Source organism: Talpa europaea, assembly GCF_964194135.1.
Source record: "Talpa europaea genome assembly, chromosome: 4".
Classification (NCBI taxonomy): Eukaryota; Metazoa; Chordata; class Mammalia; order Eulipotyphla; family Talpidae; genus Talpa; species Talpa europaea.
The window spans coordinates 62,174,358-62,246,446 of NC_140070.1; the positions used below are offsets into that span (position 1 = coordinate 62,174,358).

At 41.8% G+C, this 72,089-nt stretch overlaps 1 protein-coding gene across 3 annotated transcripts; it reads right to left on the reverse strand.

Moving 5' to 3' along the window:
* Positions 1-4,363: 4,363 nt before the first annotated feature.
* CLRN1 (clarin 1) lies at positions 4,364-59,464 on the reverse strand (the record flags this gene model as incomplete). 3 transcript variants are annotated; one of them, XM_084231895.1, is made up of 3 exons in its annotated part: positions 59,066-59,464; positions 17,452-17,631; positions 4,364-4,629 (listed from the first exon to the last, which is right to left on the reverse strand). In XM_084231895.1, exons 1-3 carry the CDS (start codon positions 59,316-59,318, stop codon positions 4,364-4,366), a joined length of 699 nt encoding a protein of 232 aa, XP_084088021.1. In that variant the 5' UTR covers positions 59,319-59,464. The 3 variants fall into 3 exon arrangements, with proteins under 3 accessions (XP_084088021.1, XP_084088020.1, XP_084088019.1); XM_084231894.1 differs by having other exon boundaries at positions 4,364-4,664; positions 17,448-17,631; XM_084231893.1 differs by having other exon boundaries at positions 17,452-17,675; positions 59,062-59,464.
* Between the last annotated feature and the right edge of the window lie 12,625 nt (positions 59,465-72,089).

The following is a 72,089-nucleotide window of genomic DNA, read 5'->3' on the forward strand; positions in this document are numbered from 1 at the left end:
ATCCCATTAGTGCAAACTCATTCACAGGACCTAACTGCTGAGGAAGCTGAGACATGTCATAGGTTAGCTTGTGCTTAATAAAAGTGTGGTAAGGGAGCACAGCATCATCTGCCACAGAGAGTGAGGAGGAAATTGTTATAGCAAAGGATCAGGGTGACAGAAACACCTAGATGACAGCAAATACAAATGTATATACCAATTCTCTTGGGGTCTCAGGTGCAATAAACACCATCTACTCTAAATGAAGTCACGCTCCACATTAAACTTGGCTAAATGTAAAAAGAGCAATGTAAGTGTAAGTCAGAGACCTGTGGCATCTTGTGATCCATACCTCAGATACCATCCACTTTTTTGCATAAAGGAAGTCCTTGACAAATTGGAAACTAAGGGGTCTGCAAGGGCAGGGTAACAGCTGTGTGCACTGAGGCTGCCTGTTTCTGGTAGGGTGTACTTCAATTGCTTAAGGGCCCTGGGCACCTCCTCCATGTACCTTCTTACCAACTGGATTGGAGAAGAGAGGGCAGACAAGTTTAGGAGCTCCTGAGTCTCATTCTCCTGCAGAATTAGATTAAAAGCTTACAGAATTAGATTCATAACTACTTACAGGGGGTGGAATTTTTTGCTAAGTGAGGAATACCTCTACCTGACAATCTTTCTGTTTCCTTTCAGAATTGGTTCAAATCGGGCCTTCCTGGTGGCGCAAGAGGTTAAGTCTCAACGCTATCAAGCTATCACCAGCCACTGCAGCATGAGTTGGATCCTGGCCAGGTTGCTGACCCACATGGCACCGCAGACTTTCTTCTGTCTTGCCCACTGCTCCCCTCAGCAGTGTATTTCAGTCAGTGCGCCTGTCCTGTATGCCACTCTGTCCTGGAAATCCTCTCACCTGACACCCCCCTCCCCCGCACCTCTGGCCTACACCCCAGCTCTTATATGCATAAATGAATAAAATAAATCTTTAAAAATATAATAATAATAATAATAATAAAATAAAAGACATGGTTCAAATCCCTTAGGCAAAGATTGCAGCAGAGAAATACAATCCTTTAAGACTTTTGCTTTTTTTTTTTTTTTTTAAGATTTATTTATTTATTTATACAAGCACTGGGTACAGTCAGAAGCGCGGGAGGATGAGAGAATTCACCAGAGCCAGAGCGGGGAGCAGAAGAGGCAGAAGGACCGAAGTACACTGCTGAGGGGAGCAGTGGGCGACAGGAGAGGTCTGCGCACAATGTGGGTCCTTCCTTCGGTGGCCGGGGAGCAGCCGGGGATTGAACCAGTGCTGCAGAGGCTGCGGGCAGCTTCACAACCCAGCGCTCAACCGCTGCGCCACCAGGGAGGCCCAAGACTTCTTTTGCCTTTTAATCATTGGGTGGCTCTCACAGCAACAGAGCTCTCCCCCGGGGTTCCCTACAATCACCTCCAGAGACTGTTCATTAGGCCTGCAGGGAACACCCTCAGGAGATTTCTGACTAGGCTCAGCCAGTGAGCCTCAGGCTCTTTCAGACTATCCCAATGTGACAGCGAGTCCTACCTGTGTCTGTGACACGTCAGTGTGTACTGCAGGGACTAAAGGTCTGTACGTCAAGTATTAGTTTACTGGATCACCAGCATTCTTATGCACCAAGAAAACTTTTCCCTCAAGGGGGAACTTCATTCTACAGCCTAGGCCTCAGACCCACACAGTCTTTCTCTCTGCCCTTTAGAGTCAAGGAGCAGGTATCCTTTCCTGAAAACTGATAGCACTGCTCTGTCCATTGCCACTTGGAGGAGGAGACATGAACTGCCACCAGTCCGGAGCCCTGAACGATGGTCAGGATGGAGGAGGCTGAGGGCCAGCACATCGCCACATGTGGCAACGAGCACCCAGGGGCACATTGTCCATAACACCAAAAAAGAAGGGATAGGGGCAACGAGGCAGGTGGAACCTGCAGTGGGTTGGTTGGGACTCGTCTTGGGCAGCATTTCTATGGCCACCTATACTGAATCTTATTGATGATGAGGAAAGATGAGAGGAAAAATTAAAGTTCCTGGTTCTCTATAGCCTCCATGCCCCCTCCTCAGACTCTCTCCTTGGTCTTGTTCAGGTTTCTAGAGTAAATGGTTGGGGACAATATTCATTTAATAATAAGCCATGCTTACCTGGGAGTCAATGTACCTAACGTATCAATGTGAACCCCTCCTCCACCAGAGTTGGGAGGGGACAGTTCCCCCACCCTCATTCCCCAGCCTCTCCCTGCAAATGGGCAGACACTAGAAGAGAACCTGCCTTAGGACTGTGCAGTGTTTGAGTCACCAGTCAAGCCTCACTTTCAATGCCTGTGAAGTGATGTGAAAGCAGACGGGACACCAGAGCAGACCTTGGCCAACAGCGCAGAGCACATAGAAGTCCTCCCTTTGTGACCTCCCATCTGTGCTTGTCTAGTTCTGAAGCTCCCTCCTAGTGACTGTGTCCTGCATGTCCACTGCAGGGGCTAATCTGAAGATCTTGGGATGCTTTTCCTAGGTGCTTCTTGCAGTTTTCCCCTCAGCACAGTGAGTACTGCCATGCCCGAAGCTGAGGGAGGCTACTGTAAACAGGGAAGGAGCACCTTGTGTTTGCTGCCCCAGAGCCAGCAGGGGGCCCTGTGTCCCCAAGAGAGATGTCAGCTGCCACCTGGGGAGGCAGGTTGGACTCAATGTAAAGAATGTCTTTCCTTGGGAGTTGTGATCCCCATGGAAAGCATTTCAAGAGGGTGTCCTGGCCTCATCCTTCTTTTAAGGACAATCTTAGGCCACTGTGACCACACGATTCATCTGAAAAGGTAGAGCACTCTTTCAAGGGTTCAGATTGCACTCCTTTTGTTTTGTGTGTGACATAATTGCAGGGACCAGCAGTCCTGCCCCTACTTCCAAAGGAATACAGTTAATTTGTCTATTAGGTTCTCATTAGATTTTCAGCTGTGACTCCAAGTTCTCTTTTTACAGAACAAAGAACTGTTGAGAGTTTTATAAACCTCTGAAAAAAGAGGTCAAATGAGTATAGAGAACTTTCTGGAATCTCAGACCAGTACCCACAGTGGTGACAGTGGTGGTCCTTGTGCTTTTCCTGCCCCTTCCTACCTACCCATACTTCTGTATTTAACCCTTTCAGCTGAAGATTCCCAGAACTGAGCTAGTGTAGCCCATTACCAAAATTAACACATCTTCGTCACTAGACAGACTTGTGGTCTTCTAGAAATTTTCCAGGCATTTCTGAAGGAAGAAGGGAGTAGCAAATGCAAACTAAGTATGTTTTCTGATGTTAGCTGTGGGCTACAAATCCCCATGAAAACAAGATATTCTCAGGTATACAAGCAGGTCATTGTTTAGCACAAATTGTTCCAAAGGTATTTTGCTTTGAATGAGCACGTCCACAATCCTTGTATGGGGGCTAAGTACCAAGCCACTGTGGCTAGGAGCCTGATGGTGTGTCTGTTGCCCTTCTGTGCTTCTTCTTGAGCACTTTCTTCAGGCAGCAGGTAGAGGACTGAGAGAGGGTCAGTTCCTGCCTTAGTCAAGGCCTATAGTTAGCTGCAGATCAATTTCACAGGAAATTCTTAGCAAAATGGGACATGTTTTGTGATAGCCATACCAATACCCAAGATGACACAGTGATACCATCATTATTCCAGATTGTAATATCATTTCCATAATTGAGAATTAGTACTTGAGACACAAAAATTAGAAACAAGAGTCCCAGTGAGTCATATTTGCATCAAGTTTTATGAAAAAGAAAATGATTTTCCTGACTCCTCAATGGTCCAGTCACAGCAATTCTGTCTATTGAAAGTATTGTGTTATTTTTTTTTTGCATATATTCAAGTTTGCAGATATGCAAGGTATGGCTAAATACTCTGTGATTTAAATGAACTTTTTTAAAAAATGCACCACGCCAATACATTTTATGGACACATTCACTTGATGCCCTATCACATTATGAAAATGATTCCAGTTGTTTTCTGGTGTCTATGGTAACAAATATGTATGTGTATCAGAAATAATATTTGTTTTTACATTGAAATATATTCCACATGCCTTTAGATTCCTTGCTGATGAAGCAGACTTTTTGCATTTGATTATGTGTATGAATTAACACCGTGTCAACTCCTTCACTCCCTGGGTGAAGCAGTTTTGCACCAGATAAAACAACCTTTGGGAGCCTTCCTTCTGCTCCTCTTACTTTCCAATCTGTATGTATTCTTAGGACATAATTTGTAAACATTGCCATGGAGGGTTGAATGCTTTAATTTGTGCATCTAAACTGATGGACAAAATTAGCTATATCCAGGTGACCAAAGCGAGTTCACTCCCATACTTGGGAAATGACAGAAATGTCTGCCTTTCAGTACATTAGATCTGCAGCTGCAGTGGTTGTCTCCGTGTCTTTTGATTTTGCAAAAGGGAACTGAAAACCAGCAAGTCGGATAAGGAGCCCATTCAGGAAATGAACAAAAAAGCAAATGAAAACAACCCAGAATGAGGTGGTGTACTTTTCACTTTGTGTTTTGTAAGAATAAGTCCCCTCTTTATAATTTGCAATTTTTTCTGAGAGATGGTGGATTTTCACTTCAGAGGCGAACAATATCATGACAAGACAGCCACAAGATCCTGTAACAGAAGGCATAATATTTGGGGTCAAATTACTTATTGTAAAAGCCAGGGAAGAGAGTCATGTGCAAATTTAAGCAAGTTTACCATCATCTCTATTTGCATTCTTTGGCAAAAATATATCATTTCAAATTTGTAATCATGAGCCTGATTCCCCAAGCCATGGGTGACAGTGTTTGGATTAGGAGGATGACATCAAGCTGATCTTACTGAGAATTGTTCCTCTTTGCTTGATAAGTAGGTGAACTGCCAGGTATCTTAACAGCATAATGGTGGAACCCGGCCACAGAGCAGCCACTGTTGTGACATGTTCAAGCCATGTGGCTACTCTGTATTTCACAGGCCATGCAGGATAAAGGCCAGTCATACAACCGTCTCATGAAGGGCCCACTGGCTTCCTTCAGAAGTTGACACAGCCTCCACCTCTGCCAGTTCCTCCTGGCCACAGCCACCTGAAGGAGTCGCTGAGCAAACAGAGCCATGGATAGGGTGTGGAGGGTGCATCTGTTCTTGTTTGTAGCAGAACCCAGAAATTTAACAAAGGCATGTGACTGCCTTAAAAAAAGGTTACATTGTTTGACTGAAAGTGACTAGGATATAGAGATAGGAGAGCTGCCTAAAGGTACAGTGAATCCTCTTTGAAGGTCATGGATAGGTTCTTGGAAATTATAATGAAAGAAGGTCTTTGAGCTGTTTAGTTCAGTGTTGACTAGGATTCTTTTTTTTTCTTCAAAGTTATAATAAAATGTCATTATTTGAGGACCAACTATATGCATGTATTAGGGGGCTGCCCTTATCTCTTTCTCCATGCCATGACTGAATCAAGGATGCAATGCCTCAAGCTCCAGCAGACATTTTGAGCCAGGTGGCTTCTAAAGGGAAAATCGCATACAATGGAAAAACAGGAAAGGAGGAACCTGGATCCTAGCTACCCAGAACCACTAGACCAGCCTGGGACTTCAAACTCAGGTTTATTTGTGAGAGAAAAATAAACATCATTTTGGTTGACCCACTAGCCTCATTTTCCCCTTGTTTAGCCCTCTGTACATAATCTAATCTTAATCTGGTGCAGCTGTGGTTGGGCAGAGTCTCTGCTCAGGGATACTCCAGGCCGGAAATTCTGATGAAGCCTCTCCCCTGAGAATGGGGAGTGGGGGGACCCCGGGGAAGTGGTTGGCACAGAGGGCCACAGCAGGTGGCAAAAGGTACAGGGTCAGGAGCAAGGGGGGGGGTGTCGGGGAAGGGGCGGGGTGCAGGACTCCAAGGGCTTCCCCCAGTGATCCTGATTCTTTCACATATTATGTGAAATTAGGCAATTTTAATTTCCAAGTCTCTATTTCTGATCTACAAAATGTGGATAATAGAAATGATGCCGGCTTAACATTTGAAGGAGCAGAACTAACAAAGATACATATGCTTAATTAATAGCTATTCCCACGGTTTTTATGTATTCTATTTTCTTGCAAGTGCTTAGCATACTCTTTTATTTACCCCACCCCCAATGAACGAAATCTGACTGTACCAGATAGGCACCCAAAAGAATGTGTCACAGTGCTTTGTTCCTCCAAATACACTTCCATTAGGTTTATGACTCCTTCAGGAGTGGTAAGTGCATTTTGTTTTTCACTTACAGTTAATTTAAATACCCTGGGAGCGGCAACAAGTGACTTAAGTTCCCATTCATTAATTCACTCAGTCATTTATTCAATTAGACTTATTACATACATGGTGGAAGTTTAAACATTAGAGGAAAGTCATGTGGTATCTACTCTAACAGTATAATCAGGGAGGAAACACAGATAAAGGAACCACAATTCAGCCACAGGGAGATTTAACAGTAAAGGAGGTACAGGGTGCTAATACTGAGAGCGGGCTGCAGCATCAAAGGGAGGCAGGATGTGGGGGAGGGAAAGTGTTCCAGTCAGGAGGAGCTACAGTGAAAATGAGGGTTCCCTTTCCTTTTCCAAAGGCTGGTTGGGATTGGGGTAGAGGTGGAGACTGGATCATGTGGATGGGGATGGAAGTGGGAGTAGGGGTGAAAGGGAAAAGAGGAATCACACGTTTTCTACTGTAGAATTTTGCCTGGGACTGGCCCATCATCGTTATACAGTACACCTGCAAATAATCAAATGATATAATGTTCTTGACCCTTTGCGTCCTGGCAGCCTTGGAAGAGCCCTTGAGAACACTCCTTTGTAAAATTTGTCAACCTGTTTTTGTATTCTGAGCTTAAAACCAGCGCTCTCCCTTAGCAAAACCATATTATTCCTTTATTGTTAGATCCAACAGAAAGACCACAATTCTGCTTTCTCTTTATCTTTTATTTGAAAATTGTAGAGAAAATGCCATTGCTTTTACTTTAAGAGCCTTCTTTGTCTGAATAGATGGTGAGTTGCAGACAGAAATGAAACACTGTATTTCCTGAATGCTTGAAAGGAAAATTCAAGCTTGGTTTCCTTTTCAACTTGTTAAATATTTTAAAGGTCCTACTTTCTTAAGAAGATAGCATTATAGTGAGACTGAATTTCAGATCCCTAAAGTAAAAGCCCCTTGGGTGATGCAAGACTCACAGCCTTTTGCTGTAGCTAATGCTTCAAGATCGTAAGATGCTCAAACAGTGCACACAGGCTGGCAGTTGGGAGGATGGTCTTGGTTTCTGTTGTGAATTCTGAACTTCACCTTGAGATCAACTTTTTCATTTCAGAGTCAGAGCATGGAAACCCCATCTGAGTTTCTGCCAACCCCTCCATGACTGCCCAGAGATGTGAAGGGAAACAACTCCTAGTAAATTTCAATACTTTTGCTGCTCTCTGCAATGGATCTAAAAGAGATTGTTTATCTTTTTTGATTGCTAAGTAATATTCCATTGTGTATATGTACCACATCTTCTTGGGCATTTGGGTTGTTTCCATAGCTTACTTATTGTAAATAGTGCTGTAAATAGTGTAAACAGGGATGCAGGTGCCCTTTTGAATTAATGTTTCAGTGTCCTTTGGGTAAATACCTAAGAGTGGAATGGCTGGATCATATGGAAGCTCTATCTTTAGCAGATTAAGGAACCTCCACACAGCTCTCCATAGTGGTTGGACGAGTTTGCACTCCCACCAGCAGTTCCTCTTTCTCCACATCCTCACCAACATTTGTTGTTGCTAGTTTTTTTTTAATATATGCCATTCTCACTGGTGTAAGATGGTATCTCATTGTAGTTTTGATTTGCATTTCCCTAATTACAAGTGATATTGAACATTCGTGCAATTTGCAGCAACATGGATGGAGCTGGAAGGAATCATGCTCAGAGCAATAAGCCAGAAAGAAAAAGAAAAATACTGGATGGTCTCACTCATAGCAGGAATTTAGAAAACCTAAATAAGGGACCAGGAAAAAGATTAATTATAATAAAGTCAAAATCAAAATCAACAAGCAACTATAAACCAGAGACACACTACAGCGGGGGAGAAGGGAGTAGGATCAAAACAAGGGTGGTGGGAATTGTATGGGGACTATAACCAAGATGAAACCGCATATATTGTGCAAAAATGAAAAATGATGTAAGAAATATATAAAATTAAAAAAAGAGAGTTGTGGGACCAAGGGTAACTACATATGACTTATATAGAGACACAGAAAGAGTTTTTCTCCGTGACCTGCCTGCTAGGGACATAGAGAGAGGCATGAAAGGAATAAAAATGATGGTGGAAAAGGGCTTAGCATGTTTCCACTGTGGTCTGAGACTATAGACAGGGGGATTTCTGCTAAGGGCCCCCCATTTAGACAGCTCTACTCTGTCTTCTGGAGATCTCCCTGCCCACAGGGTGAGGAATCCTCAAGGTCCATGGCTGGGCTCATGTGGAGTCCTTAACCCACCCTAGTCTGTACTCTTGACACTGGGAATTCCCTCCTGAACAGCCCTGAATGCATATCCCGGGAGGCACAGGCATCTTTCCTGGTCCTGCCCTCCCAAGGGTCGACTGTGGCTGATGCTGCAGTCTGGAGGCCTGTGGGTGGCCAAGTCCGCTGTTTCAGGGGCACCACCAGAACACAGATGCACGAGGTGTCTCCACATGTGTGCTGGGTGCCCTTGCCCATGTGTGACAGAACCGAGAGCAGGGAGGGAAGTGGACCACAGGGGCTGGCACTCAAGGGCCACATCCATGTGCAGAATTCCCAGGGCTCCAGAAGTCCAAATCTGAACCTGGTCTTCTAGGTCCTTGTAGAGCGGTGCTTCTGAGGTAGAAAGCTAGAACATGTCTTATTGAATAGCTTATTAGCTTTTAACTTTTAAATCTTTACACATGTAGTAAGTAGGTAGGCTTTCATTCAGACTCTGCCCAAGGTCTCACAAATGTTAGAATTAGGTCTGTAGACTTCCCTCCTCCTTTTCCCAGTTGCCCATGTACACCAAGAACCAAAAATTCAGCTGGAGCCATTTGGACAGATTCTCCACATATCCAACCCTGCTCTATCCACGAGAAAGGTTTGAGTGCACTAGGATTTAGGAAAGCCTGTAAACCCCTGCTCAAGCTACTATTTGGATTATAACCAGACATAGAACCCAGGTTTTATTGCCCAGGTTTTCTTCATGTGTTTGATTTCTCCACCATCTGGCTACTAATGTACTTTTTATTTATTTTTCTTTTAATGATACTGATTGCTGAGTTAATTTCTGATGGAATAGAGTATCTGAATGATGGGGTTGTCACACCATGAAATATCATTTGCAGTGTGCCAGACACCATACGCTCTTGACTCTCTGACAGCCATCTGGGACTGCAGGACCAGGCACCTCTTGCCTCCAGTCCTTACAAAATAGGGTATGCAGTCACAGTCAAGAACAAAACTGCTGCTTCACCCCTAGCTAACCCTGAAGGTGACTATGATTTTGTGGGTGGAACATCCTGCCAAGATCTGTGGGGGTCCAGGGTAGCATGGATTTCAGTATAAATGTGTCCTCAAAGTGGGGGTAAAATCTCTGAAATATTCTCCTATTATAACTAAGGTTGTACTTTGGGAAATAATAAATTAGAATTTCAATTACATTTAAGATAATGGCCAACATTTCCAGAAAGCTAACACATTATCTTTAAATGCTCTTAGAGGTGACAAATATTAGAGGTATACTTCATTTCCTCCATAGAATGATAAATTGATAAGTTCCTTCTTGAAGGAGTCTTGCGAGATGATAAATGAGTTAAGAAGCCACACTTTGCAGGTCTAGGTGCTAATTTCCTGTGAAATTATGCACTCTCACTAGAAAGTCGGTTATTAAAGCTAGGTCACCTGCAAGGATTTCTTCCCCAAATAGAAGTTGTTCTGGCTCCACACTGCTTAGAAACCAATGGGGACCAGCTAGAAAGGGGACAAGTGAAACAAGTAAATACCTAAGAGTAGAGTGTGAGGTCCTGATGGAGAGCAGTTGGTCACTGTGCACTTCCAAAGAGTGGTATGGATAAAGGGACAATACCACTTGGATTCAGCTCTTTCTTTTTGTCTTCTGCAATCTACAGAATGTGCAATCCACATCTAACTTAAGTTTTACAAATGGCATGTTAGTGAGAAGACTGATTTGTACAAAGAAGAAATGCTTTAAAAACATACTCTTTTTCTAATTTGATTTGATTTTTCAAAAAGAATGCCATTTGTTACCAGGAAATAGGAAAATCTACTGGATACTGCCTGCTCCGGGTGCTGATGTACAGCACTGAGCAAAACGGACAGATGTCCCCCTCTTCCTGGAGCATCAATGGTGCAACAGTTGGAGGGAGAGACAATAACGAGATAAGTCATTTCTACAGTTTATCAGTATATGATTTGCACTAAAACAATAAATTAAAAAAAGGGCAGGGGTATGGTCAGGGAAGAGGTGACCTCAAAGATGTAATTTTATTTTTTTTAAAGATTTATTTATTTATGCATACAAGAGCTGGAGTGTAGGCCAGAGGTGTCGGGGGGCGGTGAGAGGATTCACCAGAGACAGAGTGGGGAGCAGAACAGGTGGACTGACTGAAATGCACTGCTGAGGGGAGCAGGGGGAGATACAGGACAGGTCTGCTGCACCATGTGGGTCAGCTCCCTGGCTGCGGATCAGACTTATGCTACAGCGGCTGTGGACAGCTTTGTAGTGCTGGGACTTAACCCCATGCACCACCAGGAGCACCCCAGAGATGTTATTTTATTGCCTTTTAAAGGAAGTCAGGGGAGTGAGGTGAGTATTTGTAAGGAGGAATTGCCGGCATCCAGCCCTGGTGAACAGGGTTGAGAGAGGAATCCAATTGAACCGAGGAAATAATAAAGAAATGACAGACTCAAAATAGCATTTAAGAGAAGTGGGACCCAGAGAATGTAAGGCCTCTCATTCATGCTCAAGCGTCCCCAGTGCCCAGTGCAACTCGTATTTTTGATAAAAGCAGCACCCCTCCCCATCTCAGGTTAGTTACTAGACAATGAAGTATTCTCTAAGCATTTGGCCTTGTCTGGGAACACATTCAACACCTAGGTTCTGGGCCATCAGGGCATTCTGTTTCTTTTTCTAATCTAGTTTGTCCCCTACACATAGATTTACAGACACAAGAAAGAACATCCTGGTCTGTACACGGCCAGTCCTCCCACCTGGGCTGATCAGTTTTTTAGCCATGACCTTGATGTTTTCCTTGTCTCAGCACTGCATGCCTTAGGGGTCTCCAGCAAAGAACATTTTAAGCAGAGATAGTAAGTGCAAAGAAATCAGGTGATATGAATGGAAACAGGAAGAGAAGCAGAGAGGAGTAAGAGATAAAGCTCTGTGTGTGTGATGGGGGGTAAGACATATGTGTGTGTGTGTGTGTGTGTGTGTGTACGGGTGGATGACTGTATATGTCCATGTGTGTCTCTGTGTGTTTCTGGGCTGGGCACATCATTGGGACTTTGAAGGTTCTCATAAGGACTTCAGCTATGACTCTAAATGAAACAGAAGAGAAGACACACCTATGTATTCTGAGTTGGGCAGCCTCTTTGCAACTGCTAGAGTAGGACTGAGCATCTCCTTGCACATGGTTATAGCTAACAAAGTGAGATGAGCCACCTTGACATGTGTGACCAGGAATATAGCCCACTCGCCACACTGCTGCCCCTTCAGCTGTTGCCCTACATCCCAAAACAAGATTTTTTTTCCACATTGCCACCACAGGCTGGCTAATATCCTTTTTTTATTCTGTGGCATCCTTTTTAAGGTCTATGCTGAGAAACTAGAATAATATTTTTCTTGCAGACTTTTCTAACCACATATACTTATCCTTCTTTGAGTTCTATGGCTTTGATGCCTGGATATCTCTATATGTCTTTCTTGGATCATGAACAATAGCTCTTCCATAAGGACTGAATTGGGACCCAGATGCAGGTTGTTTTTACAACAGTTGCAGAATTCTATGTGCTAGACCTATTAGAGGTCAGGGTATTATTAATTCTGAAACTGATACATAAGCATTCTACTTTTTATCAATCTTTATTTTCCTGTTTGTGTTTTGTATATGTCTTTGCTTATTTATGTGGAATGCCATCATTGTAATTATTATAATTAACTAGGCTCATATTAGGAGCATCCCCCTTTAAAGAAAGCCAGTCATTTTATTTGTTTTCCTTATTTGTATATGTGTATGTTTATGTATAACTCATAACATGACACTGTCTGTAAGAGAATTTATAATAAATACAATAGACATAAAGCCCACATTTTGGTGTTTTTTTAAATCACCTTCAAATATTCTGAGTGAATACATTTGATAGCATCATCAAAGAATATTCATAGAATAATACACGATGTTCTACCATTGATTGATGGCAAGTCATCCACTTAGAAGCTCACTTTTGCTTCTGGGTAAGACTTCTCACCAGCAACTAGGAAACTTCTAGCATAAAATGTGTAAAAGCTATACACACATATATCAATGTTTCAACAAGAAACTAGGGGTCCCTTTGTTTTACTCATCCCCCTCTTTTTCTTCTCCTTTGAGTGCAACTCTCTCTCATCCTATATAAACTTTGAGATATCGTTTTTCATGGCTATTTTCCCCATTCTGCCATCCCCAGGCACCCACCTCTTTTTACTTTCATAGGTCACTCACTTTTGACTGTTATTCCTGAGATATCCCTTCCTTGTAGGCTCTGGATTCCCCTGGTCTCCTGGTTTTCCTTCCTCCTCTCTGAACATGCCTCATCAGTATCCTTTGCTGGCTACTCCTCCTCCTCAATCCAGAAATTAACTAAGAGTGTTCTTTAGAGATTGATTCTGGGCCAACTTTTCTCTATCTACATTCTCTCCCTAGATGATCTCAGCCATTTTCATTGATTTAAATAGTATCTATATCCTGACAATTCCTAATTGATGTCCTTTGTCTAGACATCTTCTCTGAGCTCCAGACTCATATATCTGCCTGTCTACTTGAAATCTCCACTTAGATATCTCTGAGGATCTCAAACTAGATATGCCCCAAATAGAACACTTAAGTTCTAGTGCTAAGCTCCTCTCCTCTTTTTTTGCCATAAATTCTAAGCCTGTTCTTCCCTGTCTTATTCATCTTGGTTAATTACATCATTGTCTACTATCTATTCCTTAAACTATCTGCAAAACATTTCAGATCTATTTTCAAAATGTTTTTTGAATCCATTCATCTCTCTCCATCTTCAGTGCAATAGCCTAGTCCTTCACCAGACATCTTTTCAAAGGTAAATCAGCTACCAGACATCTTAAAGACTCTCAAAAGCGTCTCATTGCAATTTGAATCAATTCTAAAAAACTTACTATGGCTTTTGGGGTCTGACATTAATTGGCATCAACCAGCTTTGTAATTTTGGGGGCTTTTTTGCCATTTCCCTCTCACTACCTACCCCCCAGCCATATCAATATTCTTTCAGCCCCTGCAACAATCCAGTCTCTTTCCCTGGAGTTCACACATTCACCTTCTCCTTTCCTGGGGGCGTTCTCTGAGCTCTTTGGTATCTTTAGAACTAAGCTAGTTGGAGTGGCCTCTGATGACTACCACATCGAAGTCCAATTCCCCCTCCCCTTTATTCTCTAGCAGCAGCAGCCTGTGTCTCACCCTTATTACAATAATTGTGATCTTAAATTGTTTAACACTTTGATTTGATGCCCTCCCTGGACTGTAAGTCCCTTGAAAGGGCTGTGTACCTGAGATGTTGTGGTGTCATCAGCACATGTCAGGGTAACTGGCATGGTGGAACTCAGCAGGGTTTGTTGAATAAATGCAATATGTGTACCTGTATCAGTGGTTCTCAACACTGGTCATACGTTAGAACTATCAAAAAGAACTTAAAATGTATCAGTATATCAGTATCAGTGCCCAGACCTCACCTCCAATGTAATCAGTCTTGTATGTGAAGAGAAAACTCTTCAGATGATTCTCATATACATTCTGGGAAGAGAACTGCTGCCCAAAACTAACTATGGGGGTCATTAAGATATTACTAAAATCCAAATTTGGGCAAAAATTTCTCAGATCTAGTTTATAATTGACACAATGAGTAAGCACAAAATAGCTGACTTGCATGGGTTCTGTCAGAAAACTTACAGGAAGAGCACTGAGGAATAAGCCTACCTGGAGACTTTGGCAAATGACAGGGAGATGCCATAACACGATAGTAGGCCCTAAGTATGAGCCACTTGTGGTGACTGAAACTATTGGTGACCTAAACCAAAGGGTTATTCCCTTTTCTTCTCAACCTGGTCTGGCACCACCACATCAGGAAGCCTAAGGAGATGCTCACATTATTGTTACTCTGGGCAGTGTGGAATGTCCTAGGTGTCCAGGAAGGCCTCTTTTCCTTTCCCTTCTCCCCATCTTCATACCTCAGGATGCCAAGTCTAGCTTCTAGCAGGAAGGCAGATAGCTGGAGAATGGCCCTGGAATGATGTCAGCACAAAGAAAAGGGAAAACTGGAGGTGAGAGGAAGAGAAGGGTCTGAGAGGAAGGAGTTTTCTCTATTGATTGAGGAAGTCCACCAGAGCAGAGAATTACAGGAGGAAAATCAGTGCATCAGAGCCGCCAAGGATCTCTAGTGGGATGTGATTCCCACTGGAATTCAAGGACACCCTATACAATTTCTAGCCTCTGAGTGTGTGATTCGCTGGTTCACACTGGGAGTGTGATAAGGGCTGCACAGCCCCCACCCTTTCACATGCAGTGTTTAGAGCTGAGATCTACATGAGCATTACAACTCTAGGCAAACATCTCCCAGACTCCACGGACTTCCATCCCTGTGTATATATATTTTAGGAGACTGAGACAGTCTGTGACTTAAGAGTGACCTGTTACCCCCAACCCAGAAGTCACAAACCATCAGTTCCTCTGCCTCTCAAACATGCAGTTTTTTTAATAAAAAATTATTGAAAATTTTAGAATTAAAAAATAATAATTTGGAGCTTTAAGCAATGGCTGATCTGGGAACGCTAGGCCTTTATCATAGGTGGTACAGATTTGGAGCTGGCTCATGCTATTGCTTTCTCTGCCCCTCTTCCTTCACTTGTTCACAAACCTTTGTTAAGCATCTACTTTTGCAAAAAAGATCAAAGATAAGTAAGATACAGCGTAAGCATAAAGTCTGTTTGTTCCCGCATATATCTGTGTACTCAGTTTTTCTTTACATTAGACTTGGCCAAAGCCTGAGAAAAGAAGCTGGAGTTGGATTAAAGTCTACATTTTCATGATTGTGGTATCTCCCTTGCCAGGTAAATATTTTTTTAAAAAAATTCTACGTTCTCTGAATGATCTTGCTTTTCAAATACTACTAGTTTGCCTCTACATTTGAACCATCAAATAATTTGTCTTCCAAATGGACTGTTCTGAATTTCATTTAGAAGTTAAAGTGCTAGATGCCTATGCCAGGTAATAAGCGGTTACGTCCTGACTTCAAACAGTTCTTCTCTTCCCGTCTTTGTGCTGCTTGGTCAAGACTCTCAGACCGCAGTTCTGCCTTGTCAGCTACTTCCCACTAGGCTCTGCCAATAAAGAGCCCCCAAAAAGGGGGGCGACACTGGGCAGCTGAGAACATTCTTCCCCCTTCTGCTTTGCCACAGGAAGAGCATTTCTCCCACAGACACAGCTAGATTATTCCTAAGAGCTAGATTATTCCTAAGAGCTTTGCACACTTCCAGAACTGCCCCCTGGGGTCCCATAACAGTGCCCTCTCCTCAAGGGCCTGAGTCTCAGAGCCGGGTGGCTCCTGTAACCTCCAGTTCTGGTGACTCCAAGCTCTTCCTTTGGTTCTCTCAGACCTTGGGATGGTAGCTGTTCTCTCAAATTACCATCTTTGAGTTACCTCAGGGTCTCATTTTCATTCTTTTTCAGTCCTGCAACACCTGTATAATCAATTCCCCACAGCCCTACTTTTGAAACTTGAGCTTGCATCAGAATCACCTGGAGGCCTTGTTAAAACTGATTGCAGGGCCCCACTCCCAGAGCTTCTGATGCAGGAGGTCTGGGGTGGAGCCTGGGAATTTGCTCTTCTATCAAATTCCCTGGTGATGCAGATGCTGGGGACCTATTTTTCAGAGGGAACATTATATTCCCTCTGTTAAAATAGTGCGTATTTTGTTTTCCAGCTGACCCCTCATTGATTGAATGACCTTCATTAAAATCGCACACCACTCAGAGTCACCAGTGGGGACTGATATGTTGGGTGGGGAGAAGTAATCCCCAAAACCCATTTCTAACCTGGACTTTCCCATGAGATTGAATCACTATCTTGGCCTGTCTATCCTCATCCTGTGCCTATGCTCTTCCTACTGTGCCCGGATAGCAAAGTGCTTGACCTTCTTTTTTTGATATTTCATCCCACCTGTCTCTGGCTCATGCCCACCCCCTCTATAGGCCTGCTTCTGTGGGGGAGGTAAGAGGGTCAAGGGGCCTAGGGACTGATGGCAATCAAACACAACTACAGAGAAGAGCAAAATAGCCTAAAGGGGCTTTTAAATACATTGTTTACTGCTGCAAGTTGTATTATCTCTCTCTCTCCATGAAATCATTAATAAAATTACTTGCTTTTTGGGAATATGACACCGCAGGGAGTCTTTTTGCAAGTTTGGAGTGGGGTGAAATCAGAGACCTCTCCTCTTACAGAAGAATGACTACATATGAGTTAGTATATTTATTATTTTCTTATTTTTCTCTCTCTCCCTCTAAACTTATCCTAAGCACCATGTGGCACTGCCTGGATTTTACATTATTTCCCATAAGCCCTGGTTACTGAGTAGGAATTATTTGTTAATGAACTAATTCTGGGCTTAGAATTTTCCTTGCCCAGAGACATCTATCACTAGACCACACAATGTACCTACAGACCTGAGTATGGCATCTCATAAGTGGGTGGGACACTGGCCTTTTACTCACTTGGGATGATTTTTATTTATTTTTCTGATTATGAATAAATTAATGCATATTATTGAACATTTAAAAATAATACAAAGTATGAGGAAAAAATGAAAATCATCTATAATTTCACTGTTTAAAGTTTAACCACTCCCAGCAGAATCCTCTTTCCATATATAATATATATAATATGTCATATGCATGTATTTATTCATGCTTATAAAATCTCTTTTATGTTTTTTAACTTACAAGTTAATATAACTTAATACATTATGGTATTATGTATTAACTGAACATATTAATTGAATTCCCTATTGTTGGATATATTTTTTTCCACTTTTTGCTATCATATATAATGGCACAATGAACATCCATGTATCTACAATGTAACTTTCTATTTAGGTGGACCTGTCCCTTAATACATTAAAAAGCACATTTGTTATCATGGGTAGAATTTTGTACTTACCTGAAATGAAGCTCAAAAGATACAAACCTAGTGGACCTTGCAGAGTTTCAAAAGGTTTGCCAAAAGCGTTGTACATGAAGAAGGCTGTCCCCACCATGGTTAAAACAACAAGGATCACAGAGAAGAGTATGACATTGACGTGGATGCTTAGTGGGACGGCTTTGAGCAAATCTGGGAAAACTGAAGATGAAAGAACAATTAGAAGAAATCTTAATAATGGTAGCCTGCAAGCATAATTTTAAAAATTAAATCTTTTTTTGAACTTCAAAAATTACGAAACTCCTTTAGATAAATACATTCTCCCTAATTTATTATTGTGTTTGAAAAATGTAAATTTGTAAAATTGCATTTACAATGGGGTTGTTTCATAGAGGACACTAATAAAAACTAAAAGAGAGGATGGGGAGAAATTTTTCCCCGTCCTTGAGCATATGTAATTTCTTAAATAAACAAGTGCTAGCTTTGTAATCAAAAAGCATACATTTTGGGGCCTCCCTGGTGGCGCAGGCAATTGACCGCCACACTGTGAAGCTGTCTGCAGCCACTGCAGTGCAGGTTTGATCCTGGCCGGCCGGCAAGAATCCCACATGGTGCAGCAGACCTCTCCTGTCTGCCTGCTGCTCCCCTCCACAGTGTATTTCGTCAGTCTGCCTCTTCTGTTCCCTGCTCTGTCTCTGGTAAATCCTCTCACCCTCTCACGCATCTGGCCTGTACCCCGGTTCTTGTATAAAAATAAATACATCTTAAAAAAAAAAGCATACATTTTGATCACCAAAGGTTTAAGGACATTTCCCAGTGGTCATTTTTCTTGTTTTTCTTAAATGATCTTAACTTGCAAGTACATTTTTAGTTTGGGGATATCTAGGGGAGAGCAAACATCAGGAGGCTTTTATATTTTCTTTGCTGCAAAAAAATTATTTCTAACCCACACCAATATTAAAAAATGGGATATTTTCAACTTCAATATTTTGATGTAGCACAAGCTGTGGGAAAATAATTTCTGGTGATACAAGAAATATTTTCCATTTAGAAAACTTACCAGATCTATTTCTAGATTTTGTTTCAGGGCAAGTTTTCCTTGTTTGCAGAAGAAATGAAATACTTTATAAATGTAGGGTTTCTCGTATCTGGCGTGGCATCAGCAGCTGAGCATCAGCAAACCCAGCAAGACCAATGTGGAGAGGTTTAGTTCAGTCTATTTTAGTTTCCCAAACATTTATCAAGTGCTTAGTATCTTTACTGAGCACCTACTATGTACTAGGCATTGTTCTATGTTCTGGAAAAAAGAGGCCTAAGACAAGATAGACAAGAGCCCCATTGTGGAGCTTATAATTTAATGGGTGTCAATAGACAATGAGTAAACAAATACTTGTGATAGCTTATCTCCAAAGATAGCTACATCAATATTTTCCCTCCTTTTACACAAGTCACTTCCCTTTTAGGAGGTAGAATTTATTTCTCAATGCCCTTGAAACTGGGCTAGCCTATGACTGCTCTGACATCTGAATATAGCAGCAGCAGTTTACCATTTCAGACCTAAGTCCAGCCTACAAGAGGACCAGTTATATCATTTTCCTCATTGAGGTTTTGTAACCAGTGGCTGAAGCCAAAAACCATTACAGGTGGTGTTCCCTGGAGGGGGTAGCAGATGTGGATAGACAGTCCCATGGAAAATGTGAACAAAGTATGGCATTTGGGGTGGAGACTCTGATAAGTAACATAAGGGACTGCAAGAAGCAGCCACCCGGGATTTCCATACTTGGGGTGAAGCTTTCAAGCTTGAGTGTTTGGGATTCAGCATTCGGGACTTCAGTGTTTTTGGAATCTTCAGCAATTCCACCCATCTTTAGCTTCAGCTACCTGTTACAGTTTGTGCTACCATTGGAAATTCAGGCCACTCTGCTAGAGAGGGAGGCCACCCAGAGGAGTACCAGCAGTACGTGTCTTGGCTGTCGAGCCCAGAAAAGTCCAGATAACTATACCTCAGCTGCTATTTGAATGCAACTGTATTATGTACCCAATCGATAATTGTTCAGCTGAAATAATAAAATTTTGTTTTATGTTCCTGGGCTATGAGGATGCTATTTTGCAACAATAACAATAAATAATTTTTAGATAGTGATAAAGCTGTGGAGAAATAAAACAGGATAGTGGGATTTTGAGCAAGTGGGTGACTGTGTGGGGTTGGTCAGAAAAAAATGACACCCATAAGAAGGAGGTGTCCTGCAAAGTTCAGCTGGGAAAAGCATCCAGGTAAAAGGAACAAGCCAGTTGAGGCAGTAGCAAGCCAACAAGGTACAGCCTGGTGAGTTGAGGGGGCTATATACTGGGATCAGATCCTTGTACCCACTAAATCCTGATTCAATAACCATGGTAAGGAGTTTGGTTTTTAGTCTAAATGCATTGGTTTAAAGTAGACAAGTAGCACATCTTAATGATGTTAAAAGTGCTCTCTGCTGCTTGTGTTGACAACAATGGGGAGAGGGAGGAGGCAAATGAGAAGCAGGGAGGCCTAGCACAGCAATTTCCAGGGGCGAGGGATAGGGGTCTGGCCTAAGGTAGTAACAGCAGAGGTTGTAAGAGGTAGTAAGAGGTTGTCAAATTTGGAATATATCTTGGAGGTAGAAGACAATGACTTATTGAAAGGAAGGAACCAAATTCCTAGATTTTTTTTGGCCTGAGCAGTTGAATGAATGATGATGCTATTAACTGAGATAGAAAGTGAAAAGAACAGGATTGGGCATGGGGATGGGAAGTGCTATAAAAACTCTGTTTTAATTTTTTTTTCTTTTTTTTAAAAGATTTATTTATTTATGCATACAAGAACTGGAGTACAGGCAGAGGTGAGGGGGTGGGGTGAGAGGATTCACCTGAGACAGAGTGGGGAACAGTACAGGCAGTTTGACTGAAGTACACTGCTGAGGGGAGTAGCAGGCGAGACTGGAGAGGTCTGCTGCACCATGTGGGTTGCTCCCTAGTGGGTATAGAATTCGGGTGCTGCAGTGGCTGTGGAGGGCTCCATAGGTTGTGTCTTAACCCCTTGCGCCACCGGGGAGGCCCCAACAATTTAATTATTTCTCCTAGAAGACTGTAGTTTTACTTTTTAAGTTGAAGTAACAGGTTTATACATCATATAGTTTTCTGGTGTGCATCATACATCAACATTCATATAAACTCACCTCTAGAATTCCACTTTCAGAATTGGCCACTTTTACCCAATTTACACTCTGGCCTTCCCTCTTCCCTTCTGGTAACCACAAACTTGGTCTGATGATCTAAACATTTACTTTTGTCTTATTATTTCATTTGTTTTTTTTCTTTATGTTCCACATCAGTGAAATCATAGTGTTTATCTTTCTTTGGCTAATCTCACTAAGCATAATACCCTCTAGGTCCATCCATGCAGAATTTCATCTGTTTATAATTATAATTCCATGAATAACATTACAGTGTGTGTGTGTGTGTGTGTGTGTGTGTGCGTGCACGCTTGTGTGTATATATATCTTCTTTGTCCAATCTTTTATTTATGGGCACTTAGGTTTCCAATTTCTGGCTATGTAAATAATGCTGTGACGAAAATGGGGTTGCACATATCTCTTTGAATTAGTGGTGTCATATTTTTCAGGTAGCTACCCAGAAATAGGATAACTGAATCACATGGAATTTCTATTTTTAATTTTTTCCAGTTTTCCATAGTGACTGCACTAATTTACATTTCCACTGGCGGTTTACAAAGGTTCCCTTTCCTTTTCAGCCTGTCCAGCACTTGAGTTTTGTCTTTTTTATCATAGCCATTCTCACAGTTATGAGGTGATATCTAATTGTTTTGATCTGCATTTCTCTAATAATGAGATGATGAACATGTTTTCATGTGCCTATTGGCCATCAGCATGTCTTCTATGGAGAAATGTCTAGTCAGATCCTCTGATCATTTTTTAATTACATTGCTTTTTGTTGTTGAATTGTATGATTTTTTTTCACATTTTGGATATTAACCCCTTGTTAGATACATGCAACTATCTTCACCCAATCTCTAGAATGTCTTTTTGCTTTGATGATAGTTTCTTTCACTGTGCAGAAGATTTTAATATGATGTAGTCCCACTTTTTTGCCATTGGAGTGGAATCCCCAGAGACATCTCTTAGGTGTCAAGAGCATATTACCTACGTTGTCTTCTATGAATTTTTTGGTTTCAAGACTTACATGCAAGTTTTTAATCCATTTTGAATTGACTTTTTTGTATGGTATTAAGCAGTGGTCTAATTTCATACTTTGCATGTGGTTGACCACTTTTACCAACACCATTTGTTGAAGAAACTTTTTGCTCCACTGTGTATTGTAAATGAGTTGCCCTTGTATGTGTGTATTGCAAGAGTTCTGTTTTAGATATGTTAAATTTGAGAAGTGTTTTAAGGCCTCTGAGTAGAAATTTCAAATAGGTTTTCTCTATCTGGAGGTCCAGGAAGAAGGTGGGTGTATTTAATAAGGCAGTACTAGGATGAGGCAAGCAAAGTACCTAGGGTGCAAAATCTAAAAAGACAGTCACTCTGGATTCCAGCCCTGCACTTATATAAGCCTGAAGGGGAATGTCACCTTACATTCTATGACTTAATTGCCTCAGTGGCCTCAACCTAAACCTGGCCCTGATGTTTAAAGCCAGGGGAATGGCTATTACCCTTGGAGAATCATTATTAGAGGAGGGCTGAGAAAGAGCCATGGGGCCATAACCCCCCCGAATGATGGGGAGGCCAAGGGAAAAGAATGTCCCAAGGAGTGGAAGTGGTCAGCCTACAAATGCTACACACATTTGTCCAAAAGCCTGTCTCATGGCCAAAACTGTGCAAATGTCCATGGCCACAGTGCTCTATGTCTGGCCACTTGTCAGAAAGTGACCAGAGGAGGGAGTTACATGGGTTCAAAACAAACTCTTCACTGCTGATCAATATAACTAACTACATGCATGGACACATATATAAGACATGCTTAGTACTATTAGCTAGGGATAACCTCCTCACGAGAACTGACAGATAATTTGCATCTTGAGGATAATATCATGTTAGCTAGTGCCTAGAGAAAAGGGGACCAGAGTGTAATGTGGCACGACCTCCCTTGAGGCAGCTGAATGTTCCCTATAAGCATTAAAATGTACTTTCCCTTTAGTTCAGCCCTTGCTTCTAGGAGTTTATCTTACAGATATTTTTGCACATTAATCCAATACAATATTACAAGAATAAGTCGTTGTAGTATCAGTTTTTTTAGTAGCAAAAAGGTAGGAAGTGATTTATATAGCAAGCAGTAGTATATACATACAACGGAATGTTAGTCAATAATTACAAAAAACGAAGCAAATCTGTAAGACTATCTATGGAATGATCATCAAAATGTTAGATGAAAACTCAAACCAAATAAAGAGAAATATGCATCAGTTTGCCACTTGGGGAAATGTCAAAGAGGACTATATACACTAACAGATAATTAAGTACATATCTGATTTAATTCTCGCAACAGCCCTAATGAGCTAGGTACTATTATTAGTCCCACTTACCGGAGGAAAAAAACTGTAGTTCAAAGGTGATGGAGCAAGTCCAAGATGTTTACTAAGTAAGTGACACAGATTTGAACTCAAGTTCTCCCTCTTTACAACCATGTGACAACAGCCTCAGGGACAGACATCCTTGTATCCGCAGAGACTAATTCTGGAAGGACACACACAGTGCTTCTTGGGAGGGAGCCTGGGAGATATTTCATTATGAACTTTCCATACTGTTGGGATTTACTGTTCACGTCCCTGCAAGTATATCTATTCAATAAATATAATACTTTTTTAAATGATAGGATGAATGAAGACATAAAAATTCCTATGCCTGTTCTAGATTAAAAGAAACTTGAGACTTATTAACCAAATGCAACATATGGGTATTGCTTGTGGATATGCTTTGTGAGTTGACTAAAGCATTTATAAGAGACATTTTTGAAATAACTAGGGAAAATAATATCTAATATTAACTACTATTGATTTTGTTGTTATGGTGATGGTATTGTGGCTATGTATTTAAAAGTTCTTAACAATTAGGAAGGATATGAGTGGATGGATAGATAGGTCAGTGGGTAAGAAACAAAATTTTAAAATTCCCCAGCTCTGTTTGAAAGAATGGAGTAATGACAAAGTGGGTATAAAAGTTCACAAGTGTAAAACCTCTGTTGTCAGTGACCACGTGGCCCTCTCTGTTTCTGGGGAAACACTCATGAATCAGCTGATCTTATACGAAGCTTGCCGGCCCTAGAGAGCTTCCAACTGCTGAGACAGCTCAACTAATCTAACCTGCTCTTTGTGCACTTGGTCTGCCTTTGCCTTGGTTATTATTAGCATTCATCAAAAAACGTTTTTCCACTTATCTTCCCACCTGCAAAAGAGATGGCAACCCCATCTTTAAAAGGGTAGGTGGATAAAACCTGCCTGAATAGGAGGAGGCTTGTTACCAAATTGAAACACATACAGAAAGAATTTGTACCGGTTTGCCTCTGGAAATAAATAAATTGTCATGTGGAACATTTTAACTTTTTTAAAAAAGATTTGTTTATTTATATAAGAACCAGGATACAGGCCAGATGCGTGGGAGGGTGAGAGGATTCACCAGAACAGAGCAGGCAGAATGACCGAAATACACTGCTGTGGGGAGCAGTGGGCGAGAAGGAAGAGGTCTGCCATGCCATGTGGGATTCTCGCTGCAGAGGTTGCAGACAGCTTCACAGTGCGGCGCTCAACCGCCTGCGCCACTAGGGAGGACTGGAACATTTTAACTCTTAAGTCTCTTAAAATTACTATTTTTGTACGAAGTTGTCCAGCAGAATAGTAATCTATATATCATACTTACATTTTATCAAGTTTCTTTTTCTAGTGTAAGTTCTCTGCACCTGTAGTGCTCAGTCAGAACTCTGGTGACAACTCTCCCTTTTCCAACTGTAGTGGCGGGATGGGCCACTGAGCAGGTTTTCTATGATCTGAGCAGACTGGATGAGTAAAGGAGGAGTCCTGGAGCCCTCAGTGGCTTTCTCAGGCTTTTACTGAGCTTTTTACATATAGCACAGCAACCAGGTACACGGCACGCAGGGGTGCCAGGGGGCCAAGGAGGCCATAAGGCCTCCTTAGGCCCCTGGCTGGGTTCTCTGGCCTTCTCTTCTCCCCTCTCTCTCTCTTGCCTCTCTCCTGCCTCTGCTTCTCTTGGCAAGTAACTGGTTACGCCAGCCATGGCCCACAGAAGTAAACAATACAACTATAACAATGTAACAAATGCAGGTGCCCCATCAGGCAGGGCAATCCTAATGGTGTAGAGCAGAAAAGCCTGAAAATCACTTACCCTACACAAACAAACACTAATATCAATTTTCCTTGGCTGAAGCATGAGCCAAGCATTCAAACAAATATTGGGCGGTGTCACTGCAATGATGTTGGATATTATGTAGCTATGTGACACACTTTTTTGGTCTTTCTGTTCTTTTAGGTTTAGGATAACAACACATAGAAAAGACTTAAACATTTTGATCTGTGGAGGGGCTGTCATTAATCCAACAAGTGCCTCTGGCCTCCAGCAATTACTTGATTAGCTGCTGACAAATGAAGGAGAGTTACTGATTAAAGTTGGCAGCTGATGCCACATTAGTTGCACAGGAATGACCTGAGTTTTCAGAATTGGTCTCTCTTCTCTTTCATTCTTGTATCTCTGATTTTTTCCAATCCCTCTATGAGCCAATTTATTGAACTAGGTCTCTTCATCCTTAAATTACCCCAAAACCTTAATTGTGCTTTTCTTGCTATTATTTCATTATCAAATTTCTTCAAAGAACAATATACAAGTAATAATAATAAGAGTAAAAAGTAACCACCAATACCTGTATAGCACTTTCTATTTTAGGTACTTCACGCATATTACATAAATCAATATGTTAAATTCTTACATTATAGGGTGGTGTGAATATTTAAAAAAAAAAAAACTGTGGCGCAGAGAAGTTAAGTAACTTCACAGTGGCATTGCTGGAAGAAGGGAAATGAGAAAATCAGGCTAGTTTTTGTAATTCACGCACCAGTCAGCCTGTACCTTGAAATGCTATTTTCTGCCATTCCTTCTCTAGATGGGCCTTATATTTGCAACACTGTATCATTTGTGTGGCTATGGGCACTTAACAGTGTAGAGGGGACTGGGCAGTGGAATTGCTGTTCTGCCTCTCTCATTGTTGAAGTCTCTGTTGCTCTGCCTGTCTGTGTATATCTGGCACCCCTAGCTCAGCATTAAAGGCCTGCAAAATCCACTAAATGTCCCAAATTTTCTTTTCATCTGTGGGAACTGACAATGAATCTACCTGCCTGGGAGGGTTGCACAGCACTGTCCTTGATTTGACTTTTTCCCTCCATTTTTAGTATTAAAGTAAAATTAACAAAGTAAAAAATTTCCCCCTTTTGAGCGTATAGTTCTGAGTTTTGACATAAAGTCATGTAACCACCACCACAATCGAGATACAGAACAATCCCACCATTCCAAAGACGTCCCCTTGACAATCAACTCCTATCCATTGTCACCACAACTGCATTTTTAAGAAACTGCCCAGTGCTCTCCAAAGTGACTGTACCATTTCACCTTCCCACCAGAAATGTGTAAGAGTCAGCTGTTCCAAGTCCTTGCCAGCACTTGGTAGCTTTTTAAAATTGTCATCATTTAAACTCTCCTACATTGCTGGTGGGAGTGCAAACTAGTCCAACCACTATGGAAAGCAGTCTGAAGTTTCCTCAGTCTACTAAAAATGGAGCTATCATATGACCTGGCAATTCCACTCCTAGGGATCTACCCAAAGGACACAAAAACATTGATTCAAAAGAACACCTGTACCTCTATGCTTACTGCAGCACTATTTACTATAGGTAAAACCTGGAAACAACCCAAATGCCCAAAAATAGATGACTGGATCAAGAAGATGTGGCATATATACACAATGGACTATTATTCAGCAATCAAAAAAGATAAACTCCTGCCATTCACAGCAACGTGGATGGAACTAGAAAGAATTATGCTCAATGAAATAAGCCAGAAGGAAAAAGCAGGAATATAGGGGAACCAAATAAGACATCAGTGTAAACAAAATAATAACAGTACAAAACACAACAAAGCAAAAACAGACAATTACAAATCAGAGACTAGTGGCAGGATGGCCACTGAGCAGGTTATCTATGACCCGGCAGACTGGTAAAGCAGAGTCTTAGAGCCCTCAGTGGCTTTCTCGGGCTTTTATTGAGCTTTACATGCATCGCAGCAACCAGGTTCCTGGCAGGCAGGAGTGCCAGGGGGCCAGGAGGCCATGAGGCCTCCAAGCTCCCCTGCAAGTCTTCACTCTGGGCTTCTCTGGTTTCTTTCACCCCTTCTCCCTCCGCCTCTCTCCTTTTGCTTCTCATGGTGACTATCTCAATACCCCTCCCATGACCCACAGAAGTAATTAAGATAGTTTGCAACAATGTGACAACTACATGTGCCCTATCAGACAGGGCAATCCTAATGGTGGGAGGGCAGAAAAGCTTAAAAACCATTTACCTAACCATTTACCCTATAGAGACATACTGCAGGGGAGGAGGGGGACGAGAGATCGCAGGGAGGGAGGGAGGGAAAGAAAGAAAGAAACAAACAAACAAACACAGGGACTGAGTTGATGGTACACCAGTGCATTGGTGAAGGAAACTCTATGGGGACTACACCTGAGGGGGTGGGGGTGAGCAAATATTGTGTAAAAATGAAGAATGATGTAAAAAATAAATAAGTTTCAAAGTAAAAAAAAATAAAACTGTCATCATTTAATAGGTGTGCAGTATATATCATTGTAGTTTTAATTTGTATTTTCCAAATGAGTAATGATGTTGAGCATATATTTTGTGAATTTATTTACCTTTCATAGATCTTTTCACATGAAGTTTTTGTTTATATCTTTTGTGTATTTTTATTGGATTAATTTTAGTTCTGTCATTGAGTTTTGAGAACTCTTGCATGCTGATACAAACATACTTTATCAGATAAGTAAGTCACAAATATTTTCTCTAATCTGTGACTTGTCTTTTCATTCTTAGTGTCTTTTGAAAAGCAGCTCTTATTTTTATGAAGTTCAATTTCTCAAATATCTTCCTTTATGTTTCATGTGTTTGATGCCAAATCTAAGGAGTCCTTGTGAAAGGCAAGGTCTCCTATGTTTTTATCTAGAAGTTTTTTTAGTTTTAGTTTAAGTCTACAATCCACATTGAGGTTTTCTTTTAATAAGGCAAAATTAATTTTTTTGCATATGAATATCCAATTATTTCAGCACTTAGAAAGCTAATCATAGCCATAACATGTGACCTGGCAATCCCACTTCCTAGATGCTTGCTTAAGAGAATTAATAAGACATGTCCACACAAAAATTCTTTTGTGCATACAAATGTTTACTGTGGCTTTATTCATATTTGCCCAAATTGAATGCAACCGAAATATCCATCAGTTGTGAATGGATAAACAAAGTGTGGCCCATCCATATAATAAAATACTACTTAGTAATAAAAAGGAACAGACTGTTAACACAATAACATGGGTGGATCTGAAATGCATTATGCTAATGAAATAAATTAAATGCACAAAATATTGCATATGATTCCATACATGTGACATTTTAGAAAAAGCAAAGTGATAAGGACAAAAACAAACAGTGATAGCCCACAGTGGGGTGGGGAGAGGCGATTCAACACAAAGGGGCACAAGGGAAAATGGGAGGCAGAGACAGACATATTCTGTCTTGACTGTTGTGAGGTTCACATGCTACCATATATTAGTCAAAATGCATAAGCCTGTGTACCTAACAAGATCAAATTTTATGTAAATTATACCTCAATGAACCTAACAAACCAAAAATGAGTAGAAAGAACAAGGTGAGGAATGAGTTGGGTCTTCCAGATGTGAGAGATGTCTCAGCAAGGGTGACAATTTGACATGGAAAAGGAAGAGCATAATACAGAAGAAAGGGGGCACTGGGTGAAGAGTCAGGGACCCAGGTTCTATTCCACTGTGGGGGTTAATGGGCCCCTGTTTGCCTCTCTAGAAAATGAGACCCTGTGCTCAATGGGGCAAACTGGGAAAGTGTCAGGTAATTGAATTTGGAGGAAATTCACATTCCAGCTTCATTTCTAACTCTGTAAATGCCTTAAACCTTGATTTCTTTACATGAAAAATAAGACATTCTCTCAAACTTGTGAAGATTCAAGAACATCGGTGTACTGACGTCCATAACGCATAGTAGGTTCTCAACAGAGGTTCACTCTGGGTGCCCCTATCTAAGGTCAATTTCATCACTGTTCCTGGTCCATCCTGTCACTTCCTCAACAACACTGCTGAGAAATTCCCTCTTCTTTCTGCCAAATCATCATATCCCCGTTTATTAGGTCAGACCCATCAGCACACAAACATGCTGTCATTTCAGATTGAAGGAAATTAGTGCCACATTTGTGAACAGGGAAGGAAGACGAGGAATCTACAGTCCACTTAGTGAATCCACAGTCGGAGAAGTGGGGGATTGGCAGTATTAAGTGAGTTGGGAGTTTCTGGTTAAGAACTAGAATTTGTCCATTGAGTTGGTGGTCAATATTGACATAAATGTGAGCTATTTTGGGGGCTGGTATAAGTCTAATTGAAAGATTTTGGAGAGAATCTGGGACAATGGAGATAAAATAGAAGAGTAGCCAGAGGAATGATAGAGCCAATGTGGGTTTTTTCGGGTTTTTTTTTTTTTTTTTTTGGTTTATTTTAGAAGTTGAAAGATCTGAGAACTGGTAACTGGAATGGAAATTTAACTCTCTTTATTAAAAGAAAAATGTTAATCGAACATAGTTGGGAGGTTGCCAACATGCTATATGGAAACTGACTGCTTTTTATTAACAGGGTTAAATTCTGGAACTTCATAAAAGAATTCATCTCAAATCTGAACACAACAAAACTCTTTTTTTTAGGCAAGATGACTGGGAGATAGATAAGATGACCAGAAATAGGGTTAGCACTAGTTGTTGGTTAGAACTAGTTAGAGCTAATTGTTGGTTCACTCTCCTAACATTTAAATGGAAGATACTGCAGTCAGCAGAAGGGGAGAGGAAGAAACCCACGTTCTATATCTCACTTAGTGCACAGAGACAGGCTGTCACCCTGGTGACTGAACCAGAGCTGAGTTAGTCATAAGTTATTGACTTGGAGTGAAAACTCAGCCATAAGGATTCTATAGAAAATTTATATACATGCAATCATTGGGAAGGGGAGAGTAGAAATGACTCTTTGGAGTATGCCCCTTGTCTCTATACCCCCCACTTTCTTTTTTTTTTAAAGATTTATTTATTTATTCATACAAGAACTGGGGTACAGGCCAGAGGTGTGGGGGTGAGAGGATTCACTGCGACAGAGTGGGGAACAGAACAGGAAGATTGACTGAAATACACTGCTGAGGGGAGCAGCAGGTGAGTCAGGAGAGGTCTGCTGCACCACGTGTGTAGCTCCCTGGCCAGGGATTGAACTCGTGCTGCAGTGGCTGTGAATAGCTTCATAGGTTGCATCTTAACCCCTTGCGCCACCAGGGAGGCCCCTCTATACCCCCACTTTCCTGTTTAGATAGTGACCCCCTTTGGTCTGTGGGTCTGCCATTCCACAAAGCCTTTTCTAGTCTTTCCAAAACTCTCTTGATCCTTTTCAGATCCAAGTACCCTCCCTCATCCACCCACACACATACATACTCTTAAGCACCTATCATACCCCCCACCTCCATTTCTCTCATTTCTCTTAGTCTTATGAACCTGCCTTAAAAAAGTCTCCAAGACATCTCATGAAGTTAATTCTTACAGTTCATAGAGAAAACAGAAGCTATCAGGGAATTCCCTCAACTTTTCAGTCCCCCATTGCAGTCCTTCTCTTTGGTCCTGGCCCAAACTTTCCTTCATTCTTTGTGGAAATTTTTTTCCTCTGACCAAGACTTAGACTTCTCCCTATGTTCCCAACCTCATTCTTTTTCATCTCTGTGGGTCCTTTCTGGACCAATTAACTGCCTCTCCTATCTTAAGTCTTTGCCTCCCTACTGTTCATTCTTTTTTTTTTTTTAGATTTATTTATTCATTTATACAAGCACTGGGTACAGTCAGAAGTGCGGGAGGGTGAGAGAATTCACCAGAGCCAGAAGGGGGAACAGAACAGGCAGACTGACGAAGTACACTGCTGAGAGGAGCAGCGGGCACGGCAGGAGAGGTCTGCTGTGCCATGCGGGACCATTGCCTGGTGGCCGGGGATCAAGCTGGCGCTGCAGAGGCTGCAGGCAGCTTCGCAGCCCAGCGTTCAACCGCTGCCCCACCGGGGTGTGTCTCCCTACTATTCTGTCCCCTCAGCATAGAGTCATAGTCAGGATCTTCTCATTCTACACACACTGCCACCACCCCTCCCCCCCACCAACCTGGCCTTAGGAAAACTCTAACTACTGTCTTGCCTTAATCTTTTTCTGGATCCTACCTGTGTAAATGCTCACACCTGTGAGGTGAGGACAAAGGCAGAAATGGGGGCACGGCAGGAGTAACACTCTGAGGTGAGACCACAAGATAACACAAGGCTGAGAATTCCGAAGAGACGAGAGAGGCCAGAGAAAGGCCATGACAGAGCACAGAGATTCATGGGGGGCTGACAGGCTTGGGTACAGGGCCTATACACCTATGATTGTGGAAACCTGGGCCCAGAGGAGCCAGGATAAAAGGATGGCATCCTCTAAGGAGATACCATGAGAGGACACGAGACCAAGAATAGACACGAGGCCAGAGAAAGAGCATGGATTCACTGGGCTTGGCGGGGGTGGTGAGGACTGGGGTTATTGGTTGCCTGCCTGCCTCCCAGCACCTCTTGCCCAGACCATGCCTGCCTCCTTGCATGCCTGCCTCCCTGCCTGGTGTGCCCGTGTACTTGGTTCCCTGCAAGAGCATTAAAGCCTGAAAAATCCACCGAGAGCTCCGGGCCTCTCTTTTATCTGTTTACCCAAATTGACAGCGCACCTGCCCTGTGCATGCTGGCACAAGACATGGTTTCCCTTCAATTTGTCCCCTTCCAGCTCACTGTTCCTCCCTCTCAATCTCCTCCTCTACCATAAGTGTTGGTGTTTTCTAGGACACATATTTATCACTTTCTCATTTGATTCCTCTTCCTGGAAAACCTCATTTTCTTTTACAGCTTTAACTATCACCTGGAATGTGCTGATTCCCACTTCCTGACCTCTCCCACAGGTCTCTCTCATGACCTCCAAATCTGTGTAACTGATGGATAGCTCTTAATGCCCATAAGTTAAACTGCATTAAACATAACCAAGAATAATTTTATTTTCCCTCTAAACACTCTCCTTCTGTATTTCTTATCTCAGTGAACAGTAACAACCATCTGTCTGGCAGAAATCTGGGGTTCATCCTCTGTCACTAAGTGATATTGATTTTTGATTCTGATTATTTTGGAACTATTTCCCTTCTTTCCTACCCATCTGACAGTGCTTCAGTTTGGATTCCAATATATTGGAAGAGGCTCCTGACTGTTGTCCCCTCCTCTCATTTGGTCTCCTTCAAATTTCTAGTGCAACCATGACCAGGGCAGATTCACTGTCCATTCGGGCAGAAGGGTAAGAGCATCCTGGAACCTTTGGTGATTTTATAGGCCTTTAAGGAGGCAGGCACAAGCTGGGCAGGTAGGGCAGGCAGGGGGCCCTCTACTACGCTCTCTCTCTCTCTCTCTCTCTCTCTCTCTCTCTCTCTCTGGCATTCTTTCTTGTGTAGTCTGTGGTCTCACATCCGAGTGGTCCTCCCAGAGCAGCAGATGAAGGCCTGTCCCAGAGCAATGATGCCCTTTTATCCCTGGCCTCTCAGCACCGGTGCCTTGTAGGGGCAGGATGGCCACTGAGCTAGTTTTCTGATGATCCAAGCAAACCGGGTAAAGGAGGAGGCCTGGAGCCCTTGATGGCTTTCTCAGGCTTTTATTGAGCTTTTACATGTAGTGCAGCAACCAGGTACACGGCAGGCAGGGGTGCCAGAGGGCCAGGAGGCCAGCAGGCCTCCAAGCCCCTGGCAAGTCTTCACTCTGGGCTTCTCTCTCTCCTTTCTCCCCTTTTCTCTCCTGCCTCTCTCTTGCTTCTCTCCTGCCTCTCTCCTGCTTCTGCTTCTCTCCTGCTTCTGTTTCTCTCCACCAATATCTCAATATTCATCCCATGGCCCACAGAAGTAAACAAGACACCTTACAACAATGTAACAACTGCAGGTACCCCCATCAGGCAGGGCAATCCTAATGGAGGGGTAGGGCAGAAAAGCCTGGAAACTATTTACCCTACATGCCTGCACTTACACATGTGCAATCCCAGGTGTCCCATGCTCTCAGGCCCGGGTGCCCACAATCACAGGCATGAATTCCCAGGGCCCATACCCCTCAGGCCCAGGCATCCACACTGGCTGCAGGAGGGTGGAAAAAAGACTGATTTCTCATTTCATTTACCTACACAGCCCATCATCTATCTTTTCACATACCTGCTTAACAACCTCAAATGACTTCCTACTATTTACAAGATAAAATTAAATGCCCCAATCAGCAAAGTTCTCACATTCTAGTCATTGCCTTCCTCTCTGGCCTTTCTCCTCCTCGCTCTCACATGACCTCTGTAACCATGGCACAGTCGGCAATTCATACATTTGCTAATGCTGTCCCTTTGCTCAAAATTGCTTCTTCAATGCCATCTGGCAAACTCTAAGTCATTCTTAAGAAATTTTATGATTTACTTGTGCCTTGTCCTGACATAAAGTAACTCTCCTATTGCAGCTTTCTGAACAATACAGTAATTTGATAGTAATTAGTGCTGTTGAACCATCTGGTATTTCCCATTTGGGCTCATGGTACGATTGCACACTATGGCCCATCTGAAGTAGCCAGGTAACATACTTTGGCTGTTAAAATGGGAGTGGAGGGGCCTCCCCAGTAGCACAGCGGTTGAGTGCTGGGTTGCGAAGCTGCCCGTAGCCCATGCAGCGCCGGTTCCATCCCCGGCTGCTCCCTGGCCACCGGAGGAGGGTCCCACATGGCGCGCAGACCTCTCCTGCCGCCCGCTGCTCCCCTCAGCAGTGTACTTCGGTCCTTCTGCCTGCTCTGCTCCCCGCTCTGGCTCTGGTGAATTCTCTCACCCTCCCGCACTTCTGACTGTACCCAGTGCTTGTATAAATAAATAAATAAATCTTTAAAAAAAAAAAAGTGGAAGTGGAAGATATTGGTTCTGGATCATAGAATTGAGTAGCCAGTATGAGATCCTCCATAACTCTTTTTCTCTGTTAAAATAACTGGCAACATTGCAGATTGTGGCTGCATCATTGAATGGACCTAGAATTAATCTCTAAATATGTACCAGAAGCAAGAAATAAATCTTTGTTGATTTATGCTTATGATATTTGAACTTATTTCTTATTAAAACATAAGCCAGTCCATACTGACGGATGTATCTGCACAACTCTATAACACAGTCAGTTATTTAAAACACTTCTGGGGGAGTCCAGCAAGATAACGGTAAAGATGCTGGGTTTCATCTTCCCCAGATAATCACAAATAGATTGCAGCAGAACAAAACCAAAAAACCCATCGGGGACAAAATGAATGGCTACAGCACACACCAGGGGCAATGGTCCAGCAGAAAGGGTTAGCAAACACTTCAAGGGAACTTTGTTCAGAGTGCTAATAGGACTACCACGCACAAGAGGGAGGAGCAACCGTCACTGCTGTAGAGTCCTGTAGAGTTGTTGACTTGGGCACACACTAATACCAGGGTCAGAGGGTAAGCTGTTGGAGAGCTGCAGGGTTAGGTATGCAAAGCAAGGATAACTTGAGCTGGAGGCTCTCAACACGGAACAGCTGGAGCCTGAATCTTGAGAAGAAACAAGTAAGATCGTCTGTGTTTCCTCATGGACACACTACTACCTGCCACACCTCCCACCCCAGGGCTAAAACAAATCAACAAAAGAACTCTTGAATAACTAGAGCTCAAGCACCTGTTTGTAGCAGGAGTAAACACACCAAGATAAGGCTCTGTGCTGGAAAAAAAAAAAGAGAGAACAACTCCTGGCCCATGACCCCATACTGACTAAAATATATGCCAAACACTGCATCTAGTCTCAAAAATAACCTAGAATGTAAGTGGACATGACAATATAAGAGGCACTAAGACTGAGGAGCTGGTCTAAAAGAAGGGAAAACTGTGGATCCCCAGTGTTGGGGCAAACATGCAGAAGGCTGGTTCTCTATTGATTCGGGAGATGGGTAAAGGAGAGCCCTGGAGTCCTCATGACTTTTCAGGTTTTTAATGATCATCCTATACCATTTGTAGTGAGACAACCAGGCACACCAGGCAGGGAGGCTGGCATGCGAGGAGGCAGGCACGGACTGGGCAGGGGGTGCTGGGAGTCAGGCAGACAACCGAGCGCCCCTACCCTCCCAGCCCTCTGTGCTCTTTCTCTGACCACTCTCTGGTGTTTTCAGTCTCATGCCCTATCATGGTTTCTCCTCAGTTGACATTACAGGGGGGCCAGGGGACCAAGAGGTTGGCAAACCTCCCAGTCCCAGCCGAATCTATTCTCTCTGCACTCGCTCTGATATTCTCTCTTAGCTCTTCCACCATAGCTGCTCTCTGCCATAGCTGTCCCTGTCCCCTGTGTGAGGCCGCCCCTATAGCCTCGGTGTCTCGGCTCAGGTATTCTCACTTACACACGCCCATACTATACTCCAGATGTCCACCATCAGGCTGCATGCCTGTAGGGTAAGGAAAAATGTCAGGCTTTTCTGCCCTCCCGCTATCAGGATAGATGATGGATTCTTACGGTCCTGAATGCATGCCTGATGGCGGGCACCTGGAATAGGGTGTGGGCATAGGTAGATGGGATTCACCTGGGCTAAGACCATGCTTTTTAAGGGCAGTGTCGTGGGGACTCCAGTAGAAGCTGAAAGAGAAGCCGAGAAAGAAGTAGCAGAAGCAGAGAGAGAAGCAGAGAAGGCCGGAGAGACCAGATAGAGTGCAGACTTGCTGGGGGCCGGGAGGCTGGCAGGCCTCCCGGCCCCCAGAACCTCTGCCTGCCACATGCCTGGATGCCTGGTAAATCCCAATAAAAGACCTGCAGAAGCCACTGACTCCTCCTTTACCCGGTCTGCTGGATCAGAAAACCTGCACTGTGGCCTGTCCTGCCCTAACAATGCCCCAAGCCCATGCTCCCAAGAACCTTCTGCATTTAAGGTCGCAGGTGATAGCCACAGAGGCCAGCAGTGTAAAAGCCTGAGCATCTTCATTTGCCCTACACCCAACAAACAACTTTAGTACCTACAGCATAGTAGGAAATTTGAATTCCTGACATACTGAAAGTGATCCTTTGGTGCCCTACTGCCCCAGTCCTCCTTATACTTAGGTAGGGAAAATGGAGTTACTCAGGCTCTTTTTCATCTCCTACCACTAGCCTCTATGGCTGCCACCTGTACCTTGCTTGCCTCCCAGTTTTCATTGCCCACCAGTGATGACCCGTTGATGCAAAAAGTGCTTGGGAGCATGAGCATGGGGCACTCATGGACAAGGGCCAAACAGCATGAGCACAGGGCACACATACCTGTAATTATGGGCACTCGGGCCCAAAAGTCAGAGAGCACAGGGTGCACGGACCTATAAGTGCAGATGCCCACGTGGAGATCATCAAGGGCGAGATCATTGAGTGAGAGAGAGAGGGAAAGAGAGAGGTCAGTGAGAAACCAGAGAGAGCAAGCCAATATTGCCAGAGATCTTGCCTCCCTGCTCCTGCTAATCTGCCTATACCCAGTTCCCTGATTCAGCATTAAAGGCCTATCAAATCTACCAACTAGGATCTAAGATTCTTTATCCGTTTGCTTGATTCCACAATCAACCTGCGTGCCCACCCTGTGCCCTGTGCCTGTTTGCACTATAATGTACTATCCCCACTGGTACCAGTTCTCTGAGTGTTTCAGCAGGTGCAAAGGCAATAATCTAAAAGTCTATCCCTATTGCAATAGATAAAAATTTAAAATGAGGAGACAGAAGAAGATACTACAAATGCTGAAGCAAAAAAAAAAAATAAGCTTGGAAAAAACAATGTTGGAAAATAGGCAAATAAAAAAACACAGAAGAAAAAAGAATAAAAATTTTGAAAATAGTATAAAAGCACTTTGGGATGAATTAAAGAGAAACAACATCCGTATCTTGGGTGTAGGGTAAATGAATTAATCAGGCTTTATACGCCACTAGCCTCAGTGGCTGTAATCTGTGAACTTGATGCAGAAGGCTTGTGGACGTCGGGTGTGCTTGCCTGACTGTAGACACCTTGAGTATGGGTATGTGCGCGTGTATAAGTGTGCAAACTTGAGCCTAAAAGGGGGGCAGAAGTTGCACCGCGGCGACAGTGAGAGGACAGGGGGCATGACTACAGAAGAGGCAAAACCCTGAGACAACATGAGAGAGAACTCCAGAGAGAGCCCAGAGAAAGAGGGTAAAGATTTGTGGGGGGCTGGGAAGCTCGGTTATTAGCTGCCTCCCAGTACCCCTTGCCTGACCTGTGCATGCCAGCCTCCTGCCTGGTGTGCCTGTGTACCTGGTTTCCTGAGAGAGCATTAAAGCCTAAAAAATCCACTGAAGACTGAGGAACTCTCCTTTATCCATCTGCCCAAATGGATAGTGAACCTGCCCTGTGCATGCTGGCACAACAATGGTACTCCCAGAAGGAGAAGAGAAAGACATAAAAAGTATATTTAAGGCCTCCCCTGGTGGCGCAGGCAGTTGAGTGCCGCGCTGTGAAGCTGTCCGCAGCCTCTGCAGCACCTGTTTGATCCCGGCCGGCCAGCGAGGGTTCCGCATGGCACCACAGACCTCTCCTGTCGTGCCCGCTGCTCCCCTCAGCAGTGTATTTCATCAGTCTGCCTGTTCTGTTCCCCGCTCTGTTTCTGGTGAATCCTCTCACGCTCCCGTGCATCTGGCCTGTACCCCAGTTCTTGTATAAATAATTATATAAATCTTTAGAAAAAAGTATATTTAAAAACTAACTTCTGAAAACTATCTCAATCTGGGAAACAAACAGACATTATGATCTGAGAGGCCTGATGAGTTCCAAATAGTACCAAACACACCAAAACACAAAATAATAAAGCTGTCGAAAGCCAACAACTGGAACAAACTATTAGAAAACATCAAGAGAAAAAAGTGCCATCTATAAAGACACACCAATAAGACTATCAGTGGACTTTTCAGTAGAAATATTACAAATACAAAGGGACTGTTAGGGGATATTTAAAGTACTTAAAGGAAAAGACTTCCAGCCCAGAATCCTTTATGCAGCAAGATTAACATTCAAACCAGAAAGAAGAGTAAGGAGTTTTACTAAAAAGCAAAAACTAAAACAATTTATCAAGGTATACAAAACCAAGCGAAATCTTTAAGGGCTTATTATAAAGCAACAGAACGATGAATATAAAGGCAACAGAAAGCTGAATCATTTAACATAAAGGAGGAAGAGTGGCCCATCAAAACAAGTCAGAGACTTGACTATCCAGCAGGTCACATAAACAGTCCATCTCACACTAATCTCAGTAGAATCCGCAAATAAATTAATGAAAGCAACACACAAGGCTGTGGAACCAGGCGCTGGCCCTGTAAATTGAGAGCCCCACACTTGGGGCAGCATGCCTACTGAAAGCTCACTCCTGTCCACTCCTGGAAGAGATCAAAAAAAAGCCAGGCCCACCCAGGCTGGACGCCATAAAAAGCCCATGTGCAGAAAAAAGGGGTTTTAGAACAAACTCAAAAATCATCTGGGAAGGCAAACCAATAGCATGTATACATTCTAACCCTGCAAAGCAGCAGCTGAGGCAGGGGTGGGGCAGCAGTGGCCATTCTGGGCAGCCATAGCATTAAGTAGACACACATGTGCTAGCTACACATGCACACAATGCCATCTTTGAACCAAGTGCAAATTATTAGCAGAGTGTGAATCTGGAGGTCTTCCCACTACGAAGCCCAAGCTTCACAACCAAGATCACAACCCCCAAAAGACAGAAACAACAGGGAGGTAAGGAAGGAAGTAAAGACAGCCTAAGCACAGAATGCAGCTTACTGTGGGACAAAACCGCATGTAGAGGTGACTAACATTCACTCTTCAAACTGAGATCAAGTATTAAAGCCCTGGACTCCCCTCCTATCTCCACCTCACTCCAAGAAAAACTAAGAAGGTAAATCCCCCACTGCCCAAGCCACATACACATGAGGAAATACCTATAAATAAGGCGTAGGAGAAAAGGAGTATCTCCATACAAGATGCAAAAGCAAAAGGAGGACAGAAGTCCTGAGACAAATATAAAGGAGACAGAAAAAAAGAAACTATCTGACAATGACTTCAAAACAACAGAAACAAAAATGTTAAGTGAGATATTGGAAGGTCTGTCAAAGTCAGATAAGCAGACACAAGATCTCCAACAGGAGATTCAGGAATAAAGACATTTCTTTTTTTTTTTGTTCCTTCACTAAAGAGGTTGAATATATAAAAAGGTCACAAAAAGAGATACTGAATGATATGCAGACACACTTAGTGCTTTAACTGGAATCAAAATGGCAGAAGAATTTCAGCTGTAGAAGACTCAAATGAACAAATTACATATTTAGGAGAAGAGAACAGTTCAAGACAAAGGAAAAATGAGGAAACTCTGAGATTTATGAGCCTCAATTAGAAGAGGCAAAAGCTGGTACTGATGCTAAGTTTGGGAAGCCCTGAGTGGCTGTGAAGCACTAAGTAAGCTGAGGAAGGCCAGTGAGTCTCGTAAAATCACCTGTGGGCGATGCCCTGTTTGTTGTCAAATGAGGGTGAGGAGCTGAGGTACCCATCCTTGGGGGATGGGTGGGGAACATGGCTTGGGGTGGAGCCCAAGCCAAAGAGGGGACCCAAGAGAGGCCGCATGTAGAGTCTGGATCCCCGACCCCTGTGCTTGTGCAGTGGGTTGGCCTGAGTGCAGGGGTCTGCGTATCACATTGGTGGCTATGAAGGCCGAGTGTTGGAGCGATTGCAGACAGAAACCCTGAGGGATGGCGATTGCTCCCAACAGTAGAATAGAATCACCAGTTCCAGAGTGAGTGAATCCTGGGGGTGGATGTGGTGTGTGGCTTGTAGCCGAGACTACAGCCAGAGAAGGCCAGGAAGCCTGACGGCTCCTGGTGTGGTACAGCACATGCCATGAGTGGTTCCCCTCCCTCGTATGAGCAGAGCCTTCAGCAGCAGATTTGGTGGCTCATCTGCTGGTGCCAATAATTGTCTTTTGCCACTAGGTTGGTGCTCTGCCTGGAATTATTTGTGTTCTGTTGTATTTTATGTATTTTGTTCTATTGTGATGTATAGTATTTGTTTTTGCGGGTCATGGCTGCAGTGTTCTATTGCCAAGAAAAACGTATATGACTTGTATAGACTGTCTGGCAGAAAACCCTGAGGGGGAGATTGTAGGGTAAGGTAAAAGTATCAGGCTTTTCTGCCCTCCCACCATTAGGATCGATGAGGGAACCCTGTGGTCCTGAATGCATGCCTGATGGCGGGCACCTGAAGTGGGTGGGTACACCTGGGCTGAGAGACTGGGTTTATAAGGGTGTCATCACAGGGACACCAGCAAAAGCCAAGAACGAACAGAAGCTGAGAGAAGAAAAAGAGAAGCAGAGAGAACACCAGAGAGCCCAGATAGAGTGAGGATTTGCTGGGGGCTGGGAGGCCTGCCAGCCTCCTGGCACCCTAGCACCCCTGCCTGCCATATGCCTGGTAAATCTAAATAAAAGACCTGCAAAAGCCACTGAGGACTGTGATTCCTCCTTTACCTGGTCTGCTGGATAATAGAAAACCTGCCCTGTGTCCATTCCTGCCCCTACAACACCTAAAAGCTTAAATGCAAAATGATCTACACCCCAAATGCCCAAAAATAGATGTCTGGATCAAGATATGGTACATATACACCATGGAATATTACTCAGCAATCAAAAAAGATAAACTCTTGCAATTTGCAGCAACATGGATGGAGCTAGAAAGGATCATGCTCAGCGAAATAACTCAGAAAGAAAAAGAAAAATACCAGATGGTCTCACTCATAGCAGGAATTTAGAAAACCTAAATAAGGGATCAGGAAAAGACTAATTATAATAAAGTAAAAATCAAAATCAACAAGCAACTATAAACCAGAGACACACTACAGGGGCAGGGGAGAAGGGAATGGGATAAAAACAAGGGTTGTGGGAATTGTATGGGGATTATAATCAAGATGAAAATGCAAACATTGTGCAAAAAGGAAAAATGATGTAAAATATATAAAATAATTTTTTAAAAAAATTTAAAAAATGATCTACACCCAGACACATCATTGTCAAACTATTAAAAATCAAAGAAAAAAATTTGCAGGAAGCAAGGAAAAATAATAACTTATAAGGGCTCTCAAATTAGAGTTGCCCCCAATTTCAGTCCAGACACTTAAGACTAGTGGAAGTGAAACTGGAGACGCTCTCCTCCCCTCCCCACCCCCCATCTCCCCCATCCCTTATCCCTGCTTTGGGGCTCAGCACTTGACCCCAGAGCACAGCTTGCAGGCAGTGCAAGTGGCAGCAAGTGGTGGGCATTTTACCACCCACCACTAATGACATCCCTGGGGTACAGGCTGCTGGCAGAGGCCAGCAGTGATGGCGGATGGCAGTGGTTCCCCTACCACATCACCCCAGGACTTGTAGCTCCAACGCTGTGACTGCCTCCGGTTGCAGGCAGTGGAGAGGCCCATGGATTTGGTGCCTGGATTGTAGAATGGACTAATCAGGTACAAGCTATGACTGGTTGATAAATGGTCCAATCGGGCCATAGGATTGAAACTGGTTCGATTGGACTGGTAGGTGGGGGACACTGAAGGAGGAGATAGGGGAAGCAGAAGCCAGCTTGGGGAAGGGCTTGCTCACTAACTAATCTCTTGGACTTGCTCAAACTGGCTTACTCAGACTGCACTTTCTCAGATGGCTACACTCCTGCATGCTCTGCATTTGCTCTGACTTGCATGCTCGGACTCACTTGGACTCGACAGTTGCTCGCTCAGACTAGTTGCTCTCAGATTCCTCTGGTAGCCGACTGTAGGGTAAGGAAAAATGTCAGGCTTTTCTGCCCTCCCGCCATCAGGATAGATGATGGATCCTTGCGGTCCTGAATGCATGCCTGATGGCGGGCACCTGGAGTAGGGTGTGGGCATAGGTACATGGGATTCACCTGGGCTAAGACTGTGCTTTTTTTTTTTAAGGGCGGCGTCACGGGTATGCCAGTAGAAGCCGAGGAGAAGCCTAAAAAGAAGCCGAGAGAAAAGCAAGAAAAGCAGAAGCCGAGAGAAGGCCGGAGAGCGATAGAGTGAAGACTTGCTGGGGGCTGGGAGGCCTGCCAGCCTCCCGGACCCCCAGCACCCCTGCCTGCCGTGTACCTGGTAATCCCAATAAAAGACCTGCAAAAAACCACTGAGGACTCTGACTCCTCCTTTACCCGGTCTGCTGGATTAGAAAACCTGCTGAGTGACCATTCCTGACTCTACACTGACCTTCAAAGGAAGGAAAAAAGCTAAAAAGCTTCGCAGAGAAGCCAATGAGCTTCACAGAAGCTGTACTGGCTGCATCTGCCTCGACCTGCCTCTAACATTGCCTGAAAGGAGTACCAGGCCTCGGTCTGCCTATGACATTGCCTGAAAGGAGTACCAGGCCTCGGTCTGGTGACTCAAAAATCTGTTTGTTGTTGGTATGAACTAACAACTTACAAAATATTGTGATGCTAGTGACCAGGTGGCTGGCACTACTGGCAGTACTCTCCAGCACTATTGATGGGTGACAGGCACTCTGTGTCTAGGTCTCCTCTGAGAGCTGTTAATAGTCTGGTGGCACCATCTCCCAGTGATGCTGCCTTCATTTCTGTCTAGCATCTAATGCTAACCATCCTGACCTTCAGGCTGATGCTGGGGGCTGCTGCAGCATCATCCCAGCAGCCCCACTTGTGAGTGTGTCCAGCTGTGGTGAGTTGGATCCTGGCCCCCTACCTGCTTGCTAATATGACATGAACTCCAGGCCTTCCTTCGTAAGATGGTGCGCTCTTGAATGTTTAAAAATTTTGGACACTAACTGGAGTAAGATAGTGAGCCACTTGTAGCCTTGAAAATTCCTTGTTTCCCCTGATTGTTAAGTAAACCCCATTGTTATTCTTCCCTGAGCCTGAGTGGTCCAACAATTGTGCACATGGGTGAAGAAACCACAGACAGTGACCTGTCCTCTATTGGGCACTGTCCTTAATGGCTATATCCCCCTCTTACATGTCTCTTTCAGAAGGAAATATTTGCAATCCAAAATAAAAGAACTGTTGGCACAGAATTCTCTATCCTGCACAATTATCAATAAAGTATGAAGGAATAATAAAGGTTTTCTCAGGCAAATAGAGCCAGTGGAATTTGCCACCACTGCTCTTTGAGTACTACTAAAAGGAGTTCTTCTACAAGAAAAGAAAAATGAAGCACAAACTCCTTATTAAAATGACAAGAGCAATGTAACACCAGTATCAAGAGCAATAACACTATAAGTCAAGAGCACCAAATACTAAGGGAGAGGAAGAAATGGGTAGAGCCATTTGAGTTAATGTCAGAGAACAGACAACAGCTCATAAAGGACCTAAAATACTAATTCACACAAAACTCCATGGTAACCACTAACCAAAAAGCCAGAATAGACACCTGCAGATGAAGAAGCAAAGAAATTGATACAAATACAATGAAAGCCATCCAGAAGTACTAGTGAGAAACAAAGGAAAAAAGAAATAACAGAAAAATAAACAACCAAAAATCAAAAACAAAATGACTAAAATAAGAAGTTTATATCAACAATATACATAGGCTAACAATGTGCATAAAAAAATTTCAGTCATCAGATCAAGAATATGTGGTATAAATACACAATGGAATATTATTCAGCAATCAAAAAAGATAAACTCATGCCATTCGCAGCAACATGGATGGAGCTAGAAGGAATTATGCACAATGAATGTTAAAATTTAAAAAAATCATAAAAAAAATTCCAGTCATCAATACTTTAGTTACAAGAGACCCTTTTAAAATCAAAAGAAAAAAGCTAAAAATAACAGGCTGAACTAAGGTCATACATACAAATAACTCAGAGTAAATCAAGTACTGCCATTCTCGTATCAAATAAGCTAGACTTTCAACTTAAAAAGATAGTTGGGCACAAATATGGACACTATACTATGATCAAAGGAACAACTCACCAAGAAGATAAAACTCTTATTAATACTTATGCTCCAAATATAGGAACACCTAGTTATATAAAACAACTATTAACAGATCAAAATAGTATAACAAAAATACAATTGTTGGACACTTCAACTGACACAAAAGACTAGATCATCCACACAGAAAATTAACAAAGAAATAAAGGTCTCCCTGGTGGTGCAAGGGATTAAGACACAGCACTATGAAGCTATCCGCAGCCACTACAGCATGAGTTCGATCCCCAGCTGGCCAGGGAGGTGATTCACATGGCTCAGCAGACCTCTCCTGTCTCACCCGCTGCTCCACTCAGCAGTGTACTTCACTAGATCTGCCTGTTCTGCTTCCCACTCTGTCTCTGGTGAATCCTCTCACCCCCCCACACCTCTGGCCTGTACCCCAGTTCTTGTATGCATGAATAAATCTTTTAAAAAAAAAGATACAAAGGTCTCAAATGGAGTATTAGGTCACATGGATTTATTGGGTATCTACAGTTTTCTACCCTAAAAGCCATAAATACACCTTCTTCTCCAGTGTGCATGGAACACTTTCAAGAATAGATCATAAACTGGAACATAAAACAAGTCTCAGAAAATAGACAATATATCATGCATCTTCACAATGCTACCAGTGCTAGACCACAATGTTATAAAGCGAGAAATTAACCTTAAAAGGACTCCTGGATCAAATCAAAAAATGTGGAGGTTAAATAAAATGCTTTTGAACAACTCTTGGGTAAATGAAAAAATCAAAGAGATAAAAATATCTAGAGACTAATGAAAATGGAGAGACAAACTACCAGACCCTATGGGATGCTTTGCAAGCAGTTCTATCTGGGATGTTCATAGCAATAGAGGCCCACATAAAAAATAAGAAAGATGGCTACTTAATAATCTAACTCTACAGTTGAAGAAACTAGAAGAAGAACAACAAAAGCACCCAAAACCAATAGAAGGCAAGTAATACTAAAAATTAAAGCATAGGTAAATGAAATAGAAACCAAAACACAGCCCAAAAGATCAGTGCAAACAGGAGTTTGTTCTTTGAAAAAATAAACACTCGTACCCATGAACAGAACCCCCCATATGTTCCACAATGCTCATAGCAGCATTGTTTGAGGTAGGTAGGGCAGGGAAGCAACCAAAATGTCCATTGATGGACAACTGGATCAAGAAGATGTGAAATATTCACACCATTGAGTCCTAATCAACTAGAAAAAAGAACGAAATGCAACCATTTTTAACAACATGGAAGGAGTTTGAGAGAATTATTTATAGCAAAGTAAGATAGAACAATAAAAACTAATACTGGACATTTGCATAATAGATGATTCAATAAAGTAAAGCACTTTCAAAAACCAGTGGACATCAATAAACACTATGAGGGCTCTGAGGTTAAGAGGGAGGGGGAGGGAAAGGGACAGGTGATATAAGAAGTGGTAGTGGTATTTCAAAATAAAATGAAGACTAAGAAAAAGATGTCCTGAGAGATTGAGAACACAACTAAAGTGGTAAAATAAATAAATAATATAGTCATGCAAGATGTTAATATTGGGAGTGTGAGTGAAGAGTTCATGAGACCTCTTTGCACATCATTGTAACGCCCTCCTAAAGGATTATTTCCTGAGTAATCTCCCAAGTATGTCCATCTTCTCCCTTGGTGATATGGAAAAAAAGCAGGAAAACTCTAAGCTTAATAATTGTATATATTCTATTGCAGGAGATACACTATAATTTTTAAAGTACTTTTGTTTCTTTACATTGATTTAACTTTTTTTTAAATTTAAGACCTTTATTAACTGGTGTTTGAAGTTTGTTGGCCTTTTTGAAAAACATCCAGTTGTAAACTTTAATTACAAATTAAAAATGAAGTTTAAATATCTCAACTTGATCAGATATGAAGCAATTTAAAAACCTTTAAAGTTGTATTGAGAAAAAAAGTCTTTTAAAAAACATGTTTGTCCTTACCAAAAAGAGACATCTTTAGGTAAAGATAATAAAAACCCCAGGCTGCGTAAATAATGCAGATAGTTGCAATTATCTGGTCAATTGGCAAAAAGCAAGTACTTAAAGTCTCCAGCCCCAATCTTTTGTTCATTTCTTGTTGCTGGAATTTCATATTCATTTCTTGTTGCTGGAAGACTACAGTGGTGGTAAGCATGGTAACCCGCATTCACTCAGGCACGCCCTGCTCAGCCGCAGGAGCAGAGGAATTCTCAGCAGGCGAATAGGCTGCTTTTGTCTTTGTCTTGTGATTTAGGGTTTTCTGGGCATCGTGGACAGTAAATGAAGTTGTGGGGTACCAACAATGAAGTGGCTGCTGACCTTGAGTCTCATCTCCTTAATTTTCCCTATCTTCTTCTTTGCCTTCCTCTCTGGGTTGTCTTTGGGGAGGGGCCCCTGCCGAATGGTGGACTGTAGCCCAGACACATGCTCTGTCTCACTAGTCTATCTAATATTCTCCTGCACCCTGGTTAGCAGCACTCTCCATCACCTCTCCCAGCACAAGAGGCGCGGATGCTCTGGTCCAGCCCACAAGGTCACTGCACATAGTCAGATGGGAACTGACCCCTGCATTAGGGCAGGCCTCACTCTGGTCACAATCTGATCATTCTGCTGGTAGTTGTGTGGAGGATCCTGCGGCGTGGAGAGCACCTATAATGGTTATTGTCCGCTGCGCATTTAATGCCTCACCAGCGCCTGTCACTTTTGCTGCCTCTGCACCCCTTTCTCTGACATCACGCTCTGTGGTCTCTCCATTGCCTACACCACGAAGGTACTTTCTGGGATTATTTCTCTTTATGGCAGGCTAAAGTACAAATACATCTTTCTTGGTGTGTTCCTGTTGATGAAACCATATCCTTCCCTTACATTGAACCATTTTGCTGTTCCCAAAACCTTCCTTGCGATCACCTTTTTGCCCTCGCACAGCCGCCTCTGATGAGAGGTCGTGTGGGTCCTCAGCTGCCTATGCGTCTATGCGAGGCTTGGTGTGGCCCGAGCTGAGGGTCAGGGGCCGGGCCGCAACTAGGTCTCCGCATTGCTGCTCCTGGCAAAAGAGATGTTGAAACCCACCCCCCTCCTCCCGCTGATTCAGCTGAAGCTTCTCGGGATGGTGGCTTCATAGAGTCAAGGAGAGCACGGACCTTCCTGTTGTTTCATCTTGTTGGCATCCTTTTATGAGTTTATCTTGTGTCCTGTGACTTGCTGAACTCAGCTTTTATTTCTATGAGTTTTGGTATAGATTTCTTGGTATTTTCTAAGTTGACTATCATCTTCTGCTAGATTCTGAGTTGTTTGTGAACAAATATCCTCTCCTGTGCCTTTCATGTCCTCAGAGTCCAGGGAATGCTAAGGTATGTCATAGAGACCCACTGATAATTTTGGAGGGTTAAGGAGAATGGTGAAGGCACATATACCCTTTAACTTACAAAGAATTTGTGTCTTACATGTAGAGTCATGGTGTTCTCAATAGATCACCAGAGGGTAATAAGAATATGATGAATTATTTTACTAACTGCTAAGAATGTTCCTTTATTACTTACCATTAATCCATGTTTTATTTGATATCTCTAAATGTATGGCTTTCATTTCCTTGCCTTAAATTTTATTTTATTTCTCTCTTCTGGGTTCTTCTGTTCTATTTTTATCCTAAACTGTTCTCCGTTTATCTATCAGGGATTCCAGTATTGTGGATTCCAATTCGCACAGGATGAATTGGTAAATCCAATCTAACCTATTTAGGTATCAAACAAAAATATCAGCTGGTTGGAATATCAAGTACCACCAAAGAAAGATGTCTGGAGAGGCTGACAGGAAGGGAGACAGGTAGGCAACCAGGCAGGTTGGGAAAGCCAGGGGTGAGGGGCTTGGGCACAGAGCACTTGCACCTATGATTATGGATACCTGGGTCCAGAGGAGCCAGGAATGAAAAGGGAGCATCAACTGAGGAGAGACCACGAGAGGACACGAGACCAAAAACGGCCAGGAAGAGGTAGGAGAAAGAGCACAGACTTGCTGGGAGGTTAAAGGTAGGGGGCTCAGTTGCCTGCCTGCCTCCCAGCACCCCCTGCTGGCATATGCCTGTTTCCTTGCATGCATCCTCCCTGCCTGTCGTGCCTATGTACCTGGCTCCCTGAGAGAGTATTAAAGACTGTAAAATCCACTGGGGGCTCCAGGATTCTCCTTTCTCTCTGCCTGAATCTACAGTGAACCTGCCCTGTCATGCTGGCACTAGAGGAAGGTAATAGGAATAAGTCACAGAAATTTTGAGAGATACAAGTGAAATCATTTATGTGGAAGTTCTTTGTACATTTGAAGCAATTCCCTAATTTTTTAAAAAGATTTATTTGTTTGTTTGTTTATTTATTTATACAAGAACCGGGGTACAGGCCAGATGGGAGGGTGAGAGGATTCACCAGAGACAGAGCGGGGAGCAGAACAAACAGACTGACGAAATACACTGCTGAGGGGAGCAGCAGACAGGAGAGGTATGCCGTGCCATGCGGGACCCTCGCTGGCCGGCCAGGATCGACCCGGTGCTGCAGAGGCTGCGGACAGCTTCACAGCACTGCGCTCAACCGCCTGTGCCACCAGGGGAGACCCAATTCCCTAATTTTTTTTTTAAACATAATGAGAATGGCAGTGAGCTGTACTTCCACTAGATGAGTGGAGAGATATAAGAAATCAATGTAGTGAGTGTCTGCATTTTCAAGTCTCAGGATCAGTCATTTGGTCCACAGTTGGTCAAAGCATTTACTTTATATTGGCACTAAAGATCCTACAATCGCTCTCCCCCAACCAGCCCCTGCAAGGTAGCTTTAGATTACATGGAATTCAAGTGAACTTTGGATTTATATCTAATTACTTATTCTACCTGTTATAGTCCTTCCTCCAAATCTGATATATTGTTCCCATTCTCATTTCTATTTCCCTTATGTGATGTATTGGACAGTCTCCATATTATCTAAACTGTTTAGACTGTATGCCTCTAAAGAGGACCCCTGGTATCTAGGAATGGGGTCCTTCCACAGGAGACAGGTAGGTAGAGGTCAGATGATAGCTTATTTCTGGTTCTGCTGAATTAGGCAGACTTGCCCAAGCAGGGATGAACAGTTGAAGCCCCCTTTTAGGACAGAGCTGGTGCATTACTCTCGCCAGGTGGCGAGAGTTTAACTGGTAGGCTATAACTGGTGGGCCGATTTGGAAAGAGGAGAAGTGTAGGGTCTCAAATAACATTCATTTTCTTACTGCAAACTCATTAGATTTGTCATTCTCTCTGGGCCAGGTGGTGTGGAGAAAGTGAGACTCTTCATAGAAATATATAGGGAGAGGAAGAAAGGCCAAGGATCCCAGCTGGAATTTGACCAGTGGTTACCCACTATGTAGAAACAATGAAAAACTGCTTCCCCCCACTCCACCCACAACTTTTCAGTGGTATTGGGGACTCTACTCTTGACCTCACCTGACCACCTGTCTTGGTCCTCAGCCTCAAGAATTCTCAGCCTGGGTTACACGTTAAAATCACCTGGGACCTTCTAGATTATTGCAACACAGGCCCCCCCTCCACAGTTCCTGATTCAATTGGTCCAGGATACAGTAGTTTTAAAGTCTCCCCAGTGATACTAAAGTGCAGCCCAGGTTAAGGACCAATGATCTAATGGTTTGGGTCTCATCAACCCTTTTTCACCTTCAGGTGGCCAAGTGTAAAACGCAGGTAACACCACCTGTGAAGTTCTCCAAAGGAAAGCAGCCTCTGATAAAGATATCAGCAACACTGCGGCAATTTATTCCTCAATTAAAGGCAAAATGCCCTGTTTTCTTTCTCACCTAATGCTTCTCCATATAAAAATATGTTTTAGAAAAAGTTATATTTGGCCCTTTGGTGCTCAGCTATTCATTTTCTTGAAAGGGAATAAGAGGGAAGATTTCTTTCTTCTTATAGAAATACTGATATGACTTTGCCCTCAGCCTATCTGCACCTAGTCATTATGAAAATCCAGTGAAAGACATTCCATGACATAAGCTCAGTACATTCATCTCTTTAATGGCACTCGTAATCTAATTCCCAGGTATTAAGACAGTCTTCCAATGGCTATGTGGTCAGGGAGAATGAAATCCATGACCCCAGCACTTGAAAGGAGAGTAGATAGTATGATAAAACCACTTAAAATACAATTTTCTCAGCACCACACCTGAATTTCTCTCAGCTGAAGCGTTCCCACCTGACTCCAGCCTATTCAGAGGCATCCCCACTAGTGAGTCTTCATCACCCATGGTGGCTTGGGGAACAGCATATGTGTCTCTGATAATAGAACTGCTCCCAGTCCACAGGGAATGATTATCCTGGGGGTAATAATTCCCAAGAATGGCTTTGCCACAGTTACAACATACTGAGAGGGAGCAAAATACAACTTGCATAAATCAGTCTGCTAGGTAGTTTGCTCTAAGTCAATTTTCTATCATACCTGTAATAAAGGTGTATCATAATCAGTCTTGATATCTGGTTGCATGACTAGATGAAAGGCAAATATATCTTTAATTGTGAGTTTTGTTTTAATAACTATCCCTATAACTTTATGAAATCCATGATATATTTTAGAGATAGAAAAAAAGCTTTATAAGGGCAGGAATGGACACAGTGCAGGTTTTCTGACCAGCAGACCGGGTAAAGGAGGAGTCAAGAGTCCTCAGTGGTTTTTTGCAGGTCTTTTATTGGGATTTACCCGGTACACAGCAGGCAAGGGTGCTGCCGGGGGGGGGGGGGGGGGGGGGGGAGGGGGGGGGGAGGCTGGCAGGCCTTCCAGCCCCCAGCAAGTCTTCACTCTATCTGGGCTCTCCGGTGTTCTCTGCTTCTCTCTCGGCTTCTGCTACTTCTTTCTCGGCTTCTCTTTTGGCTTCTACTGGCGTCCCCATGACTCCGCCCTTAAAAGCCCAGTCTTAACCCAGGTGAATCCCATCTACCTCTGCCCACACCCTACTCCAGGTGCCCGCCATCAGGCATGCATTCAGGATCACAGGGTTCCCTCATCTATCCTGATGGCGGGAGGGCAGAAAAGCCTGACATTTTTCCTTAGCCTACAAGCTTTTATTTCAGTTTCATTTTTATGAGATTTTAATTTATGCTCTATTCTATTCCATTGGCTTTTAATAAAATACCAGTTTTTTTAAATGAATCAAATGATATGTACCTGATTTTCCATTTTTGTTGAGCCCCCCCTTTTTTTTTTGAAATTATATCACCTCAGGTAAGAGTCTGTCATTTTTGTCGGGCCGTGGGGAAATCATTGTTGTAATCAAACTAATTTTGAAGATCATACCATGAGAATGTCATTGGCAAGGATCCTAAACCACGTAACCACATGTGCACAATTATTCAAGAGGAATAGAATCATTACAACTTCCATGTAAGGGCTGAAGAAAAAATATGTAAAATGCTTAATATCTATGGGGCAACCAAATAATGGGCAACTGAAATAAGTGTTTTCTCTTCTGGGTTGTCTCAAAGTCCCTGGGGAAGATGAGTCAAAAAGATAAGACAGAACAGCAAACTGTAAAAACGATTTTGAAATCATCCTCCAACAGGTTAAGTTCACACATTTTAAGTTCCAGAAGTCCTATTTAGGACCTGCTAACCATGGAAAGTCAGAAACAGCTCCATTAGTTTTTTTAATATGTATCATTCTCACTGGTGTAAGATGGTATCTCATTGAGGTGTTGAACTGCATTTCCCTGTTTACAAAAGATGTTGAACATTTTTTCACATGCCTATTGGCCATTTGCATTTCCTCTTTGGAGAAGTTTCTTTTTAGCTCTTCTGCCCATTTTTTGACGGGTTATTTACTTTGTTTTTGTAGAGTCTCATCAGCTCTTTGTAGATTTTTGATCATTAGTATTGTGTGCAAAAATTTTCTCCCAATCAGTGGGTTGTCTCTTTGTTTTGGTTTATGCCTCTTTTGCTGTGCAGAAGCTCTTTAATTTGTTTTTTTTTTTTTATAGAGGCATGTTTATTTATTTATTTGTTTGTTTGTTTTGTTTATACAAGCACTGGGTACAGTCAGAAGCGCGGGAGGGTGAGAGAATTCACCAGAGCCAGAGCGGGGAGCAGAGCAGGCAGAAGGACCGAAGTACACTGGTGAGGGGAGCAGCGGGCAGCAGGAGAGGTCTGCGCGCCATGTGGGACCCTCCTCCGGTGGCCGGGGAGCAGCCGGGGATCGAACCGGCGCCGCAGAGGCTGCGGGCAGCTTCGCAACCCAGCGCTCAACCGCTGCGCCACCGGGGAGGCCCTGAAGCTCTTTAATTTGATGTAGTCCCAGCTGTTTATCCTTTCCTTCACTATCACTGCTTTGGGTGATGTGTCTTTAAAGATGTTTCTAAGGTGTATGTCATGCAGTGTTTTGCCTATATTTTCTTCTATATATTTTATGGTTTCAGGTCTTATGCCTAGTTCTTTAATCCATTTTGAGTTGGTTTTTGTGCATGGTATGAGGTAGTGGTCAAGCTTCATTGCTTTGCATGTAGCAACACAGTTTTCCTAGCACCATTTATTGAACAAACTTTCTTTGCTCCACTGCAATCAAAAGAGATAAACTCATGCCATTTGCAGCAATATGGATGAAGCTGGAAGGGATCATGCTCAGTGAAATAAACCAGAAAGAAAAAGAAAAATACCATATGGTCTCACTTATAGCAGGAATGTAGAGGATCCAAATAAGGGATCGGGGAAAAAAACTAATTATAATAAAGTAAAAATCAAAATCAACAGGCAACTATTAATCAGAGATATACTACAGAGGGGAGAAAGGAGCAGGATCAGAACAAGGATGGGAAGGGCACAAAGGACCATGGTGATAGTTCATGGGTGAATGGGTGGTGGGAATTTTACAGGGACTATAACCAAGATGAAAATGCATACATTTTACAAAAATGAAAAATTATGTAAAAAATATATGAAATAATTAAAAATTAATTAATTTATTTTTAAAAAAGAAACAGCTCCACTAGTCCCTCATCTCTCAGGTCAGTCCAGGTCAGTGGCATTACTGGCTATTAGGGTAGAGGTTAAAGGGAAGGTATGTGTGTGTGTTTGTGTGTGGGGGGGTTGGAATACATGCATACATTCAAAATTATAATTGTCATACATGGCTGATTTTTTGGATTGTTTTTCTGATAAGGATAAAACAAGTAGTTGTTCTTTTCTTGGACTAGGCAAGGAAAACCAGGAGTTCCTTTCCTCGGAAGCATTTTTCCCATATTTCTCACCAACTCAAGGATAATTATTGTTTAAGTTCCTCCTTCAGGTAAAGAATATCTTTGGTGCATTGAACATACTGGTTCAACTTCAAACATATTTTGGGGTAGATCACCTGCTCCAGGTGATCTACTGGTCAACATCTTATACCTTCTGCAGCAGTCCTACCACTGCCCACCGATGGCAAAGCTGCAGAGGTCCTTGATATACCTCCCTCTAATAACACTGGCTGTCTCTCCTCCTTCCCGCAGAGGAAGTGTGGGAGGGAGACCTAAGGAGAACACCTGGGGAGACCTCCTGGTGGAAGAGGAAGGAAAGTCATTTGTCCCATGTTATCTAGCGTGCATGGGTCCCCTGGTTTTTGGTTCAAGGCCCAGTTGTCTGGTCTTACCCACTGAAACAATCCAACAATATTGTTTTCCTCCCATGGACAAAAGTAAAATATAGGATAAAAGAAGCACTGGTGTGAAGGGAAAATCTTCAACTTCTCTTGGCCAAAGATTGTTTCCTCCTCTGTTTTTCCCAGAGCTGGATATTCACTCTATTATTTCAAATCACACTGTATTGAAGGTATTTGAGAATGTATATTTCTCTACAAGATCCTGAACCCAAGAAGTCAGGGGCTGTGGGTTACCCCTCCCAGTATGCTCACTCAAACCAGGACTACCTGTGCCTGTCACAAAGAGGTATTTATAGGGCCTCCCCGGTGGCACAGCGGTTGAGCGCTAGGTTGCGAAGCTGCCCGCAGCCTCTGCAGCCCCGGTTCAATCCCTGGCTGCTCCCTGGCCACCGGAGGAGGCTCCCACATGGCGCACAGACCTCTCCTGCCATCCGCTGCTCCCCTCAGCAGTGTGCTTCGGTCCTTCTGCCTGCTCTGATCCCCACTCTGGCTCTGGTGAATTCTCTCACCCTCCCGTGCTTCTGACTGTACCCAGTGCTTGTATGTATAAACAAACAAACAAAGAAATAAATAAATCTTTCCCCAAAAAATAATAATTATAAAAAAAGAGGTATTTATAAATATTTAGTGAATTTTCACTATTGAGATTAAACAATCTGGGTTTAAGGAAGTTTCTGCCACTCACTGGGAATTTGACCTTGAGGAAATCACATGACTTTATTGATTTTTTTTTTTTCCAGTTCTTGCATCTATGTAATGGGAAGTGAAACTAGGTAATCTCTCCCAGTTCACACACACTATGACTTTTGTAATAGTGTCAAGCTGGCTGTTCTAGAAAAGGTTCTTCCAGTTTTTAAAATTGCATGACCCATCTAACCTCAGTGCTTGAAGCCTCCACTGATAGAGCTTGGCCATAATCACTAGAAGTGGTAAGTTTTGGATGCCTTTACTGTTGGGTCATCAAAGGTCATCATTTTTAAAGTAAAGTATACTGAAATATCTACCACTTTTCAGGACTCAAACAAATTTCATTATCCAAATGAATGCTTCTTTCTTTGCCTTTCATAACCTTTTATTTTTGCATAGAAAAGTGAAGGTTAAAGAAGGAGAAAATGAAGAATGGCATGCTTAGGAATTCTAGGGAGATGAGTTAGTGGACTCCAAAGAGCAAAACAGCCATAAATACTCAAATAATTAAGATAGTATTAATGAGAGAGCAGCAAAGGATGAAGATAAAAAGATAGTGATGGGCTCCATTTTCCCTCCAATTTTTCCTTTCTCCATTTTTTTCCCTAAAAACTCTTCCTTTGTCATCACTGAAAAACAAAAACTGAAAAACCTTTTCCCTGAATCTAATTTCATAAATTGATAATGGCAAGAAGTTAGGACCAGTATGTGGGTGGGCAGTGGTAGGACTGCTGCAGAAGGTATAAGATGTTGACCAGTAGATCACCTGGGGCAGGTAGGATCAGCAAGAGACAGAAGTCACCCTAACAGGAGGCCAGGGAAATAGAGTGCCAACTCTCAGTGATGGTCTTAGAAACCCTAAGTGCCAACTATTCTACCCCAAAATATGTTTGTTTGTTTGTTTGTTTTTAAAGACAGTCTCTTTTTTTTTTAAGATTTATTTATTTATTTATACAAGCACTGGGTATAGTCAGAAGCGCGGGAGGGTGAGAGAATTCACCAGAGCCAGAGCAGAGAACAGAACAAGCAGATTGACAAAACACACTGCTGAGGCGAGCAGCGGATGCAGCAGGAGAGGTCTGCGCACCATGTGGGACCCCTCGCAGGGGGCTGGGGATCCAACTGGCGCAGCAGAGGCTGAGGGCAGCTTTGCAGCCCAGTGCTCAACCGCTGCGCCACCAGGGAGGCCCCTACCCCAAAATATTTTTGATAAGATATCTGCTTGCTCACAAAGTTGTTTCAACATCTCTTCTGCAAACTGGATCATATGTTCATATGGTAAAGAAACTGTTTTTCTAAAATATGAAGTAAGTTAAATCTCTATGAAGCTCTTCACAAATTTTCAAAAATAAGGTCTGAATTAAAATACTTTTAAAAATATGACTAAAGTTGCAATCAGTGTTACATGATTGGTTAAATTTTATTCTTATTTTTCATATTTCAAAAATATTCCATATGTTTTTAACAGCTCTTTGAACTGTCTTGGCAATGAATAAATCAGCATATCTAAGAGTGATTGATAACCATATGATTCTTGGGTATCATATTTTGATGATGCTTTCCAGTGTTTTAAATTACCAAAATAAAAACCACACACACATACACACATACAGTTTTCCTGAGCTCAAAACTGTCAGTTTTTGGCTTGATAGCTACATTGAGAGTTTAAACATCATCATTAAAATTTTACAGGTGACATATCAGGAAAAATTAAGTCCACCAGTTCTGTTGAAAGTAAAACAGCCCCTCATTATGAATGAAATTGTGTGCTGGGTATGAATGCTAGTGACCTCTAAAAATGAACCGCTGACCCATAAATGGATGAGAATCAGCCAAAGTAAATGAGGCAGAAGTTTTCCCAGCATAACTGTGCATGCTGCAAGGAAGATTTTTGTCATAATTAAGAGACAGAGTGGTCAACAGGGAACATTTAACAGGAACAAACATGACAACATTGCCTGTTTTTCTAGTCCTTCGTTCATCCTCACGCTATACCATCTTTCTGGGTTTTAAAAGTAACACATACATTGCACATAAAAATAACACATATGAGCATGTAGAGCAGAACTAAGCAAAAATTTACTTAGAATATGGACACTGTCAATGTCCAGTGTATTCAGACAAAATCTCTATCTAAATTTGCACTGTCCAGCCTGATAGCTATTAGTCACATTGAAATGGCTAGTGAGCACTTAAAATGTGGTTAGTCTGGATGGAGATGTGTTATTAGAGTAAAATAGTAGATTTCAAAGACATCACACCAAAAAGAATAATGTATTGTTTCTAATGACTGCTTTTTCTCTATGGCCACTAGCACATTGAATAGTATACGTGTGACTTGAATTTATGGCTTGCATTATATTTCTGTTGGGCAAAACTGATCTAATTGAAAATGTTGGTAAGTGAGTTATCATTTAGCAATCCAATGGAATTGAAATATAAATTCATATTAATTGACAATGTAACAACATGAACAAAACTAGTAACAAAAGTGATTGATACTTTCATGAGTTAACTTTTCCATTCCTTCTAAACTGGTAAGTTTCTGCAAATCCAAATGTTTGCTTAATAACTTTCTAAAGGGAAAAGAAGGAAAGGTAGTTCTGAGATAAGAGTTAGGTTCTGGAAGAAACAAAAGAATTATCTACCCTGGACTCTGCAAGGTGATAGCTCTTGGAGGTGATAGCTCTTGCTTGAAAGAAGCCATTATTAAGGAGGCAGGGCCAGGCTCTGCTTCTTTGATATTCATAGAGCCATACTTCTCTATAAGGAAGACTACTGGGGGACTCCCCTTCTTTATGAAAGTGTTAATGTATCTTCACTGATGGGATGATGTCATTTTGGAAGGGAAGCTGTAGCCCATGAAGCTAATATTGCAATGTAAATGTAAACTTAAGAGGGCACAAATGCCACATGGGTCATTGATTAAGAATTTCTAATACTGAAAACGGTGTGTTTTTTTAATGAGCATTATGCTCTTTTAGAAAGAATTTGATCTATTTATTCTATAACTTCCCCAATTATCATGTTTCATTGGAATACTTTAATGCTAAAGCAAAGAAAAGTTATATTGTAGGTATACTTTGCTAGGTCTTATTGAAATAGTGTTTTAACATGTCTAGGCTGGGGGAAATATTCAGAGTAGGTTGGGGAGACAAATGAAGCTGTTTAACCCTCACTGGCTCTGTGAATCCTCACAGAAAGTAAAGGAGGAACATGTTGTCTGACTAGGACAACATCACAGACAGTGCCAGCACAGCACACAGCATAGAAAATTATCCAGACTTTCACAGACATGCTCACAGAGGAGTGTGGCCATGTGAGGATTAAGAGACAAAACACGTGCAGTGCTTAGTGTGCAGAAAGTGTTCAGAATATAGGTTATCATCTGGAAACATATCCTATGGCCTGAGTAAAGTTCATCTCCCTTTCACTGTCAAAATGCAAAGACTCTAGAAAATTCACTCTAAGCACCTTGCTTTTGTCTAAATTCATTTGTATAAAGCTTTACTCACTCTCTATTTGCCAATGACTCATGGTTAAATATTTTCACTAGTCTTTTTCCTTTTTAATACAGTTGCAAATCATGTCACAGTCTGCTTTGTTCTCCAATCCCCCCCCAAGAAAAGCTAAACAACTCCAACATCCTCATAACCTTAATAAATTAACGTCATTCAGAGAAAGTCTGTATTCACTTCATAAACTGTAGTTGATGATAATTTCTTGAAATGATGAATACTAATTCTTAGGAATTTTCTGGAATCCTATGAAAATTCATATCACTTAACCTGTGTGAGTTGAAGGTTGGTGTCCAATGACTGCTAAGAAGATATAAGGATTGTTGCAGAAATATAAATAGGCCAGTAATGAATTTTAATTAACACTGCATATGTTAATAATAAATTCAATTAATTTGGCCTTTACCTATAGTAGAGAAAAGAAATACTCAGGCAAAATAATAATTCATTTTAAATGCTTCAATTGGTAACCTCCTTTCCTGAAGAGTGATTTATGCAGTAATTTACTGGCTGTGTCTTCATAAGATTGTTCTAAGTCAACCCTTTTGAAATAATCATAATTTCTGAATGTGTGTTGTGAGAGATATAATAAATGACTTCTAATTAATTTTCATTTAATGAGTTACCTATTCACATGGTAATTTTTTTAAATTCTCTCAAGATAAACAGTTTGTAAATACTGTGGACAACACTTCCATTTCACAAAAACCATGATAGGAACATCTGCCTCATGTTCTCCACATGAAGATCAATCAGTTTGCAAATTTTATAAACTAAAGAGGCGTTTATTTTTTTTCTAGTTGGCAGAGTACATCATTCTAAATTTCTATAGCCTTGAGATTCCAAATTGGTTACCATACAAAAAACAGACTATTTATTAACAAAAAAGTTCCTAGCAGGAATTGCAGGGAAGATGCAGGAAACAAAGTCACAGGAAACCAAACAAAGGTAGAAAGATAATTTAGGTTGCTTAAGGACATTCTGACTTTTTTAAAGAACAAGACACATTATGAGCATCTCTTACAGAGTCCCTATTTCTCCCAGTCCCCCACTTGTAAAAAGACCCCACATTTTCTCATATAAGTTTTACTATTTAAGAAGAATTTTAATTGCATATCTTTTCCAAAATTCAATTACACAGCAACTCAATAATTATATGCTATAATAAAAATAGCCATGATGAAATAGTAAAGCTAGAAAAATAATAAAAACTAGGAAGAAATTACTATCATGAAGGAAGAAATTACTCCTAGCTGTTTTAAATAGTTCACACCTATTTAGAAAGCCTTGCAATAAAAAGGGCAAGGCTCTTAAAAATAATTCCCTGCAGACTTGGAAGTGTGCCTACCATATTAAATAATTCAAACGCAATTGTTACTTACAAGAGAAGCGAAAGGGCCTCGCTCCTAAGCCGCAATGCCTTATGCCCTCTCCGTGGAAAAGCCCGTACTGCATCTCACCCATGAACTTGTCCAGTTCCTGCCCTGAAGCATTGACGAGCAGAGCCCCTGTTTTGCACAGGAAGGTGGCTTTAATCCACAGCGGCGTCCCTAGAGCTGTCACAACTCCGAGGGAGCACAAGAAACTTAGCACCCCGGCCGTGCAAAAAATTATTTTCTTCTGTTGGTTTGGCATGTTGAGAAATGGCTTTTATGCGGGTGAGGTTCAATACCAAGACCTTTGTGAGCGATGAGAAGTGACTTCCCGTTTGGCTGCATTTATTATAGAAACTGAATAGACAGATCCCACTGAAAAGGCTACTTTACCATATGGATAGAGGTTCTGCCAGGTCAAATGTCAGTCAAATACCAGGCTTCAGGCTTCTTCACCACACTTAATGAACTATTCCGTATTCCGTTTCTTCTCCCTAATTTGAAATCTTTGAACTAAGAGCCTGTGAACTAAAATTCTTCAAGCTGCCTTTGAGTATCTCCTCTGTGTTACTTAGTAACAAAGGTCTAAGGTAACAGACGGAGTCCTACATGTAACTTGATCAATACCACCCCTTTCCTCAACCTTTTGTTTGATTGAGTGAGTTGAAACTTTCAGAAAGAGGCTTGGTTTCTATGGTAAATTTTCAGCTCTTTGAGATTGTCTTTTTTTTATTTTTCATTTCATTGATTTTATATTTTAAAAATAAGAAAAACTGATTTATAGAAGAACGAAGAAAGATACATGGATATTATTTCCAAAAAGAAATACCATCTAGCATTTTATAAAGAATATAAAACTTTCAAAGAATTTTGAAGGTAACTTACTTCTTATGCCAATTTGTTTTCATGAGATATTCATTAATTGAAGTGTATTTATTTATTTATTTATTTGTTTGTTTGTTTGTTTGTTTGGTATAGTCAGGGAGGAGCTTTGGCAGAAGTAAGAAGAATGTATGTATAACTATTGGTAATCAATTCATTTTTTAAAAAATGTTAATTGTAGCAGGATATGATATTGAATATAATTTTGTGGATAGGAAGTGCCAAAACAGACACCCTACTGATTTTGAGAAAATGTTTGCACACAATACTAATGATAAAGGACTGATCATAAAAATCTACAAAGAGCTGATGAGACTCAACAAAAACAAAGTAAATAACCCAGTCAAAAAATGGGCAGAGGTATACAAGAACTGGGGCACAGGCCAGAGGTGAGCAGATTCACCAGAGACAGAGCGGGAAACAGAACAGGCAGACTGACTGAAATATACTGCTGAGGGGAGCAGTGGGCGAGCCAGGAGAGGTCTGCTGGCCATGTGGGTAGCTCCTTGGCCACTTCTCCTTGACACTTTTTCAAAGAGGAAATACAAATTGCCATCAGGCATATGAAAAAATGTTCAACATCACTTGTAATCAGGGAAATGCAAATCAAAACCACAATGAGATACCACTTTACACCAGTGAGAATGGCACGTATTAAAAAAACTAGCAATAACAAATGTTGGCGAGGATGTGGAGAAAAAGGAACTCTCCTACACTGCCTGGTAGAAATGCAATTGGTCCAACCACTATAGAGAGATGTATGGAGGTTCCTCAAACTGCTAAAAATGGAGCTTCCATATGATCCAGCAATTCCACTTCTAGGTATCTACCCAAAGGACTCAAAAATGTTAATTCAAAAGGATACCTGCACCCCTATAGGTAAGCTATAGAAACAACCCAAATGCCCAAAAATAGATGACTGGATCAAGAAGATGTGGTACATATACCCAATGGAATATTACTCAACAATCAAAAAAGATAAACGCATGTCATTCACAGGAACATCGATCGAGCTGGAAGGGATCATGCTCAGTGAAACAAACCAGAAAGAGAAAGAGAAATACCGGATGGTTTCACTTATAGGAGGAATGTAGAGGATCCAAATAAGGGATCAGGGGAAAAAAAGTAATTATAATTAAGTAAAAGCAAAAGAAAATCCTCAGTAGAGCATTACATTCTGCACTAAAAACACGTGGACTATAATAAAAATGTATAAAAAGGGGGGGGGGAGTCAAAATCCACAACTATAAACCAGAGACATTCTTCAGGGGAAGGAAATAGTTGTATCAAAACAGGGGTGGGAAATGCACAAAGGAGGATTGACAATCCAGTTCACTATGGTGATGTTACACAGGTGAATTGATGTGGAAATTTCACGGGACCATACCCCAGATAATAAAGCATACATTGTATAAAAATGAAGAATGATGTAAAAAATATATAAAATAAAAGAAAAAAAGAATAAAAAATAGAAAGTGCCCAAGACCAGACCATCTGGGATTATCCTCCTAACTTGTTTTCTCCCACATCTATTATTCAGAGCCAGTATCTATTATCAACAGAGAATTTGATTCAAATCTTTCTTTCCCGGCACACAAAAATACAGAGATACAGGTGCAAATATTTAAATTTCTTTTTTTAAAAATATTTATTTATTTATTTATAAGTACAGTCAGAAGCGCAGGAGGGTGAGAGAATTCACCAGAGCCAGAGGGGAGAGCAGAGCAGGCAGACTGATGAAGTACACTGCTGAGGGGAGCAGCGGGCAGCTGGAGAGGTCTGCGCACCATGTGGGACCCTCGCCCGGGGATCGAACTGGTGCTGCAGAGGCTGTGGGCAACTTCACAGCCCAGTGCTCAACTGCTGCGCCACCGGGAGGGTCTGCAAATATTTAAATTTCTAAGTGCATCAACTGGTCCAACCATTGTAGAAAGCTGTCTGGAGGTTCCTCGGTCTACTAAAAATGGAGCTGCCATACGATCCGGTGATTCCACTCCTAGGGATCTACCCAAAGGACACAAAAACAGTGATTTAAAAGAGCACCTGTACACCTATGTTTATTGCAGCACTATTTACAATAGGTAAAACCTGGAAACAACCCAAATGCCCAAAAACATGACTGGATCAAGAAGATGTGGTATATATACACAATGGAATATTATTCAGCAATCAAAAATGATAAATTCATGCCATTTGCAGCAACGTAGATGGAGCTAGAAGGAATTATGCTCAGAAGGAAATAAACCAGAAGGAAAAAGAAAAATATTGGATGATTTCACTTATAACAGGAATATAGGGGAACCAAATAAGACATCAGTGTAAAAAAAATAATAACAGTACAAAACACAACAAAGCAAAAACAGACAATTATAAATCAGAGACATACTGCAGGGGAGGAGGAGGGAGAGAGGTGAGAGGGAGGGAGGGAGGAGCACAGGGGACTGTGGTGATGGTGCATGGGTGCCTTGGGGAAGGAAATTCTATGGGGACTCAATCTGAGGGGGGTGGGGGGAAGCAAATATTGTCTAAAAAATTAGAAAATAATAAATATTACAATAAAATTAAATATCAAAAAAAATTTTAAGTGCTTCCTTTTCAAACATGTGGCTGCTTTGGCACTATATCAAGGGACTATGGCTGCAGGAGTCTGAGAAATACCAGAATCTACAAAGCAAACAAGAATATTGGTATGGAAAGCAGGGGTTGTAGTGAGACAGCTCTAGGAATGTGCCACAGAAGAGCAAGGGCCCAGCAGAGGTGATTGAGTAGAGAGACCTGAGTAAGGTTAACTATCAGAGTGTGTTTAGTTAAATTGTCAAGATCTGAAAACCAACGTTCAGAATTCAGTGACAACTTTTCAATTCTGCATTTCCAAACAGATTCCTCTTTCCACAAGCAGATGTAGGACAGATGTGTGTGTATCATGGTGTTTCTGTCTTCACTGTCTTTCCATTGTATGCCACCTTGCTGTGCTAGACTGCGACCTACAAAGTTAACTTTTAGTAAGAACTAGTATGTCTGGTACTTTGCTAGTGCTTTACCTAAAATATATTATCAATTGACACATTTGCCATATAAAGTGATGATGAAGAAGATAATTGTGATATCAAAAGCACATGTTTATGCTAGTTTCTATTCTCCGGATCCATTTTTAAGCACAGACGTTTAGAATAAATTAATGAATGAAGATTTATTTCACACCATTGTTATCATAAATGAGTTTCAGGTTATGGCGCTTTGAGAGGAAATCGAAGTATAGTCCTGAACTTCTTGGCATAATTGCCCTCCCTTAGCGTCCAGGCAGTATCCTGTTAAAGATAGTTTAATACAGAACTGAGTCAAGAATGTGAAAGTCGCTTTAAGGGAGGTGGGGGGCAGCATAGACCAGGGCCACAGAATGGGGTACATACAATATTCCAAAGATTACACAAAATCAGGTTAACAATATATATATATTTTATTTCATGTAATTTGACACACAGATTTAACAACTCATCACAGGTTGACTGAATTCTCCATTACATTTAGAGTGATTGTCATCAAGTGCGCTAGTAAGGCAAGTGGACACCAGTGCCCCCAATAAATAGTCATCTGGGAGTACATGTATGCCCACCCTAAAAACTTTAGTTTCAAATGTCTGAGGAGAGATAAGCTAAACAAACTGATATGTTCTATAATTGGAGGAGACAGGACATTTCCAAGTGTGGGAGCAGAAATTACCTAATACTTTATCAGTGTTGTGAATATTTTTACAGAAAATATAAAGAGAAGGCTAATTAGCATGGACAGTGGTTTAATGAACCAAAACCCAGTGTAGGGTAAGGTAAAAGGTATCAGGCTTTTCTGCCCTCCCGCCATCAGGATAGATGAGGGAACCCTGTGATCCTGAATGCATGCCTGATGGCAGGGACCTGGAGTGGGTACACCTGGGCTAAGACTGTGATTTTTTTAAGGGCGCGTCACAGGGATGCCAGAAGCCAAGAAAGCAGCAGCAGAAGCCGAAAGAGAAGCAGCCCGAAGCAGAAGCAGAGAACGCCAGAGAGCCCAGATAGAGTGAAGATTTGCTGGGGGCTGGGAGGACTGCCAGCCTCCCAGCCCCCCAGCACCCCTGCCTGCCACGTACCCACTGAACCCCAATAAAAACCTGCAAAAGGACTAAGGACTCTGACTCCTCCTTTACCCTGTCTGCATGGGATCAGAAAACCTGCCCCGTGTCTATTCCTGCCCTTACACCCAGCCAAGTATATTTCAATTTATCCAAGAAGAAAAATCCTGTCTATGGATGAATCATACCCATTCTTAAGTTTGTACCAATCTATAGTGAAGAGTCCCTGATGTATAGAAACATGTCTACGGCCATACCACCCTGAACGCGCCCGATCTCTCCTGATGTATAGAAACATAAGAGAAATGAGTACAAGTGAGTGAGTTAAACTTTTATTCTGAAATTTTGCCCTTCCTAGTTTTTGTTGTTAAATTTTCCTCTCTGATAAAATAATGGTAGCTGAAAATTTAATGTCCTTTCTTGACACATTAAAAATCTGTCAAACCATATCTGTTTCAGTTTGAAAAAACAAAACCACACCCACTGGCCTATGACATACAAGGTCTGCATCCCTGTGTAGAAAGGACAAGGCCTGATGCCTAGCTATGGCCTGGATTTCTCTTTGCCCTAACCCAGTGGTTTTCAGACTTGCCTGCTCACTGGAATCATATGAGATTCAAAACATACTGCTCTAGGGCCTCCCTGGTGGCGCAAGCAGTTAAAACACAGCCTATGAAGTTGCCCACAACCTCTGCAGCATGAGTTCAATCCCCGGCCAGCCAGGGAGCAACCCACCTGGCACAGCAGACCTCTCCTGTCTCGCCTGCTGCTCCCCTCAGCAGTGTACTTAAATAATCTGCCTGTTCTGTTCCCTGCTCTGTCTCTGGTGAATCCTCTCACCCCTCACACCTCTGGTCTGTACCCCAGCTCTTGAATGCATAAATAAATAAATCTCTCTCTAAAAAAAAAACAACAACATACTGCTCTAGGTCCTCATCCGAGTTTCAGATTTGATTTTAGAGAATGGTTTTGGTGTGAAAGCACCCCCAGTGATTGCAATGTAAAGCCACAGCTGGGAACCAGAGTTCTTCCACCATTCCCACTCAGCAGCCTTCTGATTACTAACTAGGCTTTACAGGCTAGTAGGTACTTGAATGCACATGGTCATGAGTGTCCTGGTCACTAGAGAAATATTCTCCAATAAATTAATAAATTGGCACTACCACAGATAGCTCAAGCTTCCTGAATTTTGGGCAGCACGAAGAGCATGATTGTGTCAAAATGTCCTAATGAGGTCAAGTTTCAGCATATCCAAAATTAAAGACCAGCCATGGATAATAGTTTTAGCCCAAGTCACCATGTGAATGACAATGATGATGTCTCCAGGTTCTGAGACAGCTCCCTCTTGGCTCCTACACCCACCTCACCTACTCTCTGTGCAGGTTCCTTTCAAACTTTAATACCAACCACCCACAGGGAGTGTGTGTGATCCACCCTCTGAGAATGATATAATAGAACCTGGCAGTCATTATGCCTGACAGCCTTCTTTTGAAATTTCATCTTAAATGTCTTGAATGACAGTGATGACACCATTTTCCTTGCAGTCTCTGTGAGAATTTGAGTCATTAATGTCAGCAGGTTTTCACCAAGTATCCTACTGAAATCTTTACTTCTCTCAATCGTAATAGCAATATATTTGGTGACATAGGAAAATGGAAAAAGACCTTTCCATCTTCCCGCAGGACCACTTTAGGACTGGATGAAGATAATTCTTAGGGATGGCAAGAAAGAATACAGAGAAAGGAGTATGACTGAAGACTGTTTTTACTTTCAATGTAACATTTATTCCTGTTGTCATACTAGTTTGACTTTATTAGTTTTTCCCATTCAAAAACAAGAGAAAAAATTATAAAATAATAATAAGACTCAAATCCAATGGCATGGGAATTCTCATGTGATTTGCTCCCCAAGATGTGGAAAGAACAATGGCAGAAAGATGTAACCCCAGTTCATCACTAAGAATTTCCTAATTTCTCTGGCATTCAGTTTACTCACTTATGAAAAGAATGGTCTCAGCTATAACAGGCCATTCTCAAATTATTTTTAACAAGAGAAACCATTTCCTCAACTGAACTCTTAGGTGGGGTAAGGGATAAAATCAAGCTGCTTCTAAGCTGGAATGGGTGGGATCAAGTAACTCTGTCAGTACTCCCCACCCTCTGCTCCCTGAGAGCCCCCCACATATACAAGTCAGCTCTGAGAAACACAGTGATGAGCATGGATTCTTTAGTTTTCTTTTAACTAAGATACATTTTTGTGAGTTATGGAATTAAAATTTGTCAATCTGCTAGATTATTTTTTTCCTTGCTGTTATAACTAATTTGGTTACTTTTACAGAATATCACATTGCCTAGAGACTCTATATGGCTGATTATTCCAATTATTAATTTATAGATTATTTAGATACTTAATTACAGTTTCTAGATTGTGTCTAATTTGTCACTAGCAACACTGATTTTGATTTTCTTCCAAATACATCATTTTTCTCCAAGGTTTCTCTAAGATTCAACAATAATTTATTAAGCTTCCTATTCAAAGACGAGATCTTTCAGAATCTATCCCATTTTTCTCATCTTTAAAGCAAAATCTGGCAAGTTTGATTGATGTTCCTTGACTAATTCAAGTTGCTGGTGATCCTCAGTAGCACTGTAATTCTCTAATGACTGTAAGGGGGAAAAAAAAACCACACACACTCCACAGAAAAAAAATTGATTGATTTATTAAGGGGGAAATTACCATGTGTGCTAGACCTTGATTGCAGCTAACATTTGTAAAGCTAATTGCTTGAACTGGAGAATTAAAAGAGTTGAAGGAAGGGAAGAAAAAGAAAACAAAGTTCCCTCGAAATACTGATGAAGCCACAGTGGAACTGGATTGGAAGGGAGGATTCAGTGCAAGGATTTTCAGAGCTGGTTACGGGGACATTTTAAGCAAGTGTAAGCTTCTTTCACAGAGAGTGAGTCAGAAGTGGAGCAAGATTGTGCCAGGTATCTGTCCAGTAGCTTTTTCTGCAGTTCTTGTTGGTGTCTCTGACCAAGGCTATATTGATACTTAAACTTCAACCCAGCAGAATGCCTGAGATATTAAAAGCAAGCGGGTTAACTGCAATCTAAAGTTAAGAAGGGAGGCACAGTTTGACAATAATACACGAACCAGATTCCTAGCATCAAGAAATAATAATGTTCCTTATTGCTATCACCTGGATAGCTGTATTGAGATGATAAACCTAATTCTGCCATCACCAACAATTATTATTATTATTAAGTATGTTTCTTGGTGTGGGTTTGAGACACTTAGCAATTACCATACTGACAATTTCTTTATGACTTGCACCAAAATAATAGTAGTACTATTAATAAAAATGTAATACAAATGGGGGCTTTCTCTATCTCAGCCCTATTCTAGGTATTTTAATCTTGTGTCAACTCCTTTCTTTTAGGTACACTGAGGCAATTATTAGATTTCTTGCCATTCCTCTCTTAAGATGTTGCAGGCAGTCGGATAGCTTAATTTTTGAAGAGAACACAAAGTCTCCTAAAATAATTTTGTGATGAAGAATTGAAAAATAGTACAATTAGGTGGATTTACATCTTGTCAGATATCCAGAAATAAATAGTGTTGACTCTTGGGGTAATCTCCAGAAATAAACAGTGTTGACTTCTGTTAGAGAAATATTTGGATTAATTCCCCCAAATATTTCTATTAGTGACTTGCATGAAACGTAGACTATTATGTCACCCACACTTTTATTGTCATTGTAAGTACAGCTTTATTCAACTACTATGGACAGAGATAACTAAAAACTACATATGATCTAATGAAGATTCAAGATTATCTTAATAGTTTATAAAGATGGAGCCAAAGCCAAAGATAGCTTCAGGTTTAAAAATCTGGATTGGGGCCTCCCCTGGTGGCGCAGCGGTTGAGCGCTGGGCTGCGAAGTTGCCTGCAGCCTCTGCAGCGCTGGTTGGATTCCCGGCCACCGGTGAGGGTCTCACATGGCACGCGGACCTCTCTTGCCGCTCCCACTGCTCCCCTCAGCAGTGTATTTTGGCGGTCTGCCTATTCTGTTCCCTGCTCTGGCTCTGGTGAATTCTCTCACCCTCCTGTGCTTCTGACTGTATCCAGGGCTTGTATTAATTAATTAATTAAATAAATAAAATAAAGCTAATTAAATAAAATAAAGCTAATTAAATAAATAAAATAAATCTGGATTACCAAGCATTCACATAAAAGGACAATGAGCTACACAATGAGCTCCATAGGAGCCAAAAGTGTAAAATGACTGTTATAAGTGCTGCTATGGTGTAGCAGATACCTTTGGTATATCTGCCCACCCAAAACTCTTTCTTTGAGAACTTCCTGCAACACCCACAGAATGGATATTGCCAGCAGTGAACAAACAGGGCTGTCACGTTTGCACTATGAGATTCACCCTTACTAGTTTATTTTAATTAGAAATAGATATCTGGACTCATCAAATTTTGTCTTCTAAACATTTGCAAGTGATTTTGAGAGATATAAGTCAAGGTATTGAAAGCCAGACTGCAGAGAGACAGAAGAAAGCAGAATCTTTTTCCAGAGAGAAGGCCTTGAATTGCCCTTTATTCCCCAAATTCCTCAATTTTCTACCAAATTTACACTCAACTCCTGTTTCTCAAAGTACCTGGAAAACTCTAATTTCCTTTCATCCTACCATTGGGTTCTTGGTGCCATGCACTAAGTGAAAATGGCCTATGTAAAGGATGTTTGATGACTGCCATAAACCCCACATGTGGTGCGTGAGCACATGCATCAGAGCTGCTTGTCCGTCACAGGCTCTGTGCTCAACACCTCTTCATTCAGTGGGAGCTTTCAGTCAGGCTGGTTTTGTCTGGTCCCACCTTCATCAAGGGTGAAGGTTTCCTTCCTTCCTGGACCCTGATAGACATCCAGGGTCCCACTCTCCAAACCTGGAGGAACCACAAGAGTTTGGGGCTGCTGAACTTTCTGGGATAAACTTCATGAAAGGAACAGAAGGGGATAGGAAGAGTCAATCTGAGTCCTGCTGCATGAATAGGAAACCCCTGCTGCTGGTCCACTGCTGGCAACATCTGGGCTGCGGTCTGGTGGCAGACTCACTAATCGACTATGAGGATTGGATAATCTCATTTTTTTTGGGGGGGGGGGGGTCAAGTGAAAAACATCAAGCTCAATTGTGTGATTTCATCTATACAACATGTGGAAAAAGTAAAACTATTGAAGCAAAAAAGTAAAAATTGATTGTCAGGGGCTGGAGGTGGAGAGGTGGTATTGATTATTAAGGGGCAGGAGGAACTTTGTCAATCATAAATGTGGTAAGATTACATGCCTGAAAACATTTATCAAAATTTCTAGAACTTTATACCTTAAAAGGGAGAATTCTATGATCTGTAAATTATACCTAAAGAATGAAAACAAAATATCTTGAAATGCTACCACTCAGCAATAGTTCTCTAGGTATTTTTTATACAAGAAGTTAAACATTAACCTTTCTTAGAATAGAAAACCTAGGATATTCTAGTCAATTCAATCATTTGTTTAACAAAGTTAGAATATGTACTATTATATACAAAGGTCACTGCTTCCAAAAGAACTACAATTGAAGAAATACTTTTTTCAAAATTTGTTCTGCAATAAATATTCAATGTATTTTGGAAGAAGTAATGTAGTCAGAAGATTTGGCTTTCACTATTGCTCCTGGTGCTAACTTACCCAGTGACCATGGGTAAGTAACTTTCTTCTTTGGTTTTTGTTTTTCACTGCTTCACAAAAGTAGATTTCATATGACTCATAGCGCTTAACCATTTCTCTTCCTGTGCAGATACAGGTGAGAAACACTTAGTGGGAAAAGCCCCCATCACAGATGGTGGTTTCAATGAGTTAAGGGAAATAACCAAGGGTGAAAATAACCTGAAAGATCATTTTAGTATCTTTGGAGGTGATGGGACATTTTAAAAACTCTCACATAGGGCCTCCCCGGTGGAGCAGCGGTTGAGCGCTGGGTTGTGAAGCTTCCGGTTCAATCCTTGGCTGCAGGCGAAGGTCCCATGGCATGACAGACCTCTCCTGCTGCGCCTGCTGCTCCCCTCAGCAGTGTATTTCGTCAGTCTGCCTGTTCTGTTCCCCACTCTGGCTCTGGTGAATTCTCTCACCCTCCCGTGCTTCTGACTGTACCCAGTGCTTGTATAAATAAATAAATAAATATTTAAAAAATAAAAAAAATAAAATAAAATAAAAACTCTCACATATCGGGAATTCTTGAGGGAGTCACCCCTGAAATGTGTGAAAAATTACTGGATTCAGTTATCACCATGAAGTATTTCTGGGGTTCTGCTGAGGGGATATTATATGTAAGCCATTGTTTACCTAATACTAACCTAATGTTCCAATAAGTCAATCTTTGTGTAATGATTCAGAAGACTAATAACCCGCAGAGTCCAGGAATCACCACCCTGGCCACTTGGACCATCAGCTTTTGTTTTCAGGTAGATTAGAGTGTTTAGGTGGTTTGGAGAATTAGGCTAAACTTATATTGACCCTTTTATGCCCTAGAAGTTCTTTCATAGATAAATCCATTTTGGTTTATTGTCATGTCTTTTTTTTTTTTTTTTTCATAGAAACAGAGAGAAGAAAAAAATCCAGTTACTTGATTTGTCAGTTTCCTTGTATTATGGGGTCTAAAAAGAAAGGGGAACAAGGAGTTCCAAAAATAAGAATATGAGCTAAGTCTTCCCCAGAACTCTGACAGATTAACCATAAAATGATAGCAATTGGGTGACTCGTTTAACAAAACTGAAACAGAACTCTTCATTCTCCCTTCCCAATCCTGATCTTTCCCACCTTATTAGTGGCATCCCTGGCCCTGCTCAGTACAAGTTAAAGCCCATAGATTCTTTCAATGTATCGACTTATTCTTCCAGCTCCACCTCCCAAATATATCCTTATTTTCAACATCTAACAATTCCTGACTTCTAGTAGTGTGTATTTTATACTCAAGGGCATAGGGCAAGGTGGAGAAGAAAGGACGACTATAAAAGGAGAAATGAAGAGATCCTGCTTACTGGCTGATATTGTGATTTATATGAAAATACATATCCTGCTTCACAGGTCCTAAAACCCTTGCAATTTCCTAAGTGTTGAGAGAGATCAAGGTGTCTTTGGTTATGTTAATGAGCTGATTTTAGTTGACCTGAGAATGGGGCTGGTCCCAGTTGTGTTGACCTTGTGGTTAGAGATTTGGAACTTTCAGTCCTGCCCATTGACCTCTGGGGAGGGGAGAGACCTGAATGATGCATCAGTCCCAATATCCAATAATTGAATTACTGTGTGTGTGTAATGACACCACCATAAAAGTCCCAAACAACCATGTTGAGCGCTATTCCAGGCTGGTGGCTGTGGAGAATTAAGGAGAGTGGTATACCTAAAGAGGATCTGGAAATGCCTCTCCCCTTACCTAGTCCTAGGCACCTCTTCCATCTGGGTATTTCAAACTATATCCTTTTATAATAAACTGGTAATCTAGTAAGTAAACTGTTTCTCTGACCTGTGAGCCACTTTAGTGAGTTAATCAAACCTGAGGGGGGGGGTCATGAGAACCTCTGATTTATACCCAGTTGGTGAAAAGCCCAGGTGAACAGTCTGGACTTGCTCTCTAAAGTCTAAAGAGGAGGTTGTAGGAACCTCCAATTTGTAGCCCATCAGTCAGAAGCACAGGTAACAGCCTGGGCTTGCAACTCACATCTGAAATGGAGGTCCAACTTGCAGGACTGAACCCTTCATTGTGAAATCTGATGCTATCTCCAGTAGGTGTCAGAGTTAAATAGAATTGAGTTGAATTCTCAGACACCCTGCTGATGTACAAGAATTGCCTGTTGGTATGGAGAAGACTTCACATACAATCACATTGGATGTCTCCATCCATCCATCCTTCTGGTCATCTATTACTCTATTTGAAATAGAAATTAACATACATGACTTAGAAAATTTAAAAATGATAAAAAGATAAAGAGTGAAAACCAAATCTCC